Source organism: Lactuca sativa, chromosome 2 (genome assembly GCF_002870075.4).
Source record: "Lactuca sativa cultivar Salinas chromosome 2, Lsat_Salinas_v11, whole genome shotgun sequence".
Classification (NCBI taxonomy): domain Eukaryota; kingdom Viridiplantae; phylum Streptophyta; class Magnoliopsida; order Asterales; family Asteraceae; genus Lactuca; species Lactuca sativa.
In genome coordinates, this window is record NC_056624.2 from 131579713 (window position 1) to 131651801 (window position 72089).

The 72089-nt window shown below is 37.2% G+C and overlaps 1 protein-coding gene across 1 annotated transcript; it reads left to right on the forward strand.

The window, feature by feature from the left end:
- Window positions 1-36132: 36132 nt before the first annotated feature.
- On the forward strand, window positions 36133-40739 carry LOC111898561 (receptor-like kinase TMK3). The gene is made up of 2 exons (XM_042899184.2): window positions 36133-38793; window positions 39954-40739. The coding sequence occupies exons 1-2, from the start codon at window positions 36408-36410 to the stop codon at window positions 40463-40465; spliced, it is 2898 nt and encodes a 965-aa protein (XP_042755118.1). The 5' UTR covers window positions 36133-36407; the 3' UTR covers window positions 40466-40739.
- Window positions 40740-72089: the final 31350 nt, after the last annotated feature.

Sequence of the window (72089 nt, forward strand, 5' to 3'; positions counted from 1 at the left end):
GGAATTGAATTCTAGCTTCCTTCTTCGTCTTCTAGGGTTTTTCAGGCTTCTCAATCGTAGCAAGATACTTCTGAATCGTCCCAGAACTCTTTTTCATCGATCTGTGGAATTATCTATAAATAAGCGGTCCGACTCGTCGAGTCAATTGGTGACTCGTCGAGTCCCTCTCACATTCCCCGTATTGCGATAACTATCTAGGATCCCGAGTCATTATCCTTCTGATTCCTCGACCGGACTCGTCGAGTAGCTATCTGACTCGACGAGTAGAAGCTTTTTTTTTAGTGTTTTTCCTTCTTCATTCCACTCTCGAGCTCCTAACCGCTTCTCCTGCTTCCTTTTGCTTCCGAGCTTCATCTTTGGACTGAAAAACATAATTTAACACTTTTAAGTACCTTTTGTCCATAATATGCGATAATTTAACTAATATATGAATAAAAAACTATACTAAATACACACTAAATATGCACATATCAATATTATATAACTGTGATACGAAAAATGACGTTACACTACCCGGTGTTTCCGCCGACAGCCGGGGTGTGACAGTTTTGAATAGTTTCACAACTTGCCCTCAAGTTTTGGAATTTGTAAAGTTTTCTCATGAATACTTTAGTTCCAAGTTAAGCCCTTAGAATTTTCAAAGTTAAAATTCAACTCTTATATTTTATAATATTATAAGTTAATAATATATATATATATATATATATATATATATATATATATATATATATATATATATATATATATATAATATTATAAGTTAATAATATATATATATATATATATATATATATATATATATATATGTGTGTGTGTGTGTGTGTATAAGAACAAGCCGTCTTACCATTAGTAGATCTCATTCATGAAGCCGATCTATAAGGGGGGTATAAGGTCACTGCCTATAAAATGGCAGTTTAATGGGTGTCCACTCTCACCCACCACTTCCTTGACTGGTGGAGGGTCGTTAGCAAAAGAGGTAGGACAAGGACTATAATTCTCCCTTCATTAAAAGTATTAATGATAAATATAAAGTAACTAAACTGTTTTTATAATTCCCAATCTTAGTTACTTTAGGAAAATGTGAATAAGGTGCTAATCCATGAAATTACACTTTGCACTTTGCTTAAGTCGGTTAGTGGAGCGTGTGTGGTTAACCGGTACACTAGCTTGACTTAACAAGGTAGGCAAAGGGTAAATTAATATTTATCATAGCATCGATGGAGCGTGTGTGGTTAACCGACACATTGATTGAGGGGTAAATGCTAAGGGTACCAAGTGATTTGCATGGTTACTTCACACCTTGTTTTGTGATCCTCGGCATCCCAGTCACAAAACCTGAAGGGCACACTCGAGATTGAAACATGTCATTGAACAATTCAATGAATCTCAAAATATCTAGGAGTTTCAAATCCAATTAAAACCTAATAAATTATTTCGTTTTCATGGTGGAAATTAGTGAATCGTCATTCACCTACCTACAAATATTATATAGCTTAGATTACGGCATCCCTCTTCCAAGTTATAAAGTATTGTGTCAGGTCCTAGCCTTAATATTTCATATTGTGTGTTATATTAAGGACTTTAGATCAACTATCTTGAATATCTCCCAAAAGATGTCTAGTTTAAACATCTATGATCTTCCCAAATCTCTTGGAACTTCACTTCCTCCACCTCCTCCAGTTATTCTCCCTAACTCACAAGTTCAAGGTCACTCTAGCCCTAATGGCAAGCTAGGTCTATGTGTTCTCACATCTTGGAGATGAAGTGACATATTGACAAGCTAGGAGAGTTGGGTGTCAAAGTCTTAAGAAAGTTGGATGTTCAATCACTTTCTAAGTCACATAGTGAGTTACCTTTGGGACAACTATGAAATAGACTATGGCATGACCCTTAATGATCTTATCTATTTGCTTGGTACTGCTGAATCAACAATGATTTGGAGCTTTGGTAAAGCAAATTTGATTAGTAGATCAACTTTCCAAACCTTCAATGGAAATTGAAAATGGTTGCATTGGATACCCAGTAAAAGCTTTCTCTTCCCAATGGAAAGGGACTGACCATAGTCAACTCGGTTGACCAAATGGTAAAGAGAAAGGCTAAGTCTGAGATTGTCCCATGTACCATTCCCAAAGGGTCAATATGGTTCTATTGCCAAAAGGAAAGGGCATTGATTGCGAAGCTGCCTATTTACCTGAAAGATCATAAGGTTGGTCAAGTCAAGAAGTTTGACTCTACTTCAGGTAAAGCCCACTATCTAACTCTGTTAAGTTTCTATTCTGAGATTCTTATTACATGATGTGACTGGGTCACATGTTGATGTTTGAAGAATCAAGGAAAAATTGAAGGACACTTAAAGAAAGAGAGAGTATGATGAATCTGACTACGAAGATAGATTTCTATCGCTTGATTGAAGATTGGATTCTTGAGCTACTCTTAGGAGTTATGACAGATTGCTAGGAAATATGTAATAGCATAGTTTTCATTTAAAGTTGCACTATAAGGAAAAGTTTTTTCCACATTTTATAAATAACTAAAATTTTTATTTTTATTTTAGTTTATATCTCCTTGCAATGACTTTTATTGAAAATTGATCTTTATATGTTTCTAGCAATAATGGAAATGTGAATTTGATTCTTTCGTTTGTGGTAGTGTCTAAATTTACCAAATAAGGAAAGCTTCTCATCATCCAAGTTTTCAGTTGGATAGAAACTTGGAATCATACAAGTTGTATAGTATGATGAATGAGAACTTTCAGCATTGGAAAATTAAGACTATTTCCTTGATCACATTTATATGTGAGTCAAGTAAAGTACTAAGGATCGAGTACACATTCTTGTGCACTGATAAAGTCCACCACAAAAGATCTATAAGACTATTCATCATGATTTACTAAAGCTTAGTAAATATGGTTACACTTACAAGTTTAAGTGTAATTCTGATACATTGGAAAATTTTCATTGCTTTGCAGAACGAATAAAAAGAATCAAATTAGGCAGAATGATAAAAGTTTCTCAAATTTGAAAAGATGGGAGAGTACTTTAGTATCATGTTTTGTGTTCATCTTAATGATTAAGAAACAATGTCACAATTGGTCCTTTAAAGACATCTTAGTGCATTCCTATGACTAAGAAGAGGAATCTTCAATTGTTGGAATGGTTAAATCAAGAAGATGAGTTATACTTCGTTCCAAAACAAGTCTTAGATTCATACTCCAAGACTGTAAGTTGAGTGACATATCTTAAAGAAAGGTTTAAAACACTTGTCAAATGTAAGAGTAAAAGTGTCCTACTCTTGTACATTTGAAATTGGTAAGTGTGATGTTTTGGATAAAACAAAGACCAACTTAGGCCAATTGTGTGAAGTGTTCGTCTTGATAAAGTATCCGCACTATCTCTTTCAGCAAGATAGCTTTATATGTCAAAAGGACAGTGGGAGTCTTAAATATCCTGAAAAGAATTTCAAGATCCAATCATGAATAAAAAACTCTAGTTTAACACTAGCACACGATGTGAGGTTTACAACCTATCATGTTGACATATTTCTATTTTTGTTCCCATTCCAGTTAAAGTTGGCTTTGCATATGAGTTCTTAGAGTTCTCAATTGGTTTCATAACAACTTGGAAGCAATGGCAGGCCCTTGAGCTGCCAGGTGGCGAGAAATTAAGATTGAATTCAGTCCATATCAGTTTGGATTTGTCATTATCCTTGTCTTGTGACTAAGGTTTTGACAATTCACATGGATAAGAACACATACACCATAAAATCTAAGGGTCATAAGGTTTCTCTCCAATTCATGAAAATTATGGTGAGCAAACACCTCCACCAAGTAGATTTGAAGCAGATAGAAAAGGTCCAAACAATTGAGACTATGATTACGACATCCATTTTCATAGTTCTGAAATTGTTTAGACACACATGCACGCTATCTAAGGAAAGGTGTATGATTTTGATAAAGTTTTATCAAAGCATCTCGTATCAGAAGTCTGAACTTTCGTATGAAAGTCAATACAGTATTGATTTCTAGAAGTCCATCTCATTTTTGAGTACATGTCAAAGCTAGTGGGAGCATATGTGTTATGCTAATAATCATCATGTTAGTGGGAGCATGATAATTATTGTTAGTGTTGCAAGTTAGCAATGTTAATTATAGAAAACAAAAGTTTCAATTCGTGTAGTTGCAGGGGTTGAAAAGTTGTTTTGCTATAATTAAGAGAGAGGAAATTATACTTCATCTCAAATCTAAAAGCATAGATTGAGGTTTTAATCGTATTTAGTCAAGGATATATATATATATATATATATATATATATATATATATATATATATATATATATATATATATATATATGAATTTCATGTTGGAATGGCTCAACATAAGGAAATTCTATATATGGGTCTATTATTTGTGTTCTAAAATTCGATTATGATTATGACATCCCTTTTCATAATCTGAATTATGAGAACTTGGCAAATAGAAATATTGTATCAAAAGGACTCGTCTAGTATCATGTCTTTATGTGAGACATCATGAATCGTGTCCCATATGTTTTGGATATAGGATCGATTGCATGTGCTATAATATTCATCCTTTCTAAAATTTTCCAAATGCATGGGGCATTAAGAAGGGAAAAGGTCTAGAATTGGATATGACTAAAAGGATTAAGCAATTGTCGAGGACAATCTAAAGTTTACCAAAGATTGGTTGCTCAGGGACAGTTGGAAGTATAATGTTAATTTTTCGAAGGACCATATTGACATATTCTGAAAAGAGGCAACTCTTGTTCAGAAGTCATAGTCAAAATGGGAATATGGGAAGGTGGAAGTTGTTCAATAAATCTGTGTAAGATTAGGAAACTTAATGCAAGAAGGATGTTTCCAAGTTGTTGATCTCCTTTTGAATGCTCTGTAATGTTTGTTGTCAAGTCTTTGTGACTTTGTGCATAATCATTACAAGAGGATCAATGCATATAAGTTTAGAATCTAACAGATTTCGGTAAATGACATGAATTTGGAATTCTTGCATTTGCGGTATGGATTCGGGACTATGAAATGAGTATCATTGGAGTTATGTGAAATCGATCTTTTTCACAAAGTAAAGATCAGAGACAAACTTAGTATGCATACTTGGAGTATGGCATAACTAATGTTTAGACAAACATAGTGTGCATACTTGGTGTATGGCATGACTAGTGTTTAGAAAACATAGTGTACATGCTTGGAGCATGGGACAACTATTGTTTTAATTAAAGTATAAAGTTGATAGTTTGAAACAGTATGCAATGAATGATGGGTAATCAATATGGTGATAAATAAAAGATGTTTTATTTATATTCATAAGTTCTGAGACCATTTTAGAATCAATTATTCTTGTGTTTCACTTTGCATGTTTTGACTTCCAGAATAACTAGGTCGTTCTTCCTGATTGACTAAGTTATTCAAACCATCCACAGTCGGTCATATGTTGGAAGTAGATATGAATCAAGACTGTCATGGGTTGGCTTGTAAAGGTCTAAGTTGTTGGACAAAGTAGTGCTACAACACTCATGAGTGCTCATAAGTTCTGAGTATTGGATTCAACCCACGCTCATTGGAGTCACTTCATGGATTTTATCATGAGTGATCATGAGACGATAATATCTTATATTCTTCAAACCTAGAGATATGAGTCGTTACTATGAGTTGGTTATAGATTGATCGCACGAAAACGCATTGGTAACTCGATGTTATAAAACGTCCCATTGTGTATGATTCAACAAGTAGTAGAACAAGCCATATGAGTCGAAGTTTATCCATTCCTTTTACCTTCGGGATAAAAGCGATATTTGTGGGCCCCTCGATGATTTAATAATGACACATGTGAGTGCTTGGCCAAGCCAGGACTGATTTGATTTATTCAATCAGTCAGTCGTCATAAATCGGAAATCGGGAAACAAAAAATGGATAGAGAGAATGATTTATAATCCATGTCTCAGTCCATATGATATCTAGAATGGAGGAATATATGATCCCTTATCTAATGGACAAGTCATTGACAAAGGTCAGAGTTCATCGGAAAGGTCAGAGTTCGACAGAAGCTTTTGGGAGCTACGATTGCTAGTCGGGTTTTGAAGTCATACTCAATAATAGTTTTAGACTTATCCAAGTGGGAGACTGTTAGATTAATGTCTAAGTCCATAACTATCATTGGTAAGACTTGACCCGACCCAGCATGGTCCATTTGGGTTGCATGGCATCGGGACAATTGGATTGACAAAATGAGGAAAAAGGATACTAGTGATTTATATTAATATATTATAAGTTCTAATATATTAATATATACTCAAATTATTTAATTAGTATTCATCAAGAATTAATTTATAATTAATTAAGTGATCAAAAGGAACTAATTAATTATGGACTCTTAGATATATATGTGTGATGGGCCAAGTTCATTTAGGTTGGGCTAAGCTTTCATGGATAGTTCATGGAGTGTTTAACCCATGGATCATATGAAATGAAAGGTCATGGGTATTAGATTTTAACCCTAATCTCCACACTATATAAAGATGTCCTTGGTTGGTGAAATGGACTAGTGTGTGTACACAAAAGGGCAAGGCTGATTTCACTAGAGAGAACCAAAGTATCCTTATTCTCAAGGTTATTCCAAGTGTTCATGGTGTTGTGTGAACCATTTGAGGTGTCACACTTGGGGCACTAGGCACTCAATCTTCATGAAGACAAGTTACATCAATAACGTATTTATTCTATCCATTTTATTACCCAAGTATTAAAAGATTTTATGCTAGTTAGGGTAATACCTTGGAATATTCATATTTGTATGTATAATAGAGAAAACATAGATCCAAGGTATTTAGGGTTGCATGTACACTTAGGAGTGTTAGAATGCTAAAAACCTAACAGGACTGAATCTCGCTGTCCATTGCCTCTTTCCATTTTATAGACTTCGGGCCTGCCATAGCTTCCTTATAGCTGTTAGGTTCGTCCAAATTCATTAGTGTACTATCGCTAATGAACGTATCCCCTTCCATAGTAATATGAAAACCATAAAACTGGGGTTGAACCTTAACTCTTTCAGAACGTCTAAGAGGTAAGGACTCGTCAATCGGTTCAACCAGAGTTTCCACCTCTGGTTGAGCACCAGCGTTAGAAGTTCCTTCATCGCTCGGCTTTTGAATCTCTTTAAGATCGATTTGCCTCCCACTGTCTCCTTGGCTTATGAGTTCCCGCTCTCGAAAAAACCCTCTCCTCGCAATGATGACAACATTGTCACTCGGTCTATAGAAGAGATATCCAAAGGATTTTTGCAGGTAGCCGATGAAAATACATCGCTCACTACGAGGTTCGATCTTGTCATGAGTCTCTCGTCTTACGAAAGCCACGCAACCCCAAACCTTGATATGTTCCAACGAGGAATATTTCCCTGTCCACATCTCGTGAGGTGTTTTGGCAACCTTCTTCGTAGGGACTAAGTTAAAGATATGGGTGGCAGTCTCCAAGGCATACCCCCAAAATGAGATGGGTAGTGAACACGACTCATCATGGAACGAACCATGTCCAACAAGGTTCGATTACGCCTCTCAGCTACACCGTTCAACTGCGGTGTCCTAGGTGGCATCAATTGCGAAACTATTCCGCATTCCTTGAAGTAGTCGTGGAATTCAAGACTTAGGTACTCTCCTCCTCGATCGGATCGAAGCGTCTTGATTTTCCTGCTCAATTGATTCTCCACTTCTTGTTTAAACTCTTTGACCTTTTCAAAGGTTTCTGACTTGTGTTTGATTAAGTAGATATACCCATATCTACTATAGTCATCGGTAAAAGTCACATAGAAGCGGTTTGCATCCCTTGTGGTGGATCTAAAGGGCCCACACACATCGGTGTGTATGAGATCCAATAGACCCTCACCCCTTTCAAAGGTGCTAGTAAATGGTGACTTGGTTATCTTTCCATGTAAACAAGACTCGCACACGTCATCATCCCTAAGGTCGAATGAATCCAACACTCCATCCTTTTGGAGTTGGGCTATGCGTTTCTTGTTAACATGTCCAAGACAACAATGCCACAAGCATTCTTTATCCATACTATTGGAAGATTCCATACACAATACATCATTTCCTAGGTTATCTACAACCATAACAGTTTCATAAATTCCATTACAAGGTAATGCTTCAAAATATAAAACACCATTTAGATAAGCATAAATAGAACCTTTCTCGTTATCAAACGAATATCTAAATCCTTGTCTAAACAAACCATGAAATGAAATGATGTTTCTTGCAATATCTGGCGAATAACAACAATTATTTAAATCTAAACCTAATACATTACTAAGCGCTAGAGAATACACTCCAATCTTGGTGACAAGCGACGATCTTCTGTTCCCCATGATTAGATTTATTCTTCCGCGCTCCACATCCCTATCACTTCTTAGTCCCTGCAAATCAAAACATATGTGAAAACCACATCATGTATCAAGAACCCAAGAAATAGCATGTGATGAATCATTAGACTTAATTGTGTAAATACCTGCGAAAGATGGCTTGATCTTCCCATCCTTGATGTCTTGCAGATATTCTGGGCAGCTTCTCTTCTAATGCCCTATTTTGTGGCAGTGGTGGCACTCTGCCTCCTTTGGGTTAGAGTTGGGCTTGGCAAAACCATCTTTGGTTCCACTAGAAGAGGTACCATCTTGGGATGTTCCCTTGTGGTGGCTCTTTGAAGGAGCCTTCCTTTTCTTGCCCCTCCTTTGCCCAATGGCCAAAACAAGAGCAGCGGTTGGAGTGGGAGTTGATGCAACAGACTTGTCCTTGAGATTGCTCTCAACAGTCCTAAGCAATCCTTGAAGCTGGCTCAAGGTGACCTCTTCCTTATTCATATGGTAGTTCATGCGGAACTGGTTGTAGCAGGGAGACAAGGAGTGAAGGATAATGTCGATTTCCAGCTCTTCATCGAAGTTAACATTCAACTTCAGCAGGTGGTCAACATATCTCTGCATCTTTTGCAGATGAGCGGTAAGGGACTCTCCACTGCCCATTTTGGCAGTGATCATCGAAGTAATGATCTCATACCTCTCTTGCCTCGTGCTTTGGTGGTAATGGTCCACCAAGTCTTGATGCATCTCATAGGGATAGTATTCCCCGTAGAACTTCTGAAGTTCAGAAGTCATTGTCGCCAGCATGATGTAATGGACTTTCGTAGAATCACGCCCATGGGCTTTAAAGGCAACGATCTCTTCGGGAGTAGCAGTGTTGATGTTCACCTCCTTCAGCTCCTTGTCGAGGACATACTCTTTGTCCTCGTAACGAGTGACCATTCGGATGTTACGGATCCAATCATTGAAATTGGACCCGTCAAAGATCACTCTCCCACACAAATTCATGAGTGAGAACGAGCCGGAGGAGTTCGAGCCGGAAGCATTGTTGTTGTTAGAGTTTGACATCTGAAATAGAAAAGAATAAAGTTTTATTAGAAACGAATCCCTAATTAAACACCCAAAATGAGAAAATTAGGGCTAGGATCCAACAACATTATTTACAATTAGAAAAGGGATGCCGTAATCTAACATGCAAAATTTTGAAGGTAAGTGAATGACGATTCACCAATTCTCCACCATTAAAAACATAAAAGGATTAAGTTTTAAATGTATTGAAAACTCCTAGATTCCTTTGAGATTCATTGAACTTTTCAATGGCATGTATAAATCTCGATATGCCCCTCTAGTTTGTGACTGGGATGCCGAGGATCACAAAGCGGGTGTGAATAACCATGCAAATGTACATGGTTCCCTCATTGTTATAGTCACCTATTCGATGTGTCGGTAACCACACACGCTCCATCGAACAATGACAAACAATGAGTCACCCTTTTCCACCTTTTCTTAGAACCAATTAGTGTGCCGGTTAACCACACACGCTCCACTAACTTCTTAGCAAGGGTACAAAGTGTAATTTCATGGGATTGCATCCATTCACTTTGCCTAAAGTAACTAAGATTGGGAATTTTGTAAAAAAATGTTTAGTTACTTTATATGGAATCATTATACTTATTAATGAGAAGGGGTTGCCCTATCTTACACGTTCGGCTAACGACCCTCCACCAATCAAGGAAGCGGTGGGTAAGAGTGGATACCCATTAAACGGCCATTTTATAGGCCATAACCTTATACCCCCCCCCCCCTATAGATCGGCTTCGTGAATGAGGCCTACTAACAGTAAAACTAGCATTTAAGTTATATATATATATATATATATATATATATATATATATATATATATATATATATTAATCTTTTAATAATATAACTGTATAGGATGAATTTTAAACTTATAAAATTCTAGGGTTTGAAATTTAAATAATTTAAATTAAACTTTTAAGGCAAAAAACTTTAAATTTCAAAACTTGAGGACAAGTTTTGAACTTTTCAAAACATAAGGATCAAAAAGCAAATAATTTTAAATTAAATGGTTAATTTAATGATTATCTAGATTTGACCTAATCAAGATTAAGATAATTCACCAAATAAATTCAAATAATCGAATATTATCAAATAAGGAATTTATCATTTAATTAATTGGCAATTATCTTTTGTTTTGTTAAGGATATTGACAAAAAGGTAATAAAATTCGGATTTTATTGAACCAAAACAATTTGGGTAGGTATCCTTAAGCAAAACAGCAAGAAATCCCGAAAAACATTATGTCTGACGTCTAAACTCGTCGAGTCCACCTTGGAACTTGTCGAGTTCATCCAACTCGTCGAGTTCCTCATGGAACTCGTCGATTTCATCAGGCAGAAGGCATAAAAATCGATTTTAAAGCTTGAACAAATAAACAAGGCATCAATACAATAGAAGCCAATCAAGGCTCAGATACCACTGATGGGTTTTACACAAATAAACATCATGTGTGCTCATGCAAACCCTAATGCTTGGATTTAGGCTTCTATATTGTACATGCATTGAATCCAAGACTTGCAAACCCTAGATCTAGTAGTATGATTCGAAATTTAACTTAACAAATCAGATCTAGAAGATTACCTCTTGTTGATTGCTTGATTCCTTCTTGATTCTTCTTGTCTTAGAGCTTAGAGTCACAAGTGTAACTCCTCTAATGGCTTACAAACACCAACTAGCAAGAAGGCAATTATGAGAGAAAGGATGGAATGCTAAAATCGGCCTAGGGTTTCTCTTGGGATCAAGTGTAGCCGATTTTCATAACCCAAGGGTCCTATTTATACTGTAAGTTGCTAGGGTTTCTGCCAAAATCCTAATGGACAACTTAATCACCAAGCAGCCCATGGAACCTTCTGGAATAGGGCCTTGAACAAAAATATGATGATCCTTTATCATAATTCCGTTCCCCCTTAGCCCATTAGGTTTCCCAGCCCAATACTCAACTATCACACATTTGACAGTTTATGCCCCTTTACTTAATTAATCTCTTTTAGTCACCAAATTAATTCCTAACTAATTTATGACCAATATTAATCAAAAAATATGATTTCTCTTTTAATATATTATTCTTATAATATATTAATAAATCATAATATCTTCTCTCTCCATAAATTACCCTGCCAAGTTGCTATGGTGAAGGCAACCCAAAAGGATCATGTACAACCGGGTCAAGTACTTACCAAATATAGTTACAGGCTTAGACACTAATCCAACAGTTTTAGCTTGGGATATTTTTACTCTAATAATTAGAACATGTTTTGAAATGATACTCTAATTTGATATATTTATTTGATACTTATGGTTTTATTAATGTTTTAAAAAGAAATTTTTGGTCATGATTTTTGGGACATTACAAATTGGTATAAAAGCCTTGGTTTGAAGGATTCGGGCATGCTCTCGGGTGTGACTGAACTCAAACTGAGGACGCGGTAAGAAAATTTTCAAAAGAAAATCGTTTTATAAAAAAGAACTTTGAAAAGAGAAAGGATTTCGAAAAAGGAAAAAGGACTTTGATAAGAGAAAAAGGGTGTGGTGCATGCAATCAGCCGAGCTCAAGTAAGTTCTCCCAAATTACCCATACAAGTTTATGTTATGATATGATTATGTGATCAGCATGCTAGTTTAGGGCTAAGGATCTAGGAAGGATGCCTTATATGCCTATTATATGTGTTTATGGAGCTGCATGTTAGTACTGGTTAGACAGTGGTAGGATAGCCTAATTAGGTTATGCCTGATTATATGAGCTTATATCGCATGCTAGTGCACATTCTTGATATGTGAATATGATTGCTTGCTTATGTTATGGTTAGATTTTCCTTTTTGTCTTAATGCTACTTGCTTTGTGCTTTGTGGAACTCTGAGTGATGGGAGTTAGCCATTAGGTGAATACGCCAAGTCACATGTGATCAAGGTTGAATAATCTCAGTGTGCTGGATTTGGCCCTATTGCGCAGCTCTTGTTTGAGTCCAACCGTTGTAGGGATGAGTCCTTTACTCGAAGGATTATCTGACCCTCGTCACATGTGATGGTATTCAAGTAATGGATAATTGGCATTATGAATATACCTTCAGTAGCTGAGGACTCGGTTTGGGTTGGAGTTTCCCTAGGGTAAGCCTAGGATGAGTTTAGTGTTGGGAGCAGTAGTGGTAATGAAAGGGACTTAGTGGAGTCGAGGCAACTCTTGAGGAAAGTATGGATAGATGTGGAAGGTAGTATGGGCCCGTACTTCTGAAAGAAGAGGATCCGTACTCAATTCAAGAGGGGCTGAGATAAAACCAGGTAACATGTGTTGCATGTGTGATCCCTCGGTAGTGAGGTGTATTCTGATTGTTGTTATGACATGTTTTCAGCATGGTGACGTTGCGTGGAGACCGGTGGGCAGATCAGGCACCGGAGAGGGATCACACTCGGGATCAGGGGTCGAGCGGCTCGAGGAGCGGATGAGGGAGTTTGTATCAGCTGAGATTACGTGTAGTATTCTAGACCAGACTCCTGTGATCTTTGGTACGGTCAAGGAGGACATAATGGAGATTTTGGATGAGAGACTGGGAGCCTTCCATACTGAAATGATGACCATGATGGGAGCGCGTACATTGACATTTCGAGAGTTTAGAGCTTGTGGAGCTGCAGATTATCATGGGGCTAGGGACCCCATTGCTAGCCGTAGATGGTTGGCTGATGTCGCCAACGCCTTTCGTTCAAGTCGGTGTCCCCGGGGGGGACAAGGTTAGACTCGCCTCCTGTCTTCTGAAGGACAGAGCGTGTAATTGGTGGGAGGAGGTTGGTCATGCTATTGGGGATGATGCCGCGTTGGACGTGATGACATGGAGTGAATTCTCGTCCAGGTTTAAGGTCGACTTTGCACCGGTGATTGAGGTGTAGCAGTTAGCACGGGAGTTCCAGGACATGCGGCAAACTACAGATACGGTGGTGGAGATCACCGCCAAGTTTAGGGAGAGAGCCCTTCTGGTTCCGCAGTATGTGGTGGACAAGGAGATGAAGAAGGCTCAGTACCGCGAGATGTTGAGGAGCGATATCAGCCAGTTTGTGAGTCGGTCCAGCTACAAGACGCTGGAAGATATGATCGCTCGAGCCAGGGAGAGAGAGATTGATCTAGAGGCAGAAAAGAAGAGGAATCTAGAAGAGGTTTAGGTATCTATGGGTTCGGGAAAGAGGCCCAAGACATCAAATTCTAGATTGAGAGGTCCTCAGGACCGGGCCGTTGTGGCAAGTGCGGCAGGACGCACGAGGGTGCGTGTAGGAGCGACAGTGGGGGTGATTCAGGCTGCTTCAAATGCAGTCGGATCGGTCATTTTAGCAGAGATTATACTGCTACCACCACCCAAGGATTAGACTTGATATGTTTCCATTGCAGTCATAGGGGCCACAAGAAGGCCCAATGTCCGAGTTTTCATTTAGAAGGACATGTGATAGCACCTGCCCCTGCAACCTTGAGGATCAGTGATGGCCGTCAGGGTCGGGCAGAGACGCCTGTGGCGAGAAGCAGGGCGTATCAGTTGGTTTCAGAGGAGGCGTGAGCAGCCCGGTGTGTCAGGTGCCTATCTTTCACTTCTTTTTCAGCTTATTTTATGATTTTATTGTTATGATTTTGCATCAGTATTGGTAATAGTATTTCTATATTTGGTGGCCTACTTGTGACAGAGTTATATGCCATCTGTATACCCTGGATTTTTGAATGATAGTTAGAGACCGTTCCCTTTTAGAGCAGGTTACTCAGGATACAGTAACTGTAGCATGCATGTGTGAGACTCAGGTGTGTTTTGCTAGTTATCAGGGGAGGTATCGTATGGGAATAGGTCGGTTAGATCACCAGCAGTGGTAGCGTGGATTATCAGCAGAGTGGCCATAGGACGATGGGAAGAATTGGGAAATTCCTCCAAGCTGTGAGCTGTGAGAAACTAGCTAAATCAAAGTAGGGGAGAGCCACCCGAGTGGCCAAGGGCAGAAGTAAGTGCGAGACTGGAGTGAGCTCGCATTCTTGGTAAGGAAGAAGCAGCCAAATTCGCTATTTAGATTGAGGGGCACGTGAGCTAGGGGTTTGGGAAACTTCCCCACATTGAGTTTGTGTCCCCACGATTAAGTGATGATTGGGTTGGGAACCAGGTTGGAGAATTCTGGCAAGGCGCGGGCGTAGGTGGGATTTAAGACTGTGGGAAAGTCACAGCATTCCCCAACGATGAGTCAGTGAGGCAAGTGTTGTGAGACTGTGGGTAGGCTGTAACATTCAGTAGTAGCCTAGTTAGCGAAGTATGGGCGAGGGCTTGTATCTCCTAGTTAGCGGAGTGTGAACGAGGGCCCGTATCTCCTAGTTAGCAAGTGTGGGCGGGGGACCGTATCTCCGATTTAGCATGATAATAATCAGGAGAGGATAGCAAGTTGAGATTAGAGGAGGAGTGGGCCTGCATAGCCCTGGATAGGCGAGACCTGTTGGAGAGGCCTCTCCGAAGTGTTGTTTGGGTGAGACCCATGGACGAGGCCCGTGTACTTATAGCAGTAGGTGGGACCTAGTAGAGACCTTAGGGTCAAGATAGGGGATCGAGGATCCCATATCTTCTAGAGCCAGAGTGGCTAGATTGGTAGAGTAGTTCAGGTAGTCGTAGTATCTTCAGAAGTTGCTAAGAGCGACTGAGAGATTGTTCTTGCATACGATAACAGGTGAGGGACCGGTATTTCGGGTAATAGTAGATCGGTTGGGACTAGGGTCGTCTCGGTTCATTCGGAAGATGGATGAGGGTCAGCAGGATTTCAGGCAGGAATGATGATAAGGGATTTCGTGCGTAGAGCAGTAAGTTGATCAGGAGATGCTAAGTCGCTCATAGCGGGATTAGATAATCTCAGAGCGATTGATTTGGCTCTGTTGCCCAACTCTTGTCTGAGTCTTAACCATTGCATAGAGGAATCTTCTACTCAAAGAATTATCTGATTCACACGCTGGGTGAAGCTTACAGCATTGGAGCATAATAAGTGAAATCATTCAGTAGGTAATGGTGTGATGGTCGGCACCGAGAGTGGTCGGGATTGCAGTTTTAGCAGAAGGTCTATTCTTGATGGAGATAGGGAAGGTTTGTTGTTTATGGCGAGTTGCCTTGGGAAGGCCAGTGACAGCGCAGGGTAAAGGGGGTGAACCCCTTGGACGTCAAGTGTAAGTGCTTGGGGAGTACCTGAAGGGTTACTGGTTGAGTAAGAGTATTTTACTCAAAGGTTGTAGTGATTGGATTGTTCTCAAGATGATATTTTCAAGGATTGAACCAAACAGGCAAGGTATGCGACGGTTAGAAATGTCGTGAGAGGTTGCGGGGTTGTTAACCAAAGCGGACTTCGAGGATGAAGTCCAGTTTAAGTGGAGGAGAGTTGTAACACCCCGAATTTAGAAGACCAAAAAGGATAGAAAAATCTCATAATTAGGAAGCGACTCGTCGAGTAGGCGCGCGTTTTGGGCCGCGGGTTAAGTGACCTACTCGACGAGTTGGGGGACCGACTCGGCGAGTTGGTTTGGAATTGTAAAACCTTAAATTTGGGACTTGGTACCCTATTTAAGCATCTTATTCTCTTCTCTTGGTCTCATTTCCAGCCTCCAAGACCAGAACCCCCCAGATCTCGAAACCCTAATGCTTGTGAGCCATTTTTGAGAGTATTTTGTGTTCTTGAAGTCAAGAAGAAGAAGAGGAAACTTGAAGGATCTAGGAAAGGCTTGTGCATCTAGAAGTAGCTTCTCAATCTCATCATTTTCTGGTAATCAAGTCTCTAACTTGATCATTAGTTCATTAGATCTACTATTTTCCCCTTTTTATGAATATTTTGTTCCAAGAATGGTTGCTTGTGGGATTTGGATTTCCCCAAGTAAGATCCTTTCAGATCTGGAAGTATTTAGGGTGGTTAAGGCATAAAGGTGGAAGCTTTATGCCATTAGAACTCCCCATGCAAGGTTTAAGAGGTTGTTATGGCCTTTTGAGCAAAAAGGGCCATGCAAGGATGTAAAGGTAGAGGCTTTGCATGTTATTTCGACCCTAGAAGGTTAGATCTGGGTCCTGGATGCTTTGTGTTCGACTGAAATTGTCTGAATAGAATTGTACTTAGAGGGACTCGGCGATTCGCTCGTAGGGCTCGGCGAGTCAGACAATTTTCTTACCCAAAACCCTTCTGTTAGTGGGTGTGAGTTGAGTTGGAAGAGGACTCAACCGGTTGGGTTCATTATGGACTTGAAGATCATCGTACTCGACAAGTTCAAGGAATGAACTCAACGAGTCCAAGGCAAAATCCTTAACTTATGAAGATGGACTCGACGAGTTCAAAGGAGAACTCGGCGAGTTAGTTGAACAATGGTCCCAACATGTTTGAATGAGAACTCGACGAGATTTTAATCGATTTTAGTCAAAGGATATATATATATATATATATATATATATATATATATATATATATGAATGTTATGTTGAAATGATTTGACATAAGGAAATTGTATATATGGAAATGTTATAGCAAGACATTGCTATAGTATCATGTCTTTATGTAAAACATTATGTATCATATCCCATATGCTTCAGATATAGGATCGATTACATAAGCTATAATATTAATCTATTCTAATTTTCCAAATGCCTAGGGCATTAAGAAGGAAAAGGGACTAGAACGAGATATGACTAAAATGGTTAAGCAATTGTCGAGGACAATCTGAGGTTTACCAAAGATTTGTTGCTTATGGACAATTGGAATTATATTCTGAATTTTGGAAGGACCATATTGACATATTCTGAAAAGAGGCAACTCTTGTTCAGAAGTGATAGTCAAAATGGGAATATGGAAATGTTTCCATAAGTTGAAGTTACTCTTTAAATCTGTGTAAGATTAGAAACTTAATCCAAGAAGGATATTCAAAGGAATGTACTTTGAATGTGAGACTTCGTTTCCATTGGAATACTTTGTAAAGTCTGTTGCCATGACTCTATAACTTTTGTGCATTGTCATTACAAGAGGATCATTGCATATAAGTTTAAAATCTAACAGAATATAGCGAATGGCAAGAATTTGGTATTCTTACATTTACGATAAGGATTTGCAATTGTGAAATAAGTATCATTGAAATGCTTTCAATTGATCTATTTCACAAAGAAAGGACCATATGCAAACATAGTGTGCATTCTTGGAGCATGGAACAACTATTGTTTTAATTCAAGTATTTAGTTGATAAATCGAAACATTATACAATGAATAATGTGTAATCAATATGGTGATTTAATAAAAGGTGTTTTATTTATATTCAAAAGTGTTGAGACTATATTGGATTCGATTATTCTTGTGTTTCACTGTGCATGTTTTGACTTCCAGAATAACTAGGTTATTCAAATTGTCCACAGTCGATCATACTTTGGAAGTAGGTATAGAGACAAGATTGTCATGAATCTGGCTGTAGATTGTCTAGGTGTTTTAGACATAGCACAAGTTTGTTGCAGTGTTCATAAGTACTCCTGGTATAAGATTCGAGTATTGGATTAAACCCACGCTCATCTGAATCACTTAATGGATTTTATCACGACTGATTGTGAGACAATAATATCTTATATTCTTGAAACCGAGACACGTAAGTTGTAATTTACAAGTCGGTTGCACATTGACATATGTAAACGCATAAGTAACTTTGTGTTATAAAACATATTGTTGTGTATGATTTGATGAGTAAGTACAAGCAAGCATTTGATTCAAAGTTTATGCATTCCTTTTACCCTTAGAGGGATAAAAGCGATATTTGTGGGCCCCTCGATGATTTAGTGACGACACCCTAAGCGCTTGGCCAAGCCTGGACTGATTTGATTTGTTTAATTAGTCAATCGTCATAAATCGGAAATCAAGAAGCAACAAATGGATAGAGAGAATGATTATAATCCATGTCTCATTCCATATGATATCTTGTAGAATGGAGGAATATATGATCGCTTATCTAATGGACGCGTCATGGACTAGGTCAGAGTTCGACAGTGGCTTTTAAGAGCTATGATTGCTAGTCGGTTTGTGGAGTCGTACTTGCAATAATAGTTATTAGACTTATCCAAGTGGGAGACCGTTGGATTACGTGTCTAAGCCCATAACTATAATTGGTATGTACTTGACCTGAGAGTAGCATGGTCCATTTGGGTTGCCTTCACTAGAGCAATTTGATAGGATGAACTTTTGAGAAGAGGTTATTTATGATTTATTAATATATTATAAGTTCTAATATATTAATATGAAATCATATGATTTCATTATTATTGATCAAGAATTAATTCAGTGATCAAAAGAGACGAATTAGACTAATGGGGACTAATTGTGTAAATTAGTTATATATATATATATATATATATATATATATATATATATAGTGTTTGGGCTTATGATACGTGATGGACTAAGTTTATGAAAGAATCCATAAAGAGTTAGTCCATATGGATCATAGATCATGGATAATAAGCCCAAGGGTATGGATTAGGGTTTAACCATGACCCTTAGAATCCTACAATAGATATATGTCACCCTATAGCGAAAATTGGTGACTACATAGGTTCTAAGAGTTCATTTGAGTCGATTTATGCAAGGATATTCTCTCTTAAAAATTCCTCCTTTGTTAATGGTGTTTGTGAACCATTTGAGGCATCACATTTAAGGTGCTAAGTTCTTAAAGGCCAAAACTACAAGCTACAACAAAGAGGTAATTCTATAACTCTCTTTTATGTTGTTTATGTCAATTGTATGCTAGTTGTAGGTTTTATGCTTTGGAAACAATATTGCATGTATAATTAGAGAAAACATAGATCCAAAGCATTTAGGGTTGTATGTGCGCCAAAGGATGTTGTAGTATACAAAACCCAACACCAATAACCGAGCATGCTGCCCATGTCTCTTATCAGCAACCCAGTGGGGCTGTTGAACAACAGAAAGCCTATAATGCACTTAGCCCCACTGATCTTGGATCATCTTTTCAAAATATGTAGTTGAATCACACGGGGCAACCTTGGTACATGGATTCGGGTGCTTCTTCTCACATTACCAACAATCCAGGTACCATTGAGCACCCCTTACCATCATCTTTTATTAACACCATTTTTGTTGGAAATGGACAGGTTTTACCAATTAAAGGGTCCGGTCATGACTATCATCACATACCCACCAAAACCTATCAATTGAAAAATATTCAATATTCTCCTCAAATTGTTAAGAATCTCTTATCAGTTCAAAAGTTTAAACGTGACAATAATGTTTCTCTTGAATTTGATCCGTTTAGTTTTACTTTGAAGGATCTCAACACTAACAAGCCTCTTTCCCGCCATAATAGCACGAAGGACCTCTATCCATTCACACCACCGCAACAAGTTCTTCTCACCACTTCCGCACCAACAAAATGGCACCAGCGTCTTGGCCACCCTGGAGCTCTAGTCTTAGATTTTTCTTATTCGTAATTTGCTTATTGATAGTCTTAAAAACCAAACTTTATTTTTATGTCATTCTTGTCAACTTTCGAATAGAAAGCGTTTACCAATTTATGACTCAAATTTTGTCACGTATTCTCCTTTTGACATCATCCATTGTGACCTTTGGATGTCTCCGGTTACTAGCAACTCCGGGTATAAATACTACATGGTTTTGATAGATAATCACACCCAATTTGTATGGATTTATCCCCTTAAATTCAAATCTAAGATGTTTTCCAATTTTGTCAAATTTCATCATCTTATAAACACTCAATTTAACCGAAATATAAAGGCTTTTCACTATAATCTTGGGGGTGAATTTGATAACAACAATTTCAAAACTTTTGCCTACAATACCGGACTTGTGTTCCGTTTCTATTGCCCTCACACTTTCTCTCAAAATGGAAAGACCGAGAGGATGATTAGGAGGCTTAACGACAGGATCCGTGCTCTCCTAATCGATGCACATCTTCCACCATCTTTTTGGGTGGAAGCACTTCATACTAGTGCATATTTACACAATATTTTACCTTCTAAATGATTAAATTTTCTCACACCGACCTTCGCCCTTTACCGTCGTCATCCAACTTATACTCACCTACGTGTTTTCGATTGTACTTGTTATCCCAACCTATCAGCTATTCAACCTAATAAACTCGTCGTGTGGTGTTCGATGAGAACTCGTTCCCTCTAAACGAATCCACTCAATCTACTACATACTCCTTTCTTGATTTTGACCAACTCCCTCATATGTTGACCCAACACCTAAGACCTGATTTTCAATCCACTCATTCGCCACCCAACTCTCTCGCATCACCCTCCCCTACCCAAACCAGCCCTATAACCTCGACGACTCAATCAACCAACCTCCAGTCTCCTACCCAGACTGTCATCGAACCTGTAAACCATCACCCGATGACTACCCGAGACAAATATGGAATTTCCAAACCTAAAGCACGCTTAAACTTACATGTTACCATCGGACACAACATCTCTCTTGTTCCCAAATCCTACCAAATTTCCATGTCAGACTCAAATTGGAAAAATGCCATGACTACCGACTATAATGCTCTTAAAGATAACGATACGTGGGAACTTGTGCCCCGTCTAACTAATAGCCCGATTATTTGTTGTATGTGGTTGTTCAAGAACAAATTTAAGTTTGATGGAACATTGGAGAGATATAAAGCTCGTTTAGTAGTCAATGGGAAATCTCAGACGGTTGGAATTGATTATGATGACACGTTTAGTCCGGTTGTAAAACCAGTCACTATTTGTATCGTTTTGTTACTGGCTGTCTCACGCTCTTGGCCCATACATAAACTCGATGTCAAGAATGCATTCTTACACGACGATCTTATGGAACTTTTCTACATGTACCAACCACCCTGATTTGTTGATTAGAATTTCCCTAACCATGTTTGTTGACATAAAAAGTCATTATATGGCCTAAAACAGGCCCCTAGAGCCTGGTTTCATCGCTCCGCCCCCTTTATTACTTCTTAGGGCTTTCATGGTAGTACTTGTGACACATCGTTGTTTATTTTGCGTCGAGGGACTCACTTAGCATATTATTGTTATATGTCGATGACATAATCTTGACTGCATCAGATTCAGATCTTTTACACAACATCATTACTAGCTTGTCAAACGAATTTGCTATGACAGATTTGGGGCCTTTACACCATTTTTTGGGCATAACAGTCACACGAGATGAAAAGGGACCTTTCCTTTCACAATCTCAATATGTGAGAGACATTATCCACCGTGCATCCATGTCTTCCTGTAAGCCAACAACCACTTTGGTTGACACATCCGATAAACTCAGTAACATAGCAGGTAAACTACTTCCTGATGGGACATCATACAGACAGCTAGCAAGTGCTCTTTAGTACCTAACATTCACCCGCCCTGATATTACCTATGATGTTCAACAAGTTTGTCTATTCATTCATCCACTATGAGACTCGCATTTTAACTTTTTAATGTGTTCCTTCGGTACCTTCAAGGCACATTGGCTTACGTTTTAACCATCTTCGTCTCCCCCTCTAAGTCCCTAGTCGCATACTCGGACGCTAATTGGGGCGGATGGCCGACACACGCCGCTCCATCTTTGATTATTGCGTTTTTTTGAGCGATAATTTAATTTCTTGGTCTTCTAAAAGACAAAACACAATCTCCAGATCTAGTGCAGAAGCAAAATACAGAGGGGTGGCAAATACCGTTGTTGAGGCAAGTTGGATTCGTAATTTGCTTATTGAGTTACATGTTTTGGTTCCCAAGGCGACCATTGTCTATTGTGATAATGTTTCCGCCATTTATTTATCACAAAATCCGGTTCAACATCAAAGGACCAAACTTCTCCAACAACACACGCTTCTTATTGTTTTATTTGTTATATATTCAATGACAAACCAAGTGTGTGTCATGGTTACGATGCATTTACTATTAAAGGATTTGACAATTGGAAAAAAGTTAATGACGGGAAAAATTGTGCTTTCTTGAAACATATGGTTGCTCACAACATAGAAATGTTGTTGCATTCACTGAAAACTTGATGAATCAAGCAGCACACATTGAAAATATCATAGTGAAGCAAAATGAAACACAAATATTAAAGAACTATTTACGATTAAAAGTGTCAATTGACACACTTCGTTGGTAGAACATTTTTATCGAGTGGATTTGTTTACAACCACATTGGACAAACAATTACATGAGTTGAATAATAGATTCAATGATCGGACGATGGAGTTGTTAAGACTTAATTCTACTTTAGTTTCTAAAGTGATTAACGTTGATCAAATTTGTCTTCTTATTGAGAAATATTATCTTGAAGATTTTACGGAGCAAGAGAGGATTCAATTACGATATCAATTGGAGATTTTTAATATTGATATCACAAAGAATCCCAGACTAAGTGGTGTATCAACTATTACTGACCTATGCAAGCGTCTTGTGGAAACTCACGTGAGACATATTATTTGCTTGATAGAGTGGTTCGGTTAATCTTGGCATTTTCCGTTTCTACCGCAACAACAGAGATGAGATTTTCAGCAATGAAAATATTCAAGAACCGTCTTCGCAATAAGATGTCAGATGATTTTCTCCCAAACAACTTGGTGATTTACATAGAAAGAGAAATTGCTGAAAACATTGATTCAAAATCTGTAATTGATGAATTTAAAGACATTAAAGGTCGTCGGGCTGAGTTGTAATTCTTTTTCTAAGTGTTTTTGGTGTTTATTTGTTGAAAACAATTTGTTTTTTTTTAAGAATGTTAATTTCAATTTATAATATTTTCGGTCCCAAGTTAATTGTTCAAGCTCCGGAGAATGCTTGATAATATTTTATAATTTTACAGAATGCTCTAGTGTACATGAAAGTTTGGGAATGATGAGATCTTCGAGCGATACTCAATCTCTTCCGGTAAGCTTGTAGAAAATATTAAGGGCGTGTTTGGCTTAGCTTTTAAAAGCTCAAAAGTTTTTTTCCAAAAAGTTACAAAAAGTCAGGAAATCCTGACTTTTTCAAAAAGATGATTTTCCTTGTATTAAAACTCCAAAAGTTACTAGTTTGCCAAACATCTTTTTGTTTATTTTCTTTTACAAAAAGGACTTTTGGCTGTGAAAAGCTAAGACAAACACCCCCTTAAATCTATGACATTTCTATGGAAGGGGTCGTGGGGGTTTGAAACTGGGAGGAGTGGAGACTATCTCCGTTTAAATTTGCAGTTTGTTTATCATGAATCATTTGTTGTTTTCCAAAAAAATTACAAAACTAAATTAGTAAAATAATACATATGACTTTTAACTACCTAACAAAATTGAAATATTTATTAATCTTTAACAAAACTAAACAACCTAATAACCCATACGGCCACACACAACAAAAACTTCCACAATGGATTTATCTTTTTACATAAGTTTTTTTTAATTGAAAAAATAAGGGTTTTTCTTTAGGTAAATGGCACAAAAAACACTCTTTTTACACAAAAATTCGATTTTGACACCATGTTTTTTTGTGTCAATTTTGACACTGTGTTTTCCGATTTATTACAATTCTGACCACTTGACCGGTTAACCAGGTTACATGATGACGTGACATGCTGACATAATATGCTGACGTGTCAAAATTGATTTTTTTCCACAAAAAACACTAAGTTTTTACTTTTTTTTTCGATTTTGACACTAAGTTTAATTTTTTATTTCAATTTTGACACTATGTTTTTATTGTTCCAATCGAACATCATTTATCAAATTTTGTTCAATTTTGTCTATTTTCTATTTAAAACCGTATAAATATATTTTTTTATTACATTTTAAACCGTATAAACATATTTTTTTCGTTTAAAAACCACATTTTTATTTAAATACAAGGTGTTTTTTTTCCTTACATTCAAAGTATTAGTTATATCATGAGAATCAAACTAACTATAAGCTTCTAATAAGATGTAAAAATTTGATGGGTTGCAAACTTGATATCCGAGTTTTGATCGACTACACGCCTCCAAACACATTTTAAAGTTGAATATTTAATATAAAATACAATTTTTATATAACTAATACATATTTATACATAAAAATATGGTTTGAGTGTAAAAAAACGTATTTATATAAAACTATGGTTTTTAAATGAAAAAAAAAACATATATATACGGTTTAAATGTATTAAAAAAATATTTATATGGTTTCAAATAGAAAATTGTCAATATTGAACAAAATTGAAAAAAAATGATGTTCGATTTGCAACAAAAAAAATAGTGTCAAAGTTGAAAGAAAAAATTAAACTAAGTGTCAAAATCGAAAAAAAAATGAAAACTTAGTGTTTTTTGTGAGAAAAAATTCACTTTTGACACGTCAGCATATTATGTCAGCATGCCACATCATCAAAAACTGACACGTCAGCATGCAACCTGGTTAAACGGTCAAGTGGTCACAATTGTAACAAATAGGAAAACACAGTGTCAAAATTGACACAAAAAAAAAAAAACGGTGTCAAAATCGAATTTCTGTGTAAAAAAGAATGTTTTTGTACAATTTACTTTTTTTTTTTTTTTCAATATCCTCCATCGAATGTGCTCTTAAATGTTAGGAATTTAAGTAAGCTCTTGAGACAAACTAATGCATAAACTTTTAAGTTGATTTATTGCTTAGTGAATTCGTCTCTTAACGTTATAACAATCAAGTGATAATCTCTACTTATATACATAACTAGGTGTAAGACCCGTGTACTACACGGGTTTATTAAAAATAAAAATTTAATATCAATATTTAAACATTAAATTTAATATCAATATCAATTTTAGAGCTCTCATTAATTATGTCATTTATTACATTATAAATATATCATTTCTTTTTCAAAGAAGCATTTATTTCTCTCAATATTGTAACCGAAATAAGTTATGATATGTGAACAAATCAGAAAATTACATATAGAAATAAATAAATTCTAAAAATCTATTAAGATGCCATGTGTCCAAATCAATGAGGACATGACATGTGGCAGAAAATGGGTTTTATTTATTAGTATAGATAATGGATTGTGGGTGTTTTGGTTTTTGTGAACAAGTATATAAATTCTTCTCTCTCCAAACTTATATTTTACATATAGAAAAATTTTCAGAAAAATCTTAATATTTCATCCTAATTTAAGAAAAAGTCCCAAACTAAAATTGGTTAATGAAAAAGTCCCGATTACCGAAAAAAATGACGATTTAACCTTTTTTTCCGGTTTATCGGTTTTAATAGTTACCCGGTTTCATTAAAGTCTCATTATTTTACCATAATTTTCATTAAAGTCCAATCATTTACCATAATTTGGGCTTATTAATAAATTATGGTAAAATAATGGGATTTTATTAAAACCGGGTAAGTAATGAAATCGGTAAACCGGGAAAATATGGCCAAATCGTTGTTTTTACAAGTAAATGAGACTTTTTCGTAAACAAATTTTAGTTTAGGATTTTTTCGTAAATTAAGATAAAATATTGGAACTTTTCCGAAGATTTCTCTTGCATATACATATAAATAATCAATAGCGTTTCTTTCTGCTATACATTAGGATGAATATTAGGCAGTATATTAAATATATCCATCTTATATGAAACTTATTGAGACCTCACACTTGGAAAAACTAGAGCTCAAATTTCTTGTACTCTATATATAATCAAACCACATGGTTGGAACCTACCAATTTGTCTTCAATCCAACATTCACCAACCATCACAACTCTTCCACGGACATCATGCCTTCCTTGGATACCATAAATTAATACATGAACTTTTAAATATACTTTTTCCTTTCATATGAGTTCATTTGAGTCGATTTATGCAAGGGTATTCTCTCTAAAAAATTCCTCCTTTGTTAATGGTGCTTGTGAACCATTTGAGGCATCACATTTGAGGTGCTAAGTTCTTAAAGGCCAAAACTACAAGCTACAGCAAAGAGGTAATTCTATAACTCACTTTTATGTTGTTTATTTCAATTGTATGCTAGTTGTAGGTTTTATGCTTTGGAAACAATATTGCATGTATAATTAGAGAAAACATAGATCCAAAGCATTTAGGGTTGTATGTGCGCCAAAGGATGTTGTAGTATACAAAACCCAACACCAATAACCGAGCATGCTGCCCATGTCTCTTATCAGCAACCCAGTGGGGCTGTTGAACAACAGAAAGCCTATAATGCACTTAGCCCCACTGATCTTGGATCAGCTTTTCAAAATATGTAGTTGAATCACACGGGGCAACCTTGGTACATGGATTCGGGTGCTTCTTCTCACATTACCAACAATCCAGGTACCATTGAGCACCCCTTACCATCATCTTTTATTAACACCATTTTTGTTGGAAATGGACAGGTTTTACCAATTAAAGGGTCCGGTCATGACTATCATCACATACCCACCAAAACCTATCAATTGAGAAATATTCAATATTCTCCTCAAATTGTCAAGAATCTCTTATCAGTTCGAAAGTTTAAACGTGACAATAATGTTTCTCTTGAATTTGATCCGTTTAGTTTTACTTTGAAGGATCTCAAGACTAACAAGCCTCTTTCCCGCCATAATAGCACGAAGGACCTCTATCCATTCACACCACCGCAACAAGTTCTTCTCACCACTTCCGCACCAACAAAATGGCACCAGCGTCTTGGCCACCCTGGAGCTCTAGTCTTAGATTTTCTTATTCGTAATTTGCTTATTGATAGTCTTAAAAACCAAACTTTATTTTTATGTCATTCTTGTCAACTTTCGAATAGAAAGCGTTTACCAATTTATGACTCAAATTTTGTCACGTATTCTCCTTTTGACATCATCCATTGTGACCTTTGGATGTCTCCGGTTACTAGCAACTCCGGGTATAAATACTACATGGTTTTGATAGATAATCACACCCAATTTGTATGGATTTATCCCCTTAAATTCAAATCTAAGATGTTTTCCAATTTTGTCAAATTTCATCATCTTATAAACACTCAATTTAACCGAAATATAAAGGCTTTTCACTATAATCTTGGGGGTGAATTTGATAACAACAATTTCAAAACTTTTGCCTACAATACCGGACTTGTGTTCCGTTTCTCTTGCCCTCACACTTTCTCTCAAAATGGAAAGACCGAGAGGATGATTAGGAGGCTTAACGACAGGATCCGTGCTCTCCTAATCGATGCACATCTTCCACCATCTTTTTGGGTGGAAGCACTTCATACTAGTGCATATTTACACAATATTTTACCTTCTAAATGATTAAATTTTCTCACACCGACCTTCGCCCTTTACCGTCGTCATCCAACTTATACTCACCTACGTGTTTTCGATTGTACTTGTTATCCCAACCTATCAGCTATTCAACCTAATAAACTCGTCGTGTGGTGTTCGATGAGAACTCGTTCCCTCTAAACGAATCCACTCAATCTACTACATACTCCTTTCTTGATTTTGACCAACTCCCTCATATGTTGACCCAACACCTAAGACCTGATTTTCAATCCACTCATTCGCCACCCAACTCTCTCGCATCACCCTCCCCTACCCAAACCAGCCCTATAACCTCGACGACTCAATCAACCAACCTCCAGTCTCCTACCCAGACTGTCATCGAACCTGTAAACCATCACCCGATGACTACCCGAGACAAATATGGAATTTCCAAACCTAAAGCACGCTTAAACTTACATGTTACCATCGGACACAACATCTCTCTTGTTCCCAAATCCTACCAAATTTCCATGTCAGACTCAAATTGGAAAAATGCCATGACTACCGACTATAATGCTCTTAAAGATAACGATACGTGGGAACTTGTGCCCCGTCTAACTAATAGCCCGATTATTTGTTGTATGTGGTTGTTCAAGAACAAATTTAAGTTTGATGGAACATTGGAGAGATATAAAGCTCGTTTAGTAGTCAATGGGAAATCTCAGACGGTTGGAATTGATTATGATGACACGTTTAGTCCGGTTGTAAAACCAGTCACTATTTGTATCGTTTTGTTACTGGCTGTCTCACGCTCTTGGCCCATACATAAACTCGATGTCAAGAATGCATTCTTACACGACGATCTTATGGAACTTTTCTACATGTACCAACCACCCTGATTTGTTGATTAGAATTTCCCTAACCATGTTTGTCGACATAAAAAGTCATTATATGGCCTAAAACAGGCCCCTAGAGCCTGGTTTCATCGCTCCGCCCCCTTTATTACTTCTCAGGGCTTTCATGGTAGTACTTGTGACACATTGTTGTTTATTTTGCGTCGAGGGACTCACTTAGCATATTATTGTTATATGTCGATGACATAATCTTGACTGCATCAGATTCAGATCTTTTACACAACATCATTACTAGCTTGTCAAACGAATTTGCTATGACAGATTTGGGGCCTTTACACCATTTTTTGGGCATAACAGTCACACAAGATGAAAAGGGACCTTTCCTTTCACAATCTCAATATGTGAGAGACATTATCCACCGTGCATCCATGTCTTCCTGTAAGCCAACAACCACTTTGGTTGACACATCTGATAAACTCAGTAACATAGCAGGTAAACTACTTCCTGATGGGACATTATACAGACAGCTAGCAAGTGCTCTTTAGTACCTAACATTCACCCGCCCTGATATTACCTATGATGTTCAACAAGTTTGTCTATTCATTCATCCACTATGAGACTCGCATTTTAACTTTTTAATGTGTATCCTTCGGTACCTTCAAGGCACATTGGCTTATGTTTTAACCATCTTCGTCTCCCCCTCTAAGTCCCTAGTCGCATACTCGGACGCTAATTAGGGCGGATGGCCGACACACGCCGCTCCATCTTTGATTATTGCGTTTTTTTGGGTGATAATTTAATTTCTTGGTCTTCTAAAAGACAAAACACAATCTCCAGATCTAGTGCAGAAGCAAAATACAGAGGGGTGGCAAATACCGTTGTTGAGGCAAGTTGGATTCGTAATTTGCTTATTGAGTTACATGTTTTGGTTCCCAAGGCGACCATTGTCTATTGTGATAATGTTTCCGCCATTTATTTATCACAAAATCCGGTTCAACATCAAAGGACCAAACTTCTCCAACAACACACGCTTCTTATTGTTTTATTTGTTATATATTCAATGATAAACCAAGTGTGTGTCATGGTTACGATGCATTTACTATTAAAGGATTTGACAATTGGAAAAAAGTTAATGACGGGAAAAATTGTGCTTTCTTGAAACATATGGTTGCTCACAACATAGAAATGTTGTTGCATTCACTGAAAACTTGATGAATCAAGCAGCACACATTGAAAATATCATAGTGAAGAAAAATGAAACACAAATATTAAAGAACCGTTTACGATTAAAAGTGTCAATTGACACACTTCGTTGGTTGAACATTTTTATCGAGTGGATTTGTTTACAACCACATTGGACAAACAATTACATGAGTTGAATAATAGATTCAATGATCGGACGATGGAGTTGTTAAGACTTAATTCTACTTTAGTTTCTAAAGTGATTAACGTTGATCAAATTTGTCTTCTTATTGAGAAATATTATCTTGAAGATTTTACGGAGCAAGAGAGGATTCAATTACGATATCAATTGGAGATTTTTAATATTGATATCACAAAGAATCCCAGACTAAGTGGTGTATCAACTATTACTGACCTATGCAAGCGTCTTGTGGAAACTCACGTGAGACATATTATTTGCTTGATAGAGTGGTTCGGTTAATCTTGGCATTTTCCGTTTCTACCGCAACAACAGAGATGAGATTTTCAGCAATGAAAATATTCAAGAACCGTCTTCGCAATAAGATGTCAGATGATTTTCTCCCAAACAACTTGGTGATTTACATAGAAAGAGAAATTGCTGAAAACATTGATTCAAAATCTGTAATTGATGAATTTAAAGACATTAAAGGTCGTCGGGCTGAGTTGTAATTCTTTTTCTAAGTGTTTTTGGTGTTTATTTGTTGAAAACAATTTGTTTTTTTTTAAGAATGTTAATTTCAATTTATAATATTTTCGGTCCCAAGTTAATTGTTCAAGCTCCGGAGAATGCTTGATAATATTTTATAATTTTACAGAATGCTCTAGTGTACATGAAAGTTTGGGAATGATGAGATCTTCGAGCGATACTCAATCTCTTCCGGTAAGCTTGTAGAAAATATTAAGGGCGTGTTTGGCTTAGCTTTTAAAAGCTCAAAAGTTCTTTTCCAAAAAGTTACAAAAAGTCAGGAAATCCTGACTTTTTCAAAAAGATGATTTTCCTTGTATTAAAACTCCAAAAGTTACTAGTTTGCCAAACATCTTTTTGTTTATTTTCTTTTACAAAAAGGACTTTTGGCTGTGAAAAGCTAAGACAAACACCCCCTTAAATCTATGACATTTCTATGGAAGGGGTCGTGGGGGTTTGAAACTGGGAGGAGTGGAGACTATCTCCCTTTAAATTTGCAGTTTGTTTATCATGAATCATTTGTTGTTTTCCAAAAAAATTACAAAACTAAATTAGTAAAATAATACATATGACTTTTAACTACCTAACAAAATTGAAATATTTATTAATCTTTAACAAAACTAAACAACCTAATAACCCATACGGCCACACACAACAAAAACTTCCACAATGGATTTATCTTTTTACATAAGTTTTTTTTAATTGAAAAACTAAGGGTTTTTCTTTAGGTAAATGGCACAAAAAACACTCTTTTTACACAAAAATTCGATTTTGACACCATGTTTTTTTGTGTCAATTTTGACACTGTGTTTTCCGATTTATTACAATTCTGACCACTTGACCGGTTAACCAGGTTACATGATGACGTGACATGCTGACATAATATGATGACGTGTCAAAATTGATTTTTTTCCACAAAAAACACTAAGTTTTTACTTTTTTTTCGATTTTGACACTAAGTTTAATTTTTTATTTCAATTTTGACACTATGTTTTTATTGTTCCAATCGAACATCATTTATCAAATTTTGTTCAATTTTGTCTATTTTCTATTTAAAACCGTATAAATATATTTTTTTTATTACATTTTAAACCGTATAAACATATTTTTTTCGTTTAAAAACCACATTTTTATTTAAATACAAGGTGTTTTTTTCCTTACATTCAAAGTATTAGTTATATCATGAGAATCAAACTAACTATAAGCTTCTAATAAGATGTAAAAATTTGATGGGTTGCAAACTTGATATCCGAGTTTTGATCGACTACACGCCTCCAAACACATTTTAAAGTTGAATATTTAATATAAAATACAATTTTTATATAACTAATACATATTTATACATAAAAATATGGTTTGAGTGTAAAAAAACGTATTTATATAAAACTATGGTTTTTAAATGAAAAAAAAACATATATATACGGTTTAAATGTATTAAAAAAATATTTATATGGTTTCAAATAGAAAATTGTCAATATTGAACAAAATTGAAAAAAAATGATGTTCGATTTGCAACAAAAAAAATAGTGTCAAAGTTGAAAGAAAAAATTAAACTAAGTGTCAAAATCGAAAAAAAAAATGAAAACTTAGTGTTTTTTGTGAGAAAAAATTCACTTTTGACACGTCAGCATATTATGTCAGCATGCCACATCATCAAAAACTGACACGTCAGCATGCAACCTGGTTAAACGGTCAAGTGGTCACAATTGTAACAAATAGGAAAACACAGTGTCAAAATTGACACAAAAAAAAAAAAAAAAAAAACGGTGTCAAAATCGAATTTCTGTGTAAAAAGAGTGTTTTTGTACAATTTACTTTTTTTTTTTTTTCAATATCCTCCATCGAATGTGCTCTTAAATGTTATGAATTTAAGTAAGCTCTTGAGACAAACTAATGCATAAACTTTTAAGTTGATTTATTGCTTAGTGAATTCGTCTCTTAACGTTATAACAATCAAGTGATAATCTCTACTTATATACATAACTAGGTGTAAGACCCGTGTACTACACGGGTTTATTAAAAATAAAAATTTAATATCAATATTTAAACATTAAATTTAATATCAATATCAATTTTAGAGCTCTCATTAATTATGTCATTTATTACATTATAAATATATCATTTCTTTTTCAAAGAAGCATTTATTTCTCTCAATATTGTAACCGAAATAAGTTATGATATGTGAACAAATCAGAAAATTACATATAGAAATAAATAAATTCTAAAAATCTATTAAGATGCCATGTGTCCAAATCAATGAGGACATGACATGTGGCAGAAAATGGGTTTTATTTATTAGTATAGATAATGGATTGTGGGTGTTTTGGTTTTTGTGAACAAGTATATAAATTCTTCTCTCTCCAAACTTATATTTTACATATAGAAAAATTTTCAGAAAAATCTTAATATTTCATCCTAATTTAAGAAAAAGTCCCAAACTAAAATTGGTTAATGAAAAAGTCCCGATTACCGAAAAAAATGACGATTTAACCTTTTTTTCCGGTTTATCGGTTTTAATAGTTACCCGGTTTCATTAAAGTCTCATTATTTTACCATAATTTTCATTAAAGTCCAATCATTTACCATAATTTGGGCTTATTAATAAATTATGGTAAAATAATGGGATTTTATTAAAACCGGATAAGTAATGAAATCGGTAAACCGGGAAAATATGGCCAAATCGTTGTTTTTACAAGTAAATGAGACTTTTTCGTAAACAAATTTTAGTTTAGGATTTTTTCGTAAATTAAGATAAAATATTGGAACTTTTCCGAAGATTTCTCTTGCATATACATATAAATAATCAATAGCGTTTCTTTCTACATTAGGATGAATATTAGGCAGTATATTAAATATATCCATCTTATATGAAACTTATTGAGACCTCACACTTGGAAAAACTAGAGCTCAAATTTCTTGTACTCTATATATAATCAAACCACATGGTTGGAACCTACCAATTTGTCTTCAATCCAACATTCACCAACCATCACAACTCTTCCACGGACATCATGCCTTCCTTGGATACCATAAATTAATACATGAACTTTTAAATATACTTTTTCCTTTCATATACTTTAGGAAAGATCCAAATATATTGCATTTGAAAGTAATAGTAACAAAGTAAATTACAACTTTAGGTACGGTCGATGGTAAATTTGAGTATTGTAAAACATTATAATAAGAGAACAAACTTATAAGAGAAAAAAAAAATTAATGTCATATACGGATAATAACAATCTATTTTTTTCTTAAATATTATTGTTCTAGAAAATTATCATAAATAGATAACAGATTAATTGTTTTTATTCACAAAATACATAGTTATTTTATAAACATAAAGTTGCATTTTTAACTTCCCTTAATGATGGTTTAATTGTCCATTCCTTATTTATTTTTCAGTGGATAAAAAAAAAAAAAAAACAAAAAAACAAAAAAGAAACTAATGTGGAAAAATCAGCATTCTTTTTCAATCGGTTCTCCCTTCCTTCCTAGTTCCTCAGCTTCTGACTAAATCTTAAAAAAAAAATAAATAAATAAATAAAAATAAAAAAATAAAAATAAAAATAATATATATATATATATATATATATATATATATATATATATATATATATATATATATATATATATATATATATATATATATATATATATATATATATATATATATATATATATATATATATATATATATATATATATATATATATATGGAAGAAGAGGCTAAGATCGACTATAGCTAAGAAAAAGGTGAATGAACATAATCTTTGCATTAATTTTCTTGTTCATCAAGATATCGAAGAATAAAAAACAAGGATATAAGAAAAAGAATAATGATAATTATATTGTAGAAGAATAACAATAATTTATTTGTTTGAAGTTGGATTAACATTAGATATTTTTCAACATATAATTATAGTTTATATTTTAACTCATTATTTTTCGTTTCATATTGATGAGTTACAGTCATCTGAGTCAAGGTATCGAACTTGAATGTTTTTCGCTACTACAACCATTTGTACTATACGTAACAAATGTTGTACTGGTCCAAGAATCGAAAAACAGGCATCAACACTGGTATGTGTCATTAGGTCCGGTCCACAATTCACATAATTCTCTAAAACCGGTCCGGTTGCTGTCCGATGAGATCCAAATGCTCATCCTATAATTAAGTATTTAAAAAATTATATTGTTGATCTATATTAAATACTTACTTCGTCCATATAATTAAGTATTTAAAAAAAATAATGCTGATCTATATTAAATATTTACTTCGGCCCTTCATTAATAAGAAATAATTAAGAGGCACGATAGATAGGCATGACCACATGATCACAGTAACTTTTATAGTGTTATTAATTAATGCCAAGTTATGATGGAATCGTGCTATTTTTTCCACTAAATATGGTTCTAAAATCCGTTAAAAAAAGGTTTTTTTTTTTTTTTTTTTTTTTTTTTTTTTTTTTTTTTTTTATCAACATATGTCGTTACATCACTAGTAAGAAAACTAAGTTTCATTAATCATAGAACTCTTTTTAATTTTTTTTAATAGAATTAAGGTGTACAAAATTGACATTTTCAATTCAACCAAAACAATTTAACTATATATCGCTAAATAACAAATCAAATGTCGGTTATTTAAGTAACACGGATTTAAGTGCAGAAGAAATGATGATTAAAACTCATCTTTAAAGATAAAAACAAAATATAACTATCCAAAAGTCATCATCAAATGATTTTTTTTAATATAATCATATTAATAAAAGTAGATAATATTAATAAAATAAATAAATCACAGATCCAAACAGAATTAGCATTTGAGGTTCTAATTATAAACAATCCCCACCAGTCACGGAATTCATTAGTGGACCATGCGGTCCCTAGTGACACATTTCTGTACCACATGTATTATTGGAAACTTTACTAATTTATTTGATATCTTATGATAAAAAAATTAAATAAATTAAATTGAAATTATTCATTTACGATCTTGATTAAGACAAATAATTAAAGAACTGCGTCACATGCTTAAATACTTGATAAATACCTTCAATCAAATACAATAATGACACTTAAAAACACTTTTCATATCATTTAAACACTTTCCCAAGATCGAAAAATATATATCAAATCTATTTGATTACGATGTTAAATGCAAAAATTAACAAAACATATTTATTTATTTGTATATTAACACATTAAAAATTTCTACTATTAATATTTTGTGTTACATTTCTTGATTTTCTTTCATATTAGCATATCGTATTTTAAAATTTTATCAAGTTATATATATTTTCATTTTATTATTACAACAATATAATTCAAAATATTTATCGTCATAATCATAAAACGGTATTATATTTAAATGACATTACTATAATCAAAAAGATCTATAAAAAAATCAAAATACATTACAACAAGGGTTAATCTTATACATAGACATACAAATATTCTCTTACAAAACACAACAATTTTTTCTCCAAATAAATACGATAAAAGATAAGCAACGGAAACTATATATTCAAGATAAACCATTATTTAAATGGTTTTAGTGGCACTTTATGAAACATAAATATTTAACATAATTTATAAATCAAGCCCAAATAGTAAAATTTTGTACTAACTAACTCCAATAACAACATATTGTTATTTATTATATTTAACTTAAAAGAAAAGTCATCAAACAATTACTTTGATATGTCACATAAAATCATAAATAACTTTAGGACACACAAAATCAGAAATAGTTTTCCATGCGACAACAAGTAATTATAATATAATTTTTTTTTTGGTCCAATAATATTAAACAAAAGTGTATTTCTTCGAAATTCATCCACGTATACTTGTACTAAATCCCACCTCCTACTCTCACATATCCATCTTTTTCTTCATCACACTACTCATGTTTATGCTCTGCAAACACTCGAAAGCAACAACAAGCTTTCTCTTTGTCCCAAATCCCTTGTTTCCTTTTACAAGAAGATCTCAAATGGGTTTTCCTTTCTCAATATGCCGCCATTAAAGCTCAATGCTCAAGCTCTGCTTCCATGGCAGATCATCAACACCATCACCACCAGATGAAGCTTCTTGTAACTGTAACATTCCTTTATCCTTATCTTGTTTCTCTTGTTTATAGTGCTACAGATCCTGGAGATTTGGCGATTCTTAATCAGTTTAGAAAAGGGTTGAAGAATCCCGAGCTTTTGGAATGGCCCGTTAATGGCGACGATCCTTGTGGGCCACCAAGTTGGCCTCACGTATTCTGTTCTCAAACTAGGGTTTCGCAGATTCAAGTTCAGGGTATGAACTTGAAGGGTGTTTTGCCGAGTAATTTGAATCAATTGTCAATGCTTACGAATTTAGGTCTTCAAAAGAATCAGTTCACCGGAGATTTACCTTCGTTAAATGGGTTGTCGGAATTGAGGTGGGCGTATTTCGATTATAACCAATTTGATTCAATTCCGTCGGATTTCTTCAATGGACTCGACAGTTTAGAGGTTTTAGCTTTGGATAACAACCCTCTCAACGCCACCACCGGTTGGTCAGTTCCGATTGATCTTCAGAATTCCGCCCAATTACAGAATCTTTCATTGATGAGTTGCAATTTAGCCGGACCTTTGCCGGAGTTTCTCGGAGGTATGCAGTCTCTTGGGGCGTTAAAACTGTCGATGAATCGGATTTCCGGTGGAATTCCGGCGACGTTCAACGAATCGGGTGTAAGAATCCTTTGGCTAAATGGTCAATCCGGAGAAGGAATGAGTGGTTCCATTGATGTTATCGGAACGATGACCTCACTCACGAGCTTATGGCTTCACGGGAATCACTTTTCCGGCAAGATTCCTGATTCCATCGGCGATTTGACTGAACTCAAAGAATTCGACGTCAACAGCAATGATCTTATCGGATTAATCCCCGATAGTTTAGCTTCTCTCACATTGGATAAATTGGATTTAAATAATAATCATTTCATGGGTCCAATCCCCAATTTCAAAGCTTCGAATTTCACATATTCATCGAACCAATTTTGTCAACCGGATCCCGGCGTTCCATGTTCACCGGAAACCACCGCGCTTTTGAGCTTTTTGGACGGATTAAATTATCCGGCGAGGCTTGTTTCAACTTGGTCAGGTAATAATCCATGTGAAGGTCCTTGGTTTGGTTTAAGCTGCATTGATCAAAAAGTGAGTTCGATTCACTTAAAAAACTTCAATCTTTCTGGAACTTTGAGCCCTTCAATTGCAAATCTCGATTCTCTCGCTCGAATTGATCTTGGGTCAAACAATTTAACCGGCGTGATTCCATCAAATTGGACGAATTTGAAATCGTTAACTTTATTGGATTTAAGCAACAATGATCTTTCCCTCCCTGTTCCGAAATTCAATCCATCTATGAAACTTGTTTTAACCGGAAACCCTTTGTTACAATTGAATCCGTCGAAACCCCCTTCTCCTAAAACCAGTCCAGTCGCCGGAGCTCCGGCGAATAACCCCCAATCTCCGCCTACAACAGGGAAAAAGACAAATCCAAAAACCGGAGATAATAATACTGTCGTTTCTGGTGAAGATCCTGCTCCTCTGAGTGCTAAACGTTCTAAGAACTCCAACATCGTCCCCATTGTTGCTCCAGTTGCAGGTTTTTTAAGTTTAATCCTTCTAATCATCCCTCTTTCCATCTATTTATGTAAAGCGAAAAAAGTAAACTCGCATCAACCACCAACCTCCCTCGTTGTTCATCCACGCGACCCATCTGATTCCGACAACACAGTCAAAATCGCCATCACCAACGACTCAAACACAAGCATCGGAAGTGGTTCCGGGAGCGGAAACACTGAATCTCACGTAATCGAATCCGGAAACCTAATCATCTCCGTTCAAGTTCTAAAATCCGTAACCAAAAACTTCTCCCATGAAAACGAACTAGGTCGCGGTGGATTTGGGGTCGTTTACAAGGGTCAATTACACGATGGAACAAAAATCGCAGTAAAAAGAATGGAAGCAGGAGTCATAAGCAACAAAGCATTGGATGAATTTCAAGCAGAAATCGCTGTTCTTTCCAAAGTTCGTCATCGGCATCTGGTATCACTTTTAGGGTATTCCGCTGAAGGGTCTGAGAGAATACTTGTGTATGAGTTTATGCCACAAGGGGCTTTGAGTCGCCATTTGTTTCACTGGAAAACCTTTGAATTAGAACCTCTTTCATGGAAGAGACGACTGAATATTGCGTTGGATGTTGCTAGAGGAATGGAGTATCTTCATACTTTAGCTCATCAAAGCTTCATACATCGGGATCTGAAATCTTCGAATATTTTATTGGGTGATGATTTTCGAGCAAAAGTTTCAGATTTTGGATTGGTGAAATTGGCGCCTGATGGAGAGAAATCGGTGATTACTCGTCTTGCTGGGACTTTTGGATATCTTGCTCCTGAATATGCAGGTAACTTTCCTTTTATGTTTATGTTTTATTATTGAATGGAATTATGTGTTTATTTATTATATAAAAATGGAAAGATATAAAGGTAATGGATTATGGAATGAAATCACAAAGGTATAATGGAATAGAATAGGAATAGAACAAGAGAAGAATTGAATGAAGTAGATATTAGAATAAAGGATATAATGTAATGGATCGTTAATAAATGAATATATGAATATATTGAATTTTTTGTATAAATTCGAAAGTAAATTACATTTTTAGTCCCTTAGTAATTTGTAAAGCTCAAAATTCTCAATTTTGGTTTCAAAAAGTAATCTCTTGCAATTTTAATCATTATTTGAGTTTCTTTGCCAACGTTATTGATCGTGTTCAATGTAAATTGCATACACGTTTGATACCAAAATTGAAAAAATAAGTTATCGACAAGGATCAAAATAGTAATTTTATTTGGAACAAGAATCAAAAATGTTACAAGAACTAGAAACATGGACCAAATGAAGATTTTGGCAACTATATTTAGCAACCAAAAATGTAATTTACTCTATATGTTGTATGTATTTGTAATAATAAAAAATATTAATTAATCATTTAAAGAAAGTTATTTGCAAAAACCAAAAATTACATATTATGAAATATTAATATAAATGTATAATGGAATAGATTCACAAAAGTATAATGGAATGGAATCACACAAGAATGAACAAGATAGTAGAATAAACCAAATTATGAAATAACCATAAATAATAATTTTTATTCATTTCAATTAGAACATACCAAGGTTGTCAAAATCTTGATTTTATAACATCGTTTTCCCTTTTCCCTTTTGCAAGATGATGATCCTAAGATCAAATCAAATCGTAAGATCCTGCCAAAAACATTTTAAAATATAAAAAACATTAATAAAATAGTTTAAAACATAAAAAATACATATCCAATATATCATTTACCGATAAACAATTTAAACGGTATTTTACACATTTCACTTAAGAAAAACAATTTTTTTTTTTCAAAAGTAGTAACAATCTTACATACAACTTTCGTAATACATCATCTTATTTACATTTTATTTCCTTTCGGATTAACTTAATTCAATAAAAATAAAACAAAAATTGTCAGTTAAACTTTTCCAATTCTCAAGAACTTTTTATCTGCTTTTCCAGTGACAGGCAAAATCACAACAAAAGCTGACGTTTTCAGCTACGGCGTCGTTTTGATGGAGCTATTAACCGGTCTAATGGCCCTAGACGAAGACCGACCGGAGGAAAGCCAGTATTTAGCCGCCTGGTTCTGGTCCATCCGAACAAACAAAGAAAAACTCATGAACGCCGTCGACCCCTCTCTCAACGCAAACGACGAAACCTTCGAAACCATCTCCATCATCGCCGATCTCGCCGGACATTGCACCGCCAGAGAACCCAGTCAGCGGCCGGACATGGGCCACGCCGTCAATGTCCTTTCGCCGCTGGTGGAGAAGTGGAAACCGGCGGAGAACGAGGCGGAGGAGTATTGTGGGATTGATTATAGTCTCCCGTTGACTCAAATGGTCAAAGGGTGGCAGGAGGCTGAAGGGAAGGATTATAGTAGTTATGTCGATCTTGATGATAGTAAGAGTAGTATTCCGGCGAGGCCTACTGGGTTTGCTGATTCGTTTACTTCTGCTGATGGAAGATGATGTGTTTGGGAAAATGTAGATAGATTTTTAATTTTTTTTTTTTTTTTTTTTTTTTTTGATGTTTGTTATGTTTGAAAATTGAAAGGAAAGTTGTAATTTTGAATATTCAATGGGGTTTTGTTTATTGTGTTTTATGTTAGGGTTTTTAGTTTCGGTTTTAGTGATTGTGTTCGTATGTTGCATGGAATTTGGATGTGTTATTGTGTTTTTTCGTTGTTGTACTTGTAACGTATTAATAAATGTCTAATATAAAGAAAGGACATTTTTTTTTTTACTATTGTTACCAACTTTGTAGGTTTTTGGGCTTGCATTTATTTTAAAGAAGGGTGTTTGATCTATTTAAGTTTTGGTTTTAAGGTATTCATGTAAATTTATTTTATAATCAACAATTTATAGTCTAAGAAATCAACATGTTTTATTGGTATCAAAAGGTGTTGGAAATGCACGATTTAATATGTGATAAATGTCGAGGATTTAAGTCTCGTTTGAAATGAAATTCATAAATTTATGAGTAAAATAGCTCAATAGGATATGTACCACTTAATATGTGACACATTTCAAGAGTTTTAGTCTCGTTTGAAATGAAATACATAGATTTATGAGTAAAATAGCTTAATAGGAAACATACCACATAATATGTGACATATGTCGATGGTTTAAGTCTTGTTTGAAATGAAATATATAGATTTATGATTAAAATAGCTGAATAGGAAATGTATCAGTTAATCGTTCTGAAAATAACCAAGTAAAAAGAAAACAACATACTCCAAATAATTGCATTCCAATATTATATTCTAGTGGTATTGGAATATTACATTCATTGTTGTCATGTTTCTTGCTTCTTGTGTCCTCATAGGAAGAAAGATGGAAAGATGAAGACTTTATAAGTCTTCCCTCTACTAGCTTATCAAATTGGATAAGCTTTTAGCATGTTTGGAGTATAATGATGGATTAACCAATATTAATGGTCGACTTGACATTGGGCCTTTTGATAGTTAATAACTAAAGATATTGATACAATTCACAAAATTCCTACAATTTCCATTTTTTATACAACAATGAACGAAGAATAGAGAAGATTTGTTAGATTCAAGATATTTGTTGAATATGATTGTTGAATACTAAAAGCTACTCATATAAAAACCATTTTTTTAATAGGACATTGTATCCAATGATTCAAAATGTAAATAATCTGCAAACTTCAAGTACATTTTATTGATTTGTTATCGCATTTGGTTTATTAATTCAATTGTACTGTTTTCGTTTGTTTATGTTATTTTAATTAAGTGTAAGACTCATTTATTATATGAGTTAATTTAAAAAAATATATATATAAAATTATAAACATTTGAAAAGTTGAATTTATAAGAAAAATAGAAAAATATTTAATTATTAAAATTAAAATGTTTTTTCTCTTTTAACTTTAAACAAATAATTTAGATAAATAAATAAAAAAAACTAATGGGCTTTAATTTTGAAAATTTGAAATCAGAAGGAAAGTCAATTAATGAATTGAAATGCGTTTATTATTATATTTATTACAATTAATACATTTAATAAAAATGAAACAACAACAAAATGTCATTTGGAAAAAAATTTAATTGAGAATAACCACAAATTGACATGTGGCCAAATCAATAAAAATGTGACAAGTGTCAAAATGTTCTTTATTCATTAGGGAGGATTGTTTTGATAGTTTACTATAAATCGTCGGATATTCTTAACAAATTTCAACAATGGTGTTGAATAACAGTTTGCCAATGTCAACCTAAGTTTATTAAAAAAAAAATTAAACTTTATTAATTTTTTTTATTAAATTCAACAATTAGTAAACATTTAAATTATGTGGAATATCAATTAGTTCTGGAATTTCATAAACTTGAACATTTCTATTGGCCAAAAATGACAGAAAATAAAGTTTAGATATCAATTAGTTCTGGAATTTCATAAACTTGAACATTCAAAAATCGATTTCAATTTCTGTTGTTAATCATTTGGCTAGAGTGGAAGTCATGGAGAGAGAGTGGCAGTGGGACTATTATCGGAGTTCGTTAAGAAGATGGGAAGTCGACGTATGTTTCTTGAGGCAATGAAGGCACATAATATAAGTAGGGTCTGGGTGAGTGTTGAGGAGACTATAAAATGGTGATGAAGGAAATTTGTTTATTAAATAATAATTTAGTTATCGAAAAAAAAATAACAAATGGTAATTTTAAACTAAGTTGGTACCAAATACATAACAAAACCAAACTATAAAAAACTTGCGAGTTGAAATAAATAAATAAATTAGAAATTAAACGAACGGATTACCCTGAACCACATCCCACTTTATTAAGGCCCATATATAATTCTCATCAGACGTCTATTAAGGTGTTGTTTGTTTTTTCTGAGGCAAAATGTCTACAGTGTGCGGACCACATCTGTAGACCTCTGCAGTAGAAAAGGTGGACCAAACGTCTGCAGTCTGAAAAAAGAAGACTATTTATTTTTTTAACATCTGCGGGCTACTAAAAGAAACTGAAATCTAAATAAACAATTTTTTTTAAACTTCAAAGTGATTTTTTAATATTTTTATGACTTTGTTATAAATAATTAACGAATTTAGATCAACTTTTATGTATTATTGTATAAAAAATATAAATAAAAATGGTATAAATTAACGTATATATTTGATAAAAACCAACAACTTTGGTTGCGAAGTTATAACTAAACATTGTAATTAGTGATCAAAGAATTTGATACATAAATAGATACAAATAAACTTCGATTTATTCAATTAAATCCATTAAAAACGTACCATAAATATTTTCTCGAGAAATTGATGATACTATATTAAATAATGTTTTATAAAATTTGGCAGAAAAATATAAGAATATATTATGATTTTTTTTTTCATATTTATATAAACAACTTCAACGACTATTATTGTAATAAATCTTTATTTATAAATTTGTCAAAAATATCATGTTTGTATCGTCGAACGTTTATTTTTTAAGTTTTGTAATTTTTTTTCAAATTGTTTATCATTAATAAAGTTAGAAAAATTATAAATTAAAAAAAAAAACTCTATTTTTTTAGGCTAGAAGATGTCTGAAGATGTTAAAAGACTAGAAGATGTCTAAAGATGTTAAAAGACTCTGTTCACATCTGCACCAACAAGAGGGCGCGCAGACATTTTTAGGTCTGTAGTCTTCAAAAAAAACAAACAGTCTGCGAAGACTAATGTCTGCGCGTGGTCTGCGCGGCGCAGACGGAAGAGGTCATGCAGACCTGTAGACAAAAAACAAACACTACCTAAATGTATATTAAGGTGGTCATGTGACGTTTGTTTTTTTTTTTTTTTTTTTTTTTTTTTTTTTTTTTTTTTTGTCAAATAGCTTCTTTTTGACCTATGATATCTATGATTAGAAATAGGGATGAAAGTAGGTCCAATCATGGACCGGATGGACCCATATTCGGAAAACCCGAAATCGGTTAACGGGATTTTGTAGAATCAGAAACCGGACTGATATATAGGAACTGATGCCGGTTTGGTTTCAGGTACAGTACAAGGTAAAGTGGGTATGTAATCGGAAAAATGGAAACATTAAAGTGGGTAGGTTGGAACCAGATAAAATGAGTTTAGAACAGGAAAACCCGAAAAAACTGGATTTTTTTGGTAATTACTTACTACTTAGTATGTTAAACTTTAATTTTCATATTGATATCCAAACTTTGGAGGACTGTAAGTAATTGAATATGAAACAAAATTTGACAAAATTATAGGCTAAAATCATCTAAAATTTCTAAACTACAATCTGGAAAAAATCGCATGTCAATTTGATTTTAAACGAATGAGATATGTATGTGTTAACGTTTTCACAAAATTCAAATACAAAAACAAATAGCTGAAAAGTTGAAGATTTTCATCTTTAATATCCCGACTTCAGGTGACTGTAAGTCATTGAATATTAAACCAAAAATGAAAAAATTATAGTCTAAAATCATGTACAAATTCTAAACATAAATTGGAAAAAAAGAAAAAAACGAATGTCAATCTGACTTCAAACGAATTAGATATGCATGTTTCAAAATTTTCACAAAATACAAAAAAGCTGAAAAACTAAAAACTTCTAGCTTTGATATCTCAACTTTAGGAGACTGTAAGTCAAAGAATATAAAACTAAAAATGAAAAATTTATATTATAAATTCATGTACAAACTCTAAACTACACGTTGGAAAAAAAATCTTATGTCAATCCGACTTGAAACGGATGAGATGTGCATATTTTAAATGTTTCACAGAAATCTGTTCCGGCCTTTAAAAGTGGTTCCGATTCCTAACACCGGTTCCGGTTCTTAGACCCAGTTTGCTAGGGTCCGATGGACCCAAACCCGGATAAAGCCAATTTTTAAACCCGAAACCGGAACTAGTTCTATTTATTCTAGTTCTAATAATTTCGGTTCCAATCCGATTCCGGTTCCGGTCGGACTTTTCGGTTTTAAATCTCATCCCTAGTTAGAAATACATTTAAGAATAACATTGTTTGATTAAACAAAAGACAAGAAAATGACCACTTTTTCCAAAAGACAAAATAAATATATTTTGATTTTGGAAGACGTTTTCTAAGTTCTAACCTTATGTGATATTTCTTTTTACGCCACCAATATCGTCATCACCGTTGCCACCACCACTGTCCACCCCCACCTCGACCACTATAGCCACCGCTGTCGACATCGTCACCACCAACATCTCTGCCACCTCCTCCACCCCTACCTTCCCACCACCATCACCACTTCCACCTTCACCGTCACCACCTCCGTAAACACCAACATCACTAGTTTTTTATGAAGATTTAAAAAAAAAACAATTATTTATGAATACTAAAAACATAGAAAAAGACTTTTAATACACATTTTATTAGAAGACATGAAAAAAAGCCGAAGACATTTATCATTTCAAAATCTAACACTACCTACGTCTTTCTCGACGGAAAAACTCTATACTTCATGCTTTCAACCATTATCATGATTTTAAGTTTTTGGTTTAGTACAATATCAAGGCTAATTAAAAGATATCTCAAGAAATCTCTCTGGGATCATGGTCGAACTATTGATGGGACTCAATACTAATATTCAATACAAAGACATATTTTACGAAATATAACTTTGGGTTTACACATTTACCTGTGGCGAAGTTAAGTTTGCATGATGCTTCCGGTGGTGCTGCGCCATTTATGGTTTGTATGCTCTTAATAGTCTCCGGCAATAGCTTTGGTATTATAAGAGTCCATAGGATCGAGGCTTTGAAGATTATGAAGTGTGCTAGTCTTTATATGTGAAGACACCTTTTTTTTTTTCCTATGGATGGAGATGATTGTTGCGATGGTTTTGTGGTTTCAAGATTAAAAGAATTGGAGATTTATATAGACTTTGAACATGCGATGAATAAAGAATAGTTGAATACGATGAATAGAGCAAAGTTGAATATTTACATTTGAATTTGCGAATCAGGAGAATCCAAACAAAATTAAGAACAATTTTGGCATATTATAGTTTTTACTTTCTAGTTTTTCTTATTGATGATGTATGTACGTGAGATATAAAATGGCTACATATGCTATATTGTGAGACCTCTATCCACTATGAGAGCTTTTTATGGAGGTTTTTTTTTAATTAAAAAGTTTGATAAGAACTTTTTCAAAGTGATTTTTATTAGTTTCTAAATAAATTCTTGGATTTTAATTGGTTGAAAATATATGAGACTTACGCAATAATTGAAAAAGCATACGTAAAAAATTTGTTAATTAGTAAGCACTTTGAAAAAGAATCCATTTGAAAAAAACTTGTTTTATATCTTTTTCATATTTTAAGAGATTTTTTAGTTGAAAAAAACTCATATTATGTATGCTCTAAATCTTGTTCCGTAGATATACGGTATATGAAACGAGTATATCGAACAAAAATGACTAGGGAAAATGACTCTTGAGGGTAAATAACTTTTGCGTTTGTACTCATTTGGTCCCTTTTTTTTGTATTCAATATACCATCGAACTTGTTGTTGGTGTTTATCATAGCCCTTTTAACCGGCTTTTGACCTGTGATAGCCGGTCAAAGGGTTATGCTGAACACAAACAACAAGCTCGATGGTATATTGAGTACAAAAAAAAAGGAAAGGGACCAAATGAGAACAAACGCAACAGTTGGTTACCCTCCTGATTCATTTTCCCTTTACTCATTTACAACAAATCTCACATCATCTCCTACTGATATTAATGACTTTATGAGATTCATTCTTGCTTCTCTTCAAAACATAACCTACGAAAGGACATTATTCATACATGTACAACTTTGTAATGCACTTGAATATTTATTAGGGGAATCTTGACTAAGCAGACGCATTTCATGACTACATTTACATTTCCAATCAAATGATTTATCGTATCATGGATTCTAGACAAGTCTACAAACGAGTGGAATCACAAGGGCTATCATTTTTGAGTTTACTTAGCTTTAAGATCGAACTAATGGGATAAGATACAACATCAATATGTACAATATTATGGTGATGTGTCTAAGTAAACAAAAAAATCATAGCAATTGTGATTCCACTCATTTGTAGACTTGTCTAGAATCCATGATACGATAAATCATTTGATTGGAAATGTAAATGTAGTCATGAAATGCGCCTGCTTAGTCAAGATTCCCCTAATAAATATTCAAGTGCATTACAAAGTTGTACATGTATGAATAATGTCCTTTCGTAGGTTATGTTTTGAAGAGAAGCAAGAATGAATCTCATAAAGTCATTAATATCAGTAGGAGATGATGTGAGATTTGTTGTAAATGAGTAAAGGGAAAATGAATCAGGAGGGTAACCAACTGTTGCGTTTGTTCTCATTTGGTCCCTTTCCTTTTTTTTGTACTCAACATACCATCGAACTTGTTGTTTGTGTTCACCATAACCCTTTGACCGGCTATCACAGGTCAAAAGCCGGTCAAAAGGGCTATGGTAAACACCAACAACAAGTTTAATGGTATATTGAATACAAAAAAAAAGGGACCAAATGAGTACAAATGCAAAAGTTAATTACCCTCAAAAGTCATTTTCCCAAATGACTATAACGAATAAAACAATGGTTCAAATGATCGACCTTATAAAGAAAGGGAATATAACCCCAAATCGGAAACAATTTATCTAGTCTATTTAGTTTTTATTGCATGGTCACATCCCCTAATCTAATAAATAAGTATCAAATTGCCACGTGTCAATTTATTAGCCTTCCCCAACCGATTTTTCCCGCTCAAATTAGCAAGTGAATTTCCGAAAATGCCACTGCTCAGAGGATTGTGATCTGCAAAAAAAATCGAACTCTATTTTGAATTCAAAAAGATATTCAAATCCTTCTATTGATTACCCATTCAACAATTTTAAGTAGTTTCTGATTTTACAGTTCTCGCATGCATAAAATCAGGGATATACCTAAATTGATTTCCCTCTACTTCTCAAGAAATCAACAACCAAATCGTATCCAAAATTGCATCTACATGTAGGGCTCAATTACTGCTTTTAGGGGATTACGATACACCTCCTTATCTTAATCCATCTCTTCTCCGTCGGACAATGGTTCAAGTTTTCCTGATGTTTATTAACAACTACGTGATGATTTAAATATTATTCCATTGTCGATTCATCTCTTTTGTTTTCGGTTCTTGAGACATCATTGTTGATCTGGTATATTTTCTTTGGTTTTTGTTTCCTAATACAATCATTTTAAGATTCATATGAATAACTTTTATGTAAATGTATTCTTATTTGAAAGTGGTGATACATTGGTGATAGCATCTACTATGTTTTCCCTCTATGTTTTCGTTAATTTGTGTTTATTGATGCATATTACAATTCTCGACACCTAATTTCTTTAATGGGGTACAAAGTAATTTCACAATCAAATGGTTATAGCGGCTACTGTGTTTTCCCAATTTTGTTAAATTCTAATCTCTAACGTAAACCCTAAACCATACTCAACCAGTATCACTTCAACTCCTTACAAGCCTCTTGAACTTAGGGATTTTTAGTTGAATCTATTAGCCATACTCATACATCTCCTTAATTAGGTTTGTTCTTTAATTTTTCTAATAAGATGTTTCTGATAGTGTGTATTATGTTTGATATATGTCTGTTTTGTTTCAGGGAGAAGTGAAGTAGGTTGTTGGGCTTATTGGCGACATCCATTCTAGCAACTAGGTTTTTGTTCTTGCATCTTTATCTCCATGTCTAGATTCTTTTCACATTTCTTTTATTTATTCTTAATAAAGCGTTTGTATTTATGTATCTTACAGGACCATACTAGATGTAAAATATTGATGTGTTTATACTGGATGTAAAATATTGATGTGTTTGAGCAGAAGCCTTGGAAGCATCCTGGAGCTGATATAATAGACTATTTCAATTTTGGGTTGAACGAATATAGTTGGAAGCTTTATTGCAAACAAGTGGTAAAGGCTTCTATTCTTGTGTTAACTTTTATAATTCTTCAATAAAGTGTCTATCTTTTTATATCCTAGAAAGATGTTTTGTTTTGTTGTTGTTGAGGTTCTTGTAATTGTTGTTTCATAACCTCTAATGGAGGAAAATTATGTCATGTTATTGGCAGGAAGAATATCGTCATAGAGGACCAATGTCAAGTGGGAGGAGTCCAGTGTCACAGCCTACACAATTAACGTAGGGGAGTTGGAGAAGGTGTACCAGACATTATTTTGATGACGAGGATTAGAAGGTCATTTATGTCTTTTCCCCTAATGACATCAGTTCCAGTCCTAGATCAATGCACATTACTTATAAATTCATGGTTGTTTACTGCATAATTATTGTTTCAGATGAAAGGAAGGACAATTCAGGTAGAAGACAACATTGTTGAATGTCAATCATCCATGGATATAAGGCGTCAACTAGATTGTGATTCAGAAGTTATACAAGTATGGATTTTCTTACCTATTTGTTGACTGAGGTTTTGTAGTAGCTACATTACATACATCTCTTGTTTCATTGATAATGACATGATTCTATCAGATCACCATTGTGGATCCATAGGAACATTGTTGTGAGTCTGTAAAAGAAGGGTCAGGTAATCTTGAGAGTTTTATTCCAGAAGCATCTACTCATGGAGATGTTAGTGGGGATGATAGAACAAATCATCTTTCTTTTAGTAGTTCAAGTGAAGATGAATCATTTGAAGGGAATTATTTGGAGACTGATATAGATGCCCTTAAAAGGTGAGATCAATAACCTCATGCTATTTGTGATTTTGTGTCAACCTTAATTTAGTTTTTTCTAATTAAAGTTTTCTTTTGTATGTGTTTTGGGGTTCTAATGAAAGGAGTAGACGTAAGCCTGCGAACAAGATTCTAAAAATCATGAAATCCATCAATGTTCAGGAGGAACTGATGAAGCAATCAAAACTTCAGACAACATAAAGGAAAGAACTGGTGAGGATACATGCACCACAGACCTATCCATAATGCCTGAAGAATCATCAGAGGCTGAAAAGATCCCTAAAAACCATTGCAAATCATTTGAAGATAGGTGGAAATCTTATAGTCATGAGAGGTGTTCATCTACTAAGTTGAATCAGTCACAGAAGCCTGGTTGTCATCATTCAGAGGGCTTGAAAATATCAAATAAGTGTCATAGATATCATTCAAGATACCATAGTCTTGTATATAACAATAGGAACCGTAAAGATTCTAAACCCAAATATCACCATGAAATGATGACATCATCTTCTCAAGAAGATGAGATGAAGAAATAAAACATGGGGAGCAAAGATACCATGGAAGACACAGTACTCCTATATATAATCTGGGGAACTGATGATGACATACTATTACTATTACTGTATCAATTTAATTGTATATTTATATCAATATATGTCATTTCATATATGGGCAATACTTTTTTCATTGCATGTTTTATGGAACTACACGTATATGTTGTTTCTTAGCTTTATGGTTTAGGGGGGCCTTTGGTTTGCGAGATTTGGCTGGAATTAGAATTCAATTCTATTCCAGTCCCATGTTTGGTTGCAATTTGAAAATTAATTAACTTCCCATCCCAAAACGATGGAATTCAGTTCCCAGGATTTTCTTTCATGCTAAAAATATTTAAATTCACAAGTAAACACATGTTGCTAATTAATATGCTTTCACCCTTCTACCCCATAAATGGAATGGAATTCATTAACAATTAAGTTCTTTTTGAATCTGTATTTATATTTAAATGTTTTTCATTTATTGTAAATGTATATACGATGAGGATATTTTGGTGTAGTAATAGAAAGAGAAGAATGGAATTGAATTCCTTACATCCTCCTCCACGGAGATGGTGATGCCAAAGGGGAAAAAAAGACTATTGATTCATACCTTTTTAAATGGGAAGAGATATTTAGGTATTTCAAATGAAATGATTTCTATTTTCACTGGGTATTTTGTTTATAGAAATTTTATTGAAATTAGGTTTTATATTTTAGCGTCTAATCTTATTAATTTTAATAAATAATTTAATCGTTAAACAATATATTATATTATGTTTTTTTAATATAATATTAATAATAAGTTACATTTTTTAAATGCTTTAACTAATTCAAAATAATAAATAATTTAAGTGATTTTCTATCACAATTAAACGGACTTTTCAATTGACGTTTATACATATATCTCCACAAATAATTCTCTAAGACTTATTAAATAATCGTTAAGTTTTTGTTACGACATATATTTAAAAATATAGCATTAGTATATTTATTAAGATAATTCTATTGGTTTATTGATTCGTATAAAACATGGATTATATTGGTGTTAGATAACAGAAAAATTGATAAAAATGTACAAGTTTTGAACATGATGTGGAATTGTAATTGTATAAGTTTTCGTATGTATTTTATCATTATTATAGTTTTCAGAAATTGTTTTCAAATATATTATGATACAGAAACAATTTTATATATTAATTAAAATAACAATAATTAACTTACAAACAAAATATCAATGTCGGATAAAAATAACTTTTTACAAATTTATTATTAATAATTAGGATTTTTATAGTTTTTATGTTATTTTATAATGTATATCTTAATTTTAATTAATCATTTATAAATTTGTAGATAAAACATTTATCTTTGTAAACCAATATATTTTTGCAAATCTTTGATTGGTATTACAATTTGAAATAATCAATAGTTTTTTTTTCACAAGTTGGGTTGATTGATTTGCTTTTTGCAAAAATTGGGTTGAAAAAAACTGTCGAACAATAATTTCTATTAATCTCATCAATAATTATGTAATTAAATACTTACAAATCATAAAGTTATTAAAAATATAATATTACAATTCTTAAGTTTTCTGAATTAATGATATATTATTTTGTACATAATTAATTTTTAATTCTATTTAAAATTAACCCCATGGATTCCATGTGTAACACCCCAAAGTTTGGAAAGCCAAGAAAAGAAAGAAAACCTCAAGTTTAGGGGAGACTCGGCGAGTCCATGGAGGGACTCGGCGAGTCCGAGCGGGATCCGGGTTGTGGTGTAAGCGACCGACTCGGTGAGTCGGCCAAGGAGACTCGACGAGTTGGGTCTGATCGAAGAAAACCAAAAATCCGGGACTTGGAGCCTATTTAAGCGTCTCATTCTCCTTCCTAGGGTTCCTTTACTGCCTCTTTACCCCAGAACACCAAACCCTAGCCGCCATATCCGTTTTTGAGCTAGATCTTGCCTTGAAGAGTGCACTAAAGCTTGGAGAAGGAACAAAGGCCTTGGAGGTGCAAGAAGGGACTGTAGATCCGAGATTCAGAAGACATTTCAGACCAATTGGAGGTAATATGTTGTTGCTTGGACTTCCTTTTCACCTAGATCTATTCTTATGTGTGAGTTTTGGTCATGGTTGGTATGATATGTAACCAATTCGAGTTGGAGGTTCAGATCTGAGGTTGCTACCTCAGATCCATGTTGGTTTTGGTCTTGAATCCCCTAAAGTATCATCCCTTGGTATGTTGAAGAAGCATGTTTGCCATAAACCCTAGTTTAGTGTGTTTTGAGCATAGATCTCTTAATCTACACGTAAAGTTTGCCACTTTACGTGGGGGATAGGCCCTAGAAGTATGGATCTATGAGTTGGAAGCTCTGTTTGGCTCGAAAAGCCACTACATGGATTGAGGACTGGATAGACTCGGCGAGTCCTTTGAGTGGACTCGGCGAGTAGCTTAAAGATGAGGAGGAACTCGACGAGTAAGATGAACAGCTCGTCGAGTCGGATGAAGTTAGGCATGGACTCGGCGAGTTGGACGAGCAACTTGACGAGTTGGTTGAAGATTGTCTAGGACTCGGCGTGTCGGTTCTTGGACTCGGCGAGTTAGATCGCGAAACCCTAAACCCTTCGAGTTGAGACTCGAATCAGTGAGTCGGGTGGTGACTCAGCGAGTTGGACAGGACAGGACTTGGAACTAGTTGGACTCGGCAAGTCATTGAATGACTCAGCGAGTCGAGTCGCGAATAGAAAGACCCTGAGCTTATGAACTCGGCGAGTCATTAGGAAGACTCGGCGAGTAGCGTTGACCTGGAAGGTTGACTTTGACCAGAGTTGACTTAGTTGACTGTCAGACTAAGTGTTATATGTATATTGATAGCTCGGAGAGCTTGAGGAGCAGCGGTTCAGGGGATTGTCGAGTAGCAGCCAGAGGTTTATCAGCAGGGCTCAGCAGTTCAGGTGAGTTTCCTTCCAGTAGGAACGGGTCTAAGGCCACAATGCCGGTCCGTTTAGTTAGCAGCAGTTTTCGTTGGTTGATCTGATACAGTAGTTTGTATGTTTGATGCCTTCATGGCTCAGACAGGATTTATATGTTATGTGTTCCGGGCTACGGCCCGATGTAGTATGCAGTATATGTGAGTTTATGCCAGTTGATATATTATGATATGCTGTGTTCAGTTAGCTTCGGACTTTGGTCCGATGGAGGGGCAAGGCCCCAGTCAGTTAGCTTCGGACTTCGGTCCGATGGAGGGGCAAGTCCCCAGTCAGTTAGCTTCGGACTTCGGTCCGATGGAGGGGACAAGGTCCCAGACAGTTAGCTTCGGACTTCGGTCCGATGGAGGGGACAAGGTCCCAGACAGTTAGCTTCGGACTTCGGTCCGATGGAGGGGACAAGGTCCCAGTCAGTCAGCTTCGGACTTCGGTCCGATGGAGGGGGCAAGGCCCCAGTCAGTTAGCTTCGGACTTCGGTCTGATGTAGGGGACAAGGTCCCAGTCAGTCAGCTTCGGACTTCGGTTCGATGGAGGGGGCAAGGCCCCAGTATGTTCTTGATATGTTATTGTATGGTATGTGGTAGATTGGGGGAGCTCACTAAGCTTCGTGCTTACGGTTTTCAGTTTTGGTTTCAGGTACTCGGTTTTCAAAAGAGGAGCTCGGGAAGATTGCAGAGCACACACCATAGTCAGTTAGCCTGGGAATGTTTGACTCTGATAATGCTATTATGTTTTGAATTTAATACTCAAAAGTTATGTTTGACTTATGATACGTTGTTATAAATCCATTTTTAGTAATGTTTTAAAAGAAATTTTTAGTCGTGATTTTTGGGTCGTTTCAAGTTGGTATCAGAGCCTTGGTTTGAGGGATTCGGGCGCACTTCCGAGTGTGCCTGAAGTCAAACTAAGGAAGTGGTATAGAGTTTTCAAAAGAAAAATCGTAGTTACAAAAGAATTTTGAGAAAAGAAAACAATTTTAGAAAAAGTGTAAAGAAAAGAGTTTTAGAAAAAGCAAAAAGAGTTTTGAAAAGAGAAAAGGGTGTGGTGCATGCAATCAGCCGAGCTCAAGTAAGTACTCCCAATTTACCCATACAAGTTATGTTATTATGATTATCAGTATCAGTTTCAGTTTCAGTTTCAGTTCCAGCTTCAGTAGAACAACATGCTAGAATAGGACTAAGGATCTAGGATGATGCCTTATGTGCCTGCTTTATGTGTTCAGCTTTATGAGAATTGCATGCTAGTATTGAGTAGACAGCAGTAGGATAGCTTGTTTAGGTTATGCCTGGTAGCGCGAGCTTAGCATTGTATGCTAGTGTAGTTTCTTGTTATGAGAATAGTTTTACCTGAGTACGTTTCCTTTATCTGAATGCTGCTTGCTTTGTGCTTTGTGGGACTCTGAGTGATGGGAGTTAGCCATTAGGTGAATACGTGACATCACATGTGATCAGGGTTGAATAATCTCAGAGTGCTGGATTTGGCCCTACTGCGCAGCTCTTGTCTGAGTCCAACCGTTGTAGGGACGAGTCTTTTACTTGAAGGATTATCTGAGCCTCGTCACATGTGATGGTATTCAGGTGGTGGCTAATTGGCATTACTAGGAGGCCTTCAGCAGCTGAGGACTGTTTGGGTAGAGTCAGGGGTTCCCTAGGGCAAGCCTAGAATGAGAGTAGCAGAGATCGGTAGAAGAGTAAAGGGGACTTGGTGGAGTTGAGGTAACTCTTGAGGAAAGTACGGATAGATGTGGAAGGTAGTAGGGGCCCATACTACTGAAAGCAGAGGATCCGTACTCGATTCAAGAGGGGCCAAGATGAAACCAGGAAATGGTGTAGTGAGTGAGAAATCCCTCAGCAGTAGTGTGTAAATTGATCAGGAATTGTTATATTTTCAGCATGGTGACATTGCGCGAGCTACCAGTTAGCAGTTCATGCGTCTAGGAGGGATCTGGCTCAGGTTGTGGAGTCGGGCAGCTTGATGATCAGATGAGGGATTTCATTTCTGCAGAGATCATGCGCAATATCATCGATCAGGCTCCAGTGATTTTCGGTTCAGTTAGAGAGGCCATTGTGGAGCTCATGGACAGTCATCTTGAGGCCTTTAAGGCCGGGATAGTTTCAGGACAGATTGGGGCTCGCCTAGGTCCCGAATCTTATGGAGATCAGGGATCCATCAGGGAGGGAGATCCCATTTCTAGTTCCTGCCTTCAGGGGGCAGGGGTTAGTGGGGCATTCTGTCTCCAAGAGAGACCATTGCATGATTGGATAGTTGAGGAAGTTTCGCGAGCCATTCGCGAGGATCTGCCCGACATGGTCGTGAGGATCACTGATAGATTGATAGCGAGGCTTCAGGATCAGACATCTGTTGTTCAGTCAGCAGGCGTTGCCGTTGGGGTAACGCAGGAGCGAGAGTCGGGCAGGGAGTCGGAAAGGAAGAGGAAAATGGATGAGACTCAGGTAGCCACAGGTTCGGGTAAGAGGCTCAAGGGTTTGAATTTGAGGACGAGGAACTATCAGAGCCGCAGTCGATGCGGGAAGTGCGGAAGGACGCACATGGGTGTGTGTAGGCGTAGAAGTGGTGGCGATGCTGGGTGTTTCAAGTGCGGCCAGATTGGTCATTTTAGCAGAGACTGTGTTGTTACCATCGCCCAGGGACTTGATCCGTTATGTTTCCATTGCAGTCAGAGGGGCCACAAGAAGGCCCACTGTCCGAGTTTGTATTCAGTAGGGCAGGCGCCAGCTCCTGCCCTTGGGACTTCAAGTACCGATAGTGGTTGTCGAGGCCGGGCAAGGGCGCCTACGGCTCGGAGCTGAGTTTTCCGGTAGGTTTCTGTAACAGCCTGGAATCCCAGGTTTCTGTTATAATTATGTTTTGGGGGTTTTAAGAGGGGACTCGGCGAGTTGGAGTCTAGACTCGCCGAGTAAGATCGCAGACCTGGTCGCGGGTTCGCGACTGGACTCGACGAGTCCGGATATGGACTCGGCGAGTCTGCGCTGTTCAGCGAAAACCCTAACCGTTTAAGTTTGGGACGTATATAAGGGACTTATTGGCCGTCATTGTTCACTTTAGCCTTCTGAGAGAATGTCACAACTGGAAATTTTGTGTCATGTAATCTATTCATTCAAGCTAATGTGAATCAAAAACTTAAGAACATGTGTAACACCTATGATTATAACATCAAAAACTTTAATCAAATACATCATACAAGTACTACAAATAGTCATCAAACAATTGGAAACCCTAGAAGTCCTTGTTTAAGTCCATTTTGGACTAGGACTCCCATATTGGATCCACATGGACCAATAAGCTTCCAATTAGACTATCATGGGCTTAGAACCCTAATTGGGCTCTAATTGGACCCACATTCATTTATTTCAATATTATGGGCCATATTGGGCCTAGAATGAAATAAATTAAAAGCTTTGATCCATAATTAACCTAATCTAGCTTATTAAAAGCATAAAAATCACAATTTTATTTTATAAGGCCAATAAACACCCAAACTAACACTAATGTTGGGCTTAGGGGCAAAGGCCCAAAATTTTCCTTTTCTTGCCAAATTCTCGGCCCAAATGCACAAGCCCAAGAAGATGGAAGAGTTGACTTATTGTGCCACATCATTATTATCCAAAGGACTTCCATGCAAAATATCTCACATACCTCCATGCACATCACTTCAAAATCACTTCTCTTCTCTCCTCCCTCTCCCTCTCGGCCGAAACACACACACACACACATTCACAAATCTCTCACAAATTCTCTCTAGATCACTCAAGAACACTCCTTCCTCCCCATTCCAAAAATCTCGAAAATTAGGAGCTTTCAAGAGGATTTTGCAAGTTAATCATCATCTTAGGTAAGTATTTACTTATATATATGATCTACCTATTTCATTCCATCAAAAACCTCTTCTAAATCTATGTCAAATTGTGATCATACACCTTAGAAGTCACCAAACTCGAGATCTACCAAGGAAGGGTGCTAAGGCCGAAAATCACTTCTTTTTCCTTCCATTTTCTTTGCAAAACCGAGCCCCCACACCCAAGGTGAGCTTCATACCCCTATTTTCTGTTTTATGAGTTTTGTGGGGGGTGGGGGGGGGGGGGGAATACAAGTGAAAGTGTAGATCTATATGTGTTTTGTATGCCTTGTATGATTTCCATGCTTATATGTATGCTTTTATGTGCTTTAATGTTGGATCTAGCCATAAAACTCCTCAAAACCGAGATATAACTTATGTTAAATGATTTTAGCATCAAATGTATTTCTACATACAAAGTGTTTCAAGAAAAATAGCTAAGTGGTTTAGTAACAATTTTCTTTAAGCTAAAAACACAAATTTTGGGCCTAAAATGTGAAAAATACAAAATTAAGGGCCCAAATTGACATTTCACGAAATCTGATGGATGAAGTGTGTCAAAACAGTTTCAATAAAACAATTTCTGGAAATATACTCATTTAGAGGATTAAAAACATAAATTTCAAGCTTAATGGGCTAAAAATGACAATTTCGGCCCAATGAGGCCCATTATGCGAATTTTTCTGTTTTGGAGGGCCAAAACTGTGATTTTCTGTAAAACAGTGGACCATAAGTGATCCAAGTCCTTTTCAAAGGTTTAAAATGCTTTTTAAATTTAAAAAGGACCAAAGTTGCAAAAATTTTACAATTTGGGCCAAAATTGTCAAACTTGCGAAAAAGAAGGATTATAACCAAGAAAACTGAAATTTCAGGGACTTAAGCTGTTTTCTATGAAAAATATGCTGGAAAATATTCATTTCAATAATTTTTGGTGTTAAAATGTCAAGAAAATTGATTTAAGGACCAAACCGGAAAGTATTTAAATAAAGGGTTGAAAAAGTAAATTTTACAAACAAGGAGGGGCTGAAAACAGAAAATTTTCAAGACTAATTCATTACATGCAATTTGACCAAATAATGGTACCACGACTATCGACAAAATACAATACATTACAACACCAAAAGTCGTTGTTAAACGAATTGGTTCGGTCTCGAACCAATAAAAATCCGAAACTACTAACACGACGACACTATGATAATTCAACACTGCGATTCATACAACTAACGATTTGGAATTCATTATACATGCGAATGTGCACAGACGTCTACGCACTATCTTCGGGCCCCACAAGTGTAAAATCTTGTTCGTCGAGCCTAGCTAGCCCAACGACCTGATCTTAAGGCCCGAAGACTTCAATCTTACGAAGTGTTGGGTTTTACCGATCCGACACGACGTAACCGGACTTTCAATGGCTTGTAGACTACTGGTCCCCAAGGGTCCTTTAGTGTCGCTAGTAGAGTCTGCCTTTTATGCGAGGCGGGTCTGGGACCCCTCGTACCTTTTTATCCCCAACCGGCTAATGGAGTCATCGAGGCCTTCGTGTCCTCTTTCTCTTCGGATGTGGGACTACACGTAGTAAGGATGGTTGGATAACGTGATTAGTACGGACGACGCCTACGGGATCATTAGTATTGCTATAGACTAGTCGTTTGTGTAACGCGTGTTTGTAGCAGATAATCATGCTCAAAAATAATCCAATGTCGTCTGGTAATGATAACTTCATGCGTTGCAATGGTTTCAAAGTAAATTCATGGAATTCAAAGAATTAGGAAAACATCGGGTTTTCCTAGGGTTTTCAATACATACAGATTCGAAATACATGCAATTTCAATAAACAATTTTTACAAGTATAGAAAACAAACAAGCATACCTATAGATCTTCACACCTTTTTGACTATACTATTTTCAGAAAATATCGGATTTTCTGGCGGTTTTCAAACGACACGAAACATTGTTTTTCAAATACAACTTATGAACTCACCAACATTTCATATGTTGACGTTTTTCAAAATACTTGTATTCTCAGGGAACCAGTGAATCAAAGGAAATCGTATTCAGTGATGGCTTGCAGTTTATTTATGTACGAATCGAACAATTTATTTTGGAAATGTAATGTCTAAACAATGTACTTCATGTAAACTTTACTGGTTGTACAATATTAATGCATGGTGACGAATGTTGTTACGTTTCATATATATACAATGTTATGGTATTCAATTGAGTCACAGCAGCCCCCGAACGTTTCCGCCGCCTGGTTTGGGGGTGTGACAGGTTGGTATCAGAGCTTTGTTTATAGTGAACTAGCATGTCGAGCCACACATTGATATGCAACTATAAACCAAAAAGAGGGACTAACAGAACTCTGAACAAAACAAGTAAATAAAACACGCTTGCTTGCATTAGGGATAAGAACCTAACGCCGAATCAAACACAATAATGCTGGTATCTCGGTTAATTCGGGACTGTTCTTAGTGATACCAAGGAGTGAATGTAGCCTGATCAACTACATTCTCTCCAAAGTAAAACTAACACACGTCTGGATGAGATCGAGATAGCTAGGGAACCTAAAACTATACCCTTTATCACCAACAAGAGAACGTTTGCTTAGTTTGTACAATAGTCATAGAACCTAGGAATAATGTTAGCATGATTATGTACTCGCGCAGACAGCATGGCTGGTTTTCATCACCCTGGAGACCCCTATTTCCCTAATCAGGGAAACAATGGGTGGCTAGAGGAGGAGGAGCCTGAGGAAGAGCCTGAAGAGGAACCTGAGGAAGACCCCGAAGAAGAATCTGACGGAGAACCGGAGGCAGAAGCCGAGGGCGAGCCTGCCGAACCCGAAGCAGATGAAGAGCAATTCGAAGAGGAGCTCGAGGACAGCGAAGGGGGTGATTCGGACGCAGAGTCCGAGGTCATCGACCCCCCTTACCCGATCAGGGTGCCTGCTTATCGTGTGGGTCCCACTGGACCTACCCCTCCTTGGGGCATCGATCTTTGGAGATGGAGCAGACATCAGGGACAGCGACCCCCGTTTGGCAGGTCACGGGAGTTCTTTGATCTGAGGGACGGAGGACCGGCCGACCGAGCCCTACCGGTCATGGTGAGACGATTACGGGACACCGGCGACCTTGCTCAGAGCACTGCTGATCAAGTGCGCCAGTTGTGGACTAGGGTCGAGCGTGCGGAACGGGAGACGCGTGACGTCCTCCGGGAGTTTCACATGAGGCAGGTAAGGTGGGAGTCTCGACTTCAGGACGCAGAACGCCTAGTGGCTCGTCTTCAGGGAGCATCCACATCTTCGGCACCACCTCCAGACGCAGCACATCGCGATTAGAGATGGACTTATCATGGTAGGACATTAGGAACTATATTATGTACTTCGGCTCTATGTTTAAGTGACTACACTACTCATGGAGCCGTTATGCTGTCGGATTAGTGTTACTTATGTATGCTCTTACGAGCAAATTTTCTTGTACTAAACGCGGATAATATTAATAAACTTTTATGTGTTTTGCTATGATATTACAAGTTGTTATGTGTTGAGAAGTTATGATTGTATGCTTGATGATAGTAATGTTTAGGTTCGCACCATACATCTAGTTAGTAGGATCACGACCTCACAGAGACCACATACACTCAACATCTTTCCGTTTCATGACAGAAAGATGCCTCGCCGAGCTACTCGCGGAAATCCCGAGCCAACATCGCCCGAAGTCGACACCACTGCTTTCCAGGCAGCCGTGTCCGCTGCGGTCACCGCAGCTATGGCACAACTTCACCGAGGGAACAACGGAGGAGGCAATGGGCAAGGCTCCGGAAGTTCGAACAACGGGACGAACCAAGGACCCACTAAAACGTGCACCTACAAGGACTTTGCGAACGCTAAACCCCGGACTTTCAACGGCACTGGAGGGGTGATTACCTTGAAGCGATGGATCGAGAAGGTAGAGTCGGTGTTCGAGATATGCGATTGCCCCGAACAGATGAAGGTGAAGTTCGCGGCCTGCACTTTTGTGGACCAAGCCCTCACTTGGTGGAATGGACATGTGGAAGCTATGACGCTCCCTGTCGCCAACTGTATCCCATGGGCAGAAATGAAAGAAATGTTAATGGCTGAGTACTGCCCCCGAGGCGAAATACAAAGGATGGAGCAGGAACTATGGAACCTCACGGTGCAGAATGCGAACATCGACGCCTACATCTCGAGATTCAGCGAATTATCTCTATTGTGCCCGGGTATGATCACGTCAGAAGGAAAGAAGGTTGAACGATTCATCTGGGGACTGACATCGCCCATTCAAGGGAATGTGATAGCTGCGAACCCTGAAACGTTTGACAGTGCGAAGAGATTGGCCAAGAGGTTGTACGATCATAACAACAAAAGGGGCGAGAAGCCGGTAGAGACTGAGAAGAAAAAGGAGGGTGATGGCAGGAGAGGGAAGAACCCCAAGAGGAAAGGGCGTCAGGGCCCCGAGACCTCTAAAAGGCAGCAAACAGTGGCAGTTAATGCTGTCACCGCACCGGTTCTAGCCACACCACATGCTCCAGCCTCAGCTGCCTCAAATACTTCAAGACCCTACTCCGGTAATCTTCCCAGTTGCAATAAGTGCGGCCTCCACCATCACGGCGAATGCAAGGAACTCCACTGCACAAGTTGCAACCTAAGGGGACACACTGCAAGGTTCTGCAGGACGTACCCTCCTAGGAACCAGAGTCAGGGAAACAACCAGAACAACAACAACAACAACAACTACCGCAATAACAACAACACCAATGCCGGCGGCAATAATGCAGGGCCTAGCCACACCTGCTTCGGGTGTGGAAGGACGGGGCATTTCCGCCGAGATTGCCCTAACAACAACTCAGGAAACAGAGGAGCAGGAAGAATGCTGACTATGGGTCAGAGTGATGCAGTCCAGGATCCCACAGTTGTGACCGGTACGTTCCTCCTAAACCACACTTATGCATGCATCTTATTTGATACCGGAGTGGAACGAAGTTTCGTGAGCGAGAAGTTTAAACATTTATTAAAACAACAACCCCAGAGATTAAATGAAACATATACGGTGGAAATGGCCAATGGGAAAACCGAATCCACTGAGGAGATCTACACTGGATGTACCCTAATCCTTAACCAGCAAGTCTTTCGAATAGACCTAATGCCAGTATCAATTAGGAGTTTCGATGTAATTATCGGCATGGATTGGTTAAGCCCCCACCATGCTGAGATTTTGTGCCGCGAGAAGGCCGTTCGCCTTCGTCTTCCGAACCACGAAACCCTAGTGATTTACGGAGACAAACCCAGTACGAATCTTCGCCTCATCTCGTGCATCAAAGCATAAAAACATCCACGAAAGAACAATTTGGCGTTCCTGGCTCACATAGTGGACAGGACCAAAGAAGAAACTAACATCCAAAATATTCCGGTAGCGTGTGAATTCCCGGACGTGTTTCCTGAAGATCTTCCAGGAGTACCCCCAGAGAGACAGGTTGAGTTCCGAATCGACCTTGTTCCAGGAGCGACTCCTCTCGCTAAATCACCATATTGGTTGGCTCCTGCTGAAATGCAGGAATTGTCCAGCCAACTCAGTGAGCTTCTGGACAAGGGATTTATCCGACCTAGCTACTCGCCGTGGGGAGCTCCGGTGCTCTTTGTCAAAAAGAAGGACAGATCTTTCAGAATGTGCATCGATTACAGAGAGTTGAATAAACTCACTGTTAAAAACCGCTACCCACTCCCACGAATCGATGATCTATTCGACCAGCTCCAAGGAGCTAGTTATTTCTCCAAAATAGATCTACGGTCTGGATATCACCAACTCAAGGTCCGAGAAGAGGATATTCCCAAAACCGCTTTTCGAACCCGCTATGGACATTATGAATTCGTCGTAATGCCCTTCGGTCTAACAAATGCACCTGCCGCATTTATGGACCTAATGAATCGAATCTGCCGACCGTTCCTTGACAACTTCGTCATTGTATTTATCGATGACATCCTCGTCTATTCTCGAAGCAAAGAGGAGCATGGCCAACATCTACGACAAATTCTAGACACTCTGTGATCGGAAAAGCTTTACGCCAAACTCTCCAAGTGTGAGTTCTGGCTTCGGAGTGTGAATTTCCTAGGCCACGTGGTTAGCCAAGACGGAATTCATGTGGACCCCTCTAAGGTCAAAGCTGTGGAAGGATGGGCAACTCCGACTACGCCCACAGAAATTCGTCAGTTCTTAGGCCTAGCAGGCTACTATAGGAGATTCATCCAAAACTTCTCTAAGATCGCCAAGCCGCTTACTTTGCTTACACAAAAGGGCGTGCCATTCAAGTGGACAGACCGACAAGAGATTGCATTTCGAACCTTGAAGCAAGCTCTCTGTAGCGCTCATGTACTATCACTGCCTGAAGGAACGGAAGATTTTGTAGTCTACTGTGACGCGTCGAATCAGGGCTTAGGTTGCGTTCTCATGCAACGTGGAAGAGTGATAGCATATGTGTCCCGCCAACTAAAGACGCACGAGGTAAATTACACGACCCATGACCTAGAACTGGGAGCCGTGGTCTTTGCTCTAAAAATTTGGAGGCACTACCTGTACGGTACGAAGTGCACCATCTTCATAGACCACAAGAGCCTCCAGCACATCTTGAATCAAAAGGAGCTGAACATGAGACAGCGAAGATGGGTGGAATTGCTAAACGACTACGAATGCGAGATCAAGTACCATCCAGGTAAGGCCAACGTGGTAGCTGATGCATTAAGTCGGAAGGAGTACACAAATCGCCGTACGAAAATGCACTCGATAACCATTCAATCTCATCTGGCCACTCAAATTGCATCAGTCCAGCCGGAGGCTATGAAAGCGGAAAATAGAATTAGCGAGGCGTTGCGCGGGATGGAAAAGAACCTAGAAGCAAGAGAGAATGGGGTATACTACTTCATGAACCGTATATGGGTCCCAAAAATCGGAGGATTTAGGGAAACCGTCATGAAGGAAGCCCACAAGACACGATACTCCATTCATCCTGGATCGGACAAGATGTATTTGGACATTAAGCAACACTATTGGTGGCCTAACATGAAGGCGGAAATCGCGACCTATGTTAGTAAGTGCCTTACGTGCGCCAAAGTAAAGGTGGAATACCAGAAACCTTCAGGATTGTTACAACAGCTGGCAATCCCTGAGTGGAAATGGGAGGGGATTTCTATGGACTTCGTGACCAAGCTGCCCAAGACGTCGGACGGACTGGACACCATATGGGTAATAATCGACCGACTGACGAAATCTGCCCATTTCCTACCAATCAAAGAGTCCTACAAGATGGAGAGACTGACGCGTTTGTACCTACGAGAAATCGTAAGACTCCATGGAGTGCCAAAATCTATCATCTCGGATAGGGACAGTAGATTCACGTCGCGCTTTTGGCAGTCACTCCACAAGGCAATGGGTACTCATCTCGATATGAGCACCGCATATCACCCACAAACGGACGGTCAAAGCGAACGAACCATTCAAACGCTTGAAGACATGCTTCGTGCATGTGTGATAGACTTTGGAAAGTCTTGGGATACCCACCTACCGTTGATCGAGTTTTCATATAACAATAGTTACCATTCGAGCATCAAGGTGGCTCCTTTCGAAGCACTGTACGGGTGTAAATGTAGATCACCGTTATGTTGGGCGGAAGTAGGTGACACCCAGCTAGCAAAAACGCATACGTCAAACAGGGCACTAACGGGACCGGAAATCATTCGCGAAACCACAGAAAAGATTGTCCAGATCAAAGCTCGATTACAAGCATCGCGTGACCGACAAAAGAGCTACGCTGATAAACGGCGAAAGCCCTTAGAATTCCAGGTCGGTGATCGAGTATTGTTGAAGGTCTCACCCTGGAAAGGGGTTATACGTTTCGGAAAACAGGGAAAGCTGAACCCGCGATACATTGGACCTTTCGAAATCGTCGCCCGAATAGGCCCGGCAGCCTACAGACTACAACTACCCGCGGAGCTAAACAGTGTACACCCCGTGTTCCATGTCTCAAACCTAAAGAAGTGCCTATCAGACGAAACCCTTGTCATTCCTCTTGACGAAATCGAAATCAATGAGAATCTCCTGTTCGTCGAAGAACCAGTCGAAATCATGGACAGGGAGGTGAAGCGTACTAAACAGAGCCGCATCCCGATCGTGAAAGTACGGTGGAACGCAAAGCGTGGGCCAGAATTCACTTGGGAACGCGAAGACCAAATGAAGCAAAAGTACCCTCACCTATTCTAGCATTCTCAAATTTAGCTTTCAAACAGAATTTCGGGACGAAATTCCCTCTAACGGGGGGATGATGTCACAACTGGAAATTTTGTGTCATGTAATCTATTCATTCAAGCTAATGTGAATCAAAAACTTAAGAACATGTGTAACACCTATGATTATAACATCAAAAACTTCAATCAAATACATCATACAAGTACTACAAATAGTCATCAAACAATTGGAAAGCCTAAAAGTCCTTGTTTAAGTCCATTTTGGACTAGGACTCCCATATTGGATCCACATGGACCAATAAGCTTCCAATTAGACTATCATGGGCTTAGAACCCTAATTGGGCTCTAATTGGACCCACATTCATTTATTTCAATATTATGGGCCATATTGGGCCTAGAATGAAATAAATTAAAAGCTTTGATCCATAATTAACCTAATCTAGCTTATTAAAAGCATAAAAATCACAATTTTATTTTATAAGGCCAATAAACACCCAAACTAACACTAATGTTGGGCTTAGGGGCAAAGGCCCAAAATTTTCCTTTTCTTGCCAAATTCTCGGCCCAAATGCACAAGCCCAAGAAGATGGAAGAGTTGACTTATTGTGCCACATCATTATTATCCAAAGGACTTCCATGCAAAATATCTCACATACCTCCATGCACATCACTTCAAAATCACTTCTCTTCTCTCCTCCCTCTCCCTCTCGGCCGAAACACACACACACACACATTCACAAATCTCTCACAAATTCTCTCTAGATCACTCAAGAACACTCCTTCCTCCCCATTCCAAAAATCTCGAAAATTAGGAGCTTTCAAGAGGATTTTGCAAGTTAATCATCATCTTAGGTAAGTATTTACTTATATATATGATCTACCTATTTCATTCCATCAAAAACCTCTTCTAAATCTATGTCAAATTGTGATCATACACCTTAGAAGTCACCAAACTCGAGATCTACCAAGGAAGGGTGCTAAGGCCGAAAATCACTTCTTTTTCCTTCCATTTTCTTTGCAAAACCGAGCCCCCACACCCAAGGTGAGCTTCATACCCCTATTTTCTGTTTTATGAGTTTTGTGGGGGGGGGGGTGGAATACAAGTGAAAGTGTAGATCTATATGTGTTTTGTATGCCTTGTATGATTTCCATGCTTATATGTATGCTTTTATGTGCTTTAATGTTGGATCTAGCCATAAAACTCCTCAAAACCGAGATATAACTTATGTTAAATGATTTTAGCATCAAATGTATTTCTACATACAAAGTGTTTCAAGAAAAATAGCTAAGTGGTTTAGTAACAATTTTCTTTAAGCTAAAAACACAAATTTTGGGCCTAAAATGTGAAAAATACAAAATTAAGGGCCCAAATTGACATTTCACGAAATCTGATGGATGAAGTGTGTCAAAACAGTTTCAATAAAACAATTTCTGGAAATATACTCATTTAGAGGATTAAAAACATAAATTTCAAGCTTAATGGGCTAAAAATGACAATTTCGGCCCAATGAGGCCCATTATGCGAATTTTTCTGTTTTGGAGGGCCAAAACTGTGATTTTCTGTAAAACAGTGGACCATAAGTGATCCAAGTCCTTTTCAAAGGTTTAAAATGCTTTTTAAATTTAAAAAGGACCAAAGTTGCAAAAATTTTACAATTTGGGCCAAAATTGTCAAACTTGCGAAAAAGAAGGATTATAACCAAGAAAACTGAAATTTCAGGGACTTAAGCTGTTTTCTATGAAAAATATGCTGGAAAATATTCATTTCAATAATTTTTGGTGTTAAAATGTCAAGAAAATTGATTTAAGGACCAAACCGAAAAGTATTTAAATAAAGGGTTGAAAAAGTAAATTTTACAAACAAGGAGGGGCTGAAAACAGAAAATTTTCAAGACTAATTCATTACATGCAATTTGACCAAATAATGGTACCACGACTATCGACAAAATACAATACATTACAACACCAAAAGTCGTTGTTAAACGAATTGGTTCGGTCTCGAACCAATAAAAATCCGAAACTACTAACACGACGACACTATGATAATTCAACACTGCGATTCATACAACTAACGATTTGGAATTCATTATACATGCGAATGTGCACAGACGTCTACGCACTATCTTCGGGCCCCACAAGTGTAAAATCTTGTTCGTCGAGCCTAGCTAGCCCAACGACCTGATCTTAAGGCCCGAAGACTTCAATCTTACGAAGTGTTGGGTTTTACCGATCCGACACGACGTAACCGGACTTTCAATGGCTTGTAGACTACTGGTCCCCAAGGGTCCTTTAGTGTCGCTAGTAGAGTCTGCCTTTTATGCGAGGCGGGTCTGGGACCCCTCGTACCTTTTTATCCCCAACCGGCTAATGGAGTCATCGAGGCCTTTGTGTCCTCTTTCTCTTCGGATGTGGGACTACACGTAGTAAGGACAGTTGGATAACGTGATTAGTACGGACGACGCCTACGGGATCGTTAGTATTGCTATAGACTAGTCGTTTGTGTAACGCGTGTTTGTAGCAGATAATCATGCTAAAAAATAATCCAATGTCGTCTGGTAATGATAACTTCATGCGTTGCAATGGTTTCAAAGTAAATTCATGGAATTCAAAGAATTAGGAAAACATCGGGTTTTCCTAGGGTTTTCAATACATACAGATTCGAAATACATGCAATTTCAATAAACAATTTTTACAAGTATAGAAAACAAACAAGCATACCTATAGATCTTCACACCTTTTTGACTATACTATTTTCAGAAAATATCGGATTTTCTGGCGGTTTTCAAACGACACGAAACATTGTTTTTCAAATACAACTTATGAACTCACCAACATTTCATATGTTGACGTTTTTCAAAATACTTGTATTCTCAGGGAACCAGTGAATCAAAGGAAATCGTATTCAGTGATGGCTTGCAGTTTATTTATGTACGAATCGAACAATTTATTTTGGAAATGTAATATCTAAACAATGTACTTCATGTAAACTTTACTGGTTGTACAATATTAATGCATGGTGACGAATGTTGTTACGTTTCATATATATACAATGTTATGGTATTCAATTGAGTCGCAGCAGCCCCCGAACGTTTCCGCCTCCTGGTTTGGGGGTGTGACAGAGAAACCCTAATTCGATTGTGTGCATCTGGAGCAAGGTTGAAGACCATTGTTGATTTTGGAAGAGTTGTTGTGCAAGGAAGAGAAGGCTTGGTGAAGGGAACAACAAGGGGAGTCACGTTCTGAGGATTGGGGACACAGAGAGCACATCATCCAGGTAAGAATTCGAGTTATACTCTACTATGTTGATGTGTATATGGATTTAGGGTTTATGGAACCCTTTTGTGACTAGATTGAATGTTACCCTAGTCCCCCAAACGATTGGAACCCTGTATTGGGACCTTTGGAGATCCAGAATGTCCCATGCCTAAGCATTTAGGGAATTGATGGAGGTTTTGGATTGGAATCCTTATGCCTTAGGTCAAAATGTAAATTATGAATCATGGGGTGTATTATGAACACCGAAATGAGGACCTTACGTGATGAATCAGTTTAGGAAGGCCAGACCTATGAATGGTCGGAGCAGTTCTGACCTTAGAAGGCAGTTGGAGCGGTTGCATGGCATGGACTCGCCGAGTCCGATGAACAGACTCGGCGAGTAGATTGAAGATTAACTGGGACTCGTCGAGTTGTTCTTCAGACTCGGCGAGTTGAGTCGGGGTGGCCCCGCGATTCTTCCAGGAGGAACTCGTCGAGTCAAGGGGGATACTCGACGAGTAGAAAGGGAATCTTAGAGATTCGGTGAGTTGAGGGCGAGTAGACTCAGAGTTGTTGAACTCGGCGAGTTAGATCGCGGATTGAGTGAAGTTCTGAGTATGGGGACTCGGCGAGTCATAGGGTTGACTCGGCGAGTAGGGTCAGTCAGGGGTTGACTTTGACCTTGTCTTGACCAAGGGTTGACCAGTGGTTCGAGGGGTATTTTGGTAATTGTTGATTATTGTTGAGTTCAGTGCATTGGTGGCTGTCCGGAGGTGGAGACCGTATCAGTGATTGGAGCAGCTTGAGTTATCTGTTCAGTCGGCAGTTTCGAGGTGAGTTATCCTCACTATATCGCTAGGGTTTATGGCACCAAGGCCAACCTTTTTATCGGATGGGAATCCGGGTAGTTGTCAGTTATTATGTTATGGGCCGGAAGGCGTTATGTGTTGTGGGCCGGAAGGCATTGCTATGTGGACCGGAAGGTCATGGCCTGGAAAGGCGTATGTGTGCATTTAGTATGTTGACTTATTCGTAGGGTGATGTTATGCTAGTGACCGGCTAGGTCGGTATCTTGAATAGAGTAATGCTATGTTATGTGGTCTGTCGACCGATTGCTGACTGTGAACTGTTATAGGATTATGTGTTATGCGTATGATTGCTAGACCTAGGGTGTGACCCGGTATGCAGGGTCGTTCTATGTTTTGTTATGATAGGTATGCTTGTTATGCGGTGGGCCGGAAGGCAATATGTTATGGGCCGGAAGGCAATATGTGTTGGATCGGAAGGTCGTGGCCTGGAAAGGCGTATATGTGGTTGGTATTTTGGGGGTATCTCACTAAGCTTTCGGGCTTACAGTTGTGGTTTTATGTTTTCAGGTTCTCAGGAGTCTGTGGCAAGGCAAAGGCGTGATCGTACCGTTCCTCACGTTGATGTTTTATGATATGAACCTGGGAAAATACTCTGTTAAATAATGTATTGAAAACCTTTTTGTAACAACGTTATTAAAATGAGTGGTTTTGAAAAGTTTTAATTGTTTTGAAATTTTGGTCGTTACAAGTTGGTATCAGAGCCTTGGTTTGAGTGAATTGGGGGAACATTCGTGTGACTCCAGTCTCAAATCGAGGAGGATTTTAAAAAGAGAAAGTTTAAAATGGTTTTCAAATTAAGTAAATGGAGGACGCGGAGGTACGATCAGCCGGAGCCAGTAAGTAACCCCAAGATACCATACATGATATTTGTTTTATTTGAACTTGATAGAACAGCATGCTAGAGTTATGCTAGGGATCTTCAGGAATTCATGATAATGTTGCCTGATTTGTGATGCCTGTAGCCTAGGGTCCCTTATGGGATATTCTCAGTGTTCCTCTAGTGGTGAGGGTTGATAGTTGTTATGCATGTCCTCTAGGGTATTGTGGTAGTACTTCATACAAATATGGGTAGGTGCGGAAGGTAGTATGGGCCCGTACTACTGAAAGCACAGGACCCATACGCGTATCAAGGAAATCATGATCTCTAGGGTAGGGTTGCGAGAGTTGGATCCCAGGATTGTGGGAAGTGTCTGAGATTGGTATGGTGTCTTCGGTATGGAGATTTCGAGGCATGATGATAGTGGATCCGGATCAGGATCGGGAGCTGGAGAGTGAGTCCCGGGTGGATCGGTGCTGTCGGTGGTTATCAACCAGACGAGCACGAGTGAGTTGAATGCGAGGATTCGCAAGATCCTGCGTAATGGGGTTGCTGCATTGCTTCGGGCTGAGTTGCCGGAATTGTTTAGGGTCGATCAAGACCGCCATGATGGGGTATTTTGATGAGCGATATGCGGCTCTCGCAGAGACGGCTGCCGCGGTGGCTACAGCAGCTGTAGCAGCGGCAAGGGAAGGAGCTAGTCGGAGTTTTCAGTATCGGGACTTCTATTATACGAAGCCTCCCACGTTCGATGGGGTTCAGGACCCGATTGTTGCTATGAGATGGTTATCAGACGTGGAGGGGTGTTTCTTCATGAGTTTATGCCCTGCTGATCAGAGAGTGAGGGGTGCTCTGAACCTATTGAGGCTCGGAGCGAAGGATTGGTGGAGATTGACTGCGAGGTCATTTTCCGACGCGCAGAGGGCTGCGGTTTCAGGGGATCAGTTCCGAGAGATGTTCAGTACTCGCTATGTTCCGCGAGATGAGAGGGAGAGATTGGCTCGGGAGTTCCTTGAGTTGAAGCAGGATTCGGAGTCGGTGACTGAGATCACCAGGATGTTTATTGAGAGGGCGATGTTTTGCCCTGAGTTCGCTTCGGAGCAGGCTCAGATGTCCCGATATCTGAGTATGCTCAAGGGGGATATCAGACAGTTCGTGTCTGCACAGAGGAGCGAGACCTTGTTGGTGTTGCAGGAGGCCGCCATGCGGCGTGAGTTAGAGGTTGAGTTGCAGTTGCGTGAGCTGAGGCGGGCTCCGATGCAGTCGCAGCCAGCGCCGAAACGGTCCAGTACCGTTGATGTTAGAATGGGGGATCGAAGTGGCCACACTTGTGAGAAGTGTGGGAGGGGTTACACCGGAGTTTGCTGGTCCGGTGGTGCATACCACAAGTGCGGAAAGGAGGAGCACTATGTGCGGAATTGTCGGCAGTCAGTGCCGATTCGGGATTTGAGGATTTGTTATCATTGTCGGCAGGTTGGACATTTGAGGGTCAACTGTCCACAGCTTTCTGCTGGACCGGTGCAGGCTCTAGCACCGGCCACCTTGAGGAGTTCAGGAGGAGGACATGATGGAGCGGAGCCCCAAGGACTCAGGGTCGTGCTTATCAGCTTGCGGCAGAGGAGGTCAGAGCAGTGTCGGAGGCAGCTGCGGGTGTGTTTCTTTCTTGATGTTTTGTTATCTTGCGATTACGGTGGTGTATTGTTTGTGCTGGTATCTTTGTGTGGATTGTGTTTCGGGTTTTCGTCTTGGTATCCGTTGTTCCTTGAGGGTTTGGCATGGTTATGGATTGTGTTTCG

Coding starts and splice junctions, on each gene's coding strand:
- LOC111898561 (XM_042899184.2), top strand. CDS start 36,408: ATGGCAGATCATCAACACCATCACCACCAGATGAAGCTTCTTGTAACT. Junction 38,794..39,953: donor TCTTGCTCCTGAATATGCAG/GTAACTTTCCTT, acceptor CTGCTTTTCCAG/TGACAGGCAAAATCACAACA.